We start from the raw sequence: 70580 nt of genomic DNA, 5'->3' as shown, positions 1-70580 counted from the left end.
CTTATGTCAATAGGGTAGGGACTCGGGAGGGCTGGCTGGTACTTAATTCACCTTTTCGACCCGATATCTTGGATTTTTTTTTGTGCGGTACCCTTGGCATATGGTCACAATGGTATGTATAGATCATGAATATGAATATATTATGCAAAAGATATATGATTACATGCAACAATACTTATGTGCAAGTACAGAGATACAAATTCTGAAATTCAAAGCAGATGTGGATGGACAGAAAGTCAAAGCAGGGCAGACAATGTGGGTATGAGTTTGGGCATATGCAGAGCAGGACAGCAGGAACAACAAAACATAACAACACAATCTGGAGAACATGCTTGAACCAACCCTCAATCCAACTCATCTGGTGCCGGCGCGCGGAGCTCGACCTGCCAGGCCGTGACGTGTGCGGTCGGCCGCCCGGGGATGCGCGTGAGGCCCGCGAAGTAAACGTCCCGCGGTCCGGGCAGCCTGTCGATGATGCGCTGCCCGCCGGGTGCGTCGTGGTCGTGCCCGTGCAGCACGGCGAGCACGCGCCCGAGAACGTCCCCGACGGTCACGCACCCCGCCGCGATCTCGCACGTGGCCGTCCATGCCCCCGGGGACGGGCCGACCGCGAAGCGCAGCACGATGCGCTCGCGCGGGGGCGTGAATGCAGAGGTGCGCTGCAGGTCGGAGTCGATGTGCGGCGGGAACTGGGCGGCGGGCGCGGAGAGGTTGAGCCGGAGCGCGGGAACAGCGTACGTCGGGAGGAGAAGCGGCATCAGGGAGAGGAGCGCGGAGCCGGTGGGTTCGGGGGGGCAGTAGCGGGAGATGCAGCGGCGGATCGCGGGCAGGCTCCGGGGACAGGGCCGGGGTCGCCGAGAGTAGGAGCGGGGCCGGGGGCGGAGAGACGGGGAGCGGGATGTGCCGGAGATATGGCGCCCCGGGGGCCGGCGTTCCCGACGGCTGGGGCAGAATATTATCCCCACGGCCAACGGGAGTCGATGTCCTCCACTCCGGGATTGGAGTTGTATCTGGCTCGAGGTACAGCCCGAGGAACGAGTGTGGGGAAGGCGTGCGGGGCACGGGAGTCGATGTGTCACGATATAAGGGACCGTGACGGGCATGAGGCTGCGGGGCGGATGGCCGCTAGACGAGCTCGACACACTCGGGCACGTCGTATAACCATGGCGGGCGGGTGGACGGGTGGTGGTAGCGTGACGAGGCCAGCGGCTGGACGCGCATCTGGCCAGCGAGGGGGAGGTCCAGCGAGGGAACGCTGGAGTCGTGGCTATATAGCCCTTGGCCATGGGACCTGGCTTCGCCATCACGGCCATTGCCACATCGGGGTGAGCCAGGATGGAAGCACCAAGCTTGCTTTGTCCTCTGTCCTGGAGTCCCTTCTAGCGCGCCTGATAGCCCCGGATGACGCGTCGTTGCGGCCCGATGCGCCGCGTCACAGCGTTCGTAATAGGCTGCCCGCGACAGCGTGAGCGGGCCCGGAGTATCTAAGACCCTTCGATTGTCGCACGGCAAGTTGCCCCGGCACAGCCTGGATGCGGCCTCGGAACGCGCACGCCTACATACGGGCCACGGCAATTTTGGTTCATCGTGCCTATCGCAATTCGCCGGGGAGGTACTTAGGAGTCAACCCCCGGGTGGCGTGGCCCGTGGGAGATCGATCGATAACGCCTTTGTTCAGGCGTGCCAGCGAGGAAGTCCAAGCTTGCCATGCGGCTGGCAACCGCGCAGAGCTCACTCCTTAGTGTGTCCTTCGTCATGGACGTCGGGAAGAGAGAGCATCAGGCCGCCTAATGAATCTGGCGCAGTATCAGTGATCACCGGGATTACATCCCCATGCTGGTCCAATCAGATAGGGTTACTCAGCTACACATTAATGTCCTGTCACTGGGCTGATGTAGGAATTCCCCCTTTGGGAAAGTTACAGGATAAATGGATCAATAAATCACCTAACCTGCCCACTTATCCCCTCTAGTTAGAGCCTCAGGGGGGGGGGTGAAGCTCTAACTAGAGGTGACAAGCGGGGCACGCGTTCACGCGTGGAATTGTGCTGGAAACGCCTCAATGGATGACATTGGATGGTCGCTGAAGTCCGATCGGCCGATGATGGCCGATCACGGAGGAGTGATCCGAAACGCAACTGGGCGCGACTAGACACACTGGCAAGTACAGAGCGCCCTCAAACGCGAAGGAAAGAGGGACGAGCCCTCAAAAATGGGGTTCTGGGGTGCAAACCCTCAAACACGAAGATGAAACAAGGTGGCTGCAGCAGGGCACGTTTCAGAAAATGGAGGCACTGTTGGGCAGTGCGGACAACCCCAGATTCGAGGGTGCGGGGAGCGCTGTGGAGGCCGAGGACCCTGCTGATGTAAGCAAGGGGAAAAGGTATATAATTAGCAGCTTTTGTACCTAGAAGACAGTGAATCGCACCCCACCTTTGGGTTGGATTTGGCTCACCTCTCTGATGGCAACAACGCGATAAGATAACGATAAGATAAGCGATCTCGGACCTTGGACTTGGCAACAAACGATATATTGGGACAACATATGAAGACAGAGACTTTCCGTCAACACTTGGACATACTAAACCTGTGGTCTATGTGATTAGATGAAGACTCCACTATGCACAGATGCGCTTACCTTCATGGAACGTCGCCCTCTTTGGATTGAGCGACCCATGTTGGAGCTGTTTATGCCATTCTTGGTGTGGCAGTTGATGCTCTTGATGCTGGTGGTTTGGCTGTGCACAATAACAGAAAATGCAACAAAAACAAGAGAAAACATATCAAATATCAAAAACATATCAGATGTGACTGTGACTGTGACCACTACTGTTTTGGGTTTTAGTGTTGGTTTTGGGTTGTGTTCATTTTGGAGTGGTTTGTTGTTGGGAGTATGTTTGGCTACAAGAGGCATACTCTGTGTGTCATACCTGCTCTTCTCTACATCCACACCCCCTTCCTCTCCACCCAACTCAACAACACCACCACCACCACCTTCTTCATACCATCCACCATCAACATCATCATTGATCCCATCATTACCACAACCACACCTACACCCACACTTCTTATCCAACTTTGTTATCACCCTCATGTTGCTCTTATGGGTTGCAGCATGGATATACTTTCCATGGAGCCCCGAACACATCAACCATGATTTGTGTGTTTTGTTTGTTTGTGGAGTTGTTTCCACATTCAGCATTGCTCGCATTTCCTGCGTTTCATATGGAGCCCACCGCGCGAGGGGCTCATCCACAAGAACAATAATGATGATCACAAGTTGAAACCTCCTCCATACACCCTCTCCAACACTTTTCAACCCCAAGACTCTGGCAGTCATCCTCCCTACTCACTTTTCAACCTCTCTGAATTTCTCTTGACATATTCTGAAAAACATACACAAAAATTGGAAAACCCACAAAGACCCGAAAAATATCCAGAAAAATATTTGAATGAAATATCAGAAAAATATTCCGAACTCTTTGCCTCTGATAAATTATTATTTTCTGAAGGGTTGCAGGACAATTCTACCTCCGTATTTATGGCAGGCCACTCCCGAATACCCCGTCCGAAACAGCTGCCAGTCCACGCAGGGCTTGGTTCCAACACGCGAACTCCCATGCTAATGCCACCATTTCGCATTCCGAGACCCTGGGAGTCTCATCGGCCAACATTCAAATCAGATTCGATTGATGATCTTGCCGATTTCCTCGAGAATATGGGAACAATTTTCGAACTCGGCAGCCTTGCCGGACACCAAGAGCGGAAGGTCTTGATGACTAGTTATTTGCCAACACAGAAACGCGAGTTTTGGCGTGAACTACAGACTTACGCACCGGCCTATCCATACAATGCCTTTGAAGCGGAGGTTCAAGAATTATACCCCGAATTAACGCGGCGACGCAATGGCCAGCTGGAGGACTTGAATGAGTTGTGTATTGAATATGCCGGAGTGACGCTCAAGGAGGAAGGGCGCCTACGACGGTTCGGCCCACAGTTCCAGGTTTTGGCAAAGAAACTACAAAGGGCACCGTCAGTTTTGACGAATCGTGAAGCGTGTCAGCAATACCTGTGTACGCTGCCTGCAGCATCCGCCAACCAAGTCCGTCAGGGGTTACAAGACCAACAAGTCAGTCGATTTGTCCAAGAAGAGCTCGGTGTCCATGTCGCACCACCAGACAGGCGACGAGAAGATCCATATCCATTGGAGGAAGTAATTCAGGTTGCCGAGCGGCTGGCAGCAATGGGAGACTTACTGGATATCACGAACATTAACAAAGAGATCTCCCCAGCGGAGTTTCACGAATCAAAGCCGAAGGATGAAGATCGCAGGCAGCTTCGAATGGATGTTAAAGTCAACGGAAAAGACGCAAGCAGCAGTCAGTCAGCGTTCAGACCACCTCCGGGCACGACTCGCAAGTACACCCCGGCGGTACCGACGCACCACGGACAAGCACAATCACGTTCCAAGCTTCACGATGTTCGGGGAGTGGGTCCAGCACTGCCAACGTCGAATATCAACATCAATGACACAGAGGAGAAGCCACCGGTGTACCGAGAACAACAGCGAGAACCAGTCAATGCCGATCCAGGGTCACCCCGGGCCGGCGATCAGAGAAGTGAAGCTGCGAAGGTTGAGCACCATACTGAAGAACAGAAGAGTCAGCGGCCTGGACTTGGTGCTCGTGAGCGCGAAAGAATCGGACATATCATTAACATGCCAACGAGAACGAGACCTTTCATTGCCAGTGGACACATTGGTCAAACGAGCCTCCCGAAGGACCAACAGTCACACGCACAAACTAGCATTGGATTTGACTGGGAGAACGGTGGCGGTCAGTTGCCGCAGCGTCTTGCGAAGGTCCGCACATGGTTCCAGGCGGAAGGCGAGGATCCTGTCGACGTGTACTCACCGGAAAACGGCCAGGAAGACGAGACGATATCATGCTGGGCTTACGAAAATCGAATTGGGCCGGATTTGACCCAAGATGAGCTGGGAGAAGGACGAATTATGCCGCCGAAGACTGCGCTGGCCCGTGAAGCGATAAGTGCTGGAGGTATGGAAGAATCGACTGCATGGGATGAAGATCATCAAGACCGGACCGGCCGAGAGATTGAGGAATTGAAGGAGTCCTTCGGAAGCGTCCGCGATGAGCTGAAGTCGCTCTGGATAACGGTTAAGCGGCTTCAAAATGAAGGATTCTGCGTACCGAGAGGCTTAGATGACAGCACCAATACCGCACTGGGATTTCTTGAAGATTCACATGCACGGATGCGAGATGCAATGGAAGATCTGCAGGAACGGTTGAATTGGATAGAAGAACACGAAAAACGGCGAAATTGCGCGGTTGGCATTGCTGAAGACAAACGGAAGCCACCGCTTGCGGACAATATCAAAGGCTGTATGAAGGGGAAGCACAGCAAGAAGCAGTTTGAGATGCGCAGGGTGAACAACAACGACATGTGTGACGATCTTGGGAGCGTCCGAGACGAGTTAAAGTTGCTCTGGAATGCCATAAGACAATGGGAAGGTGGTAGAACGAACACACCGATAACTGTAGATGCAGAGACAACAGCAGTGTTGGGACATCTCGAAGACTCCCACTCGAGGCTTCAGGATACAGTCGATGAGTTGCATAAGCAACTGCGCATATTCAAGACGTCAGACGGACAAGGAAGCGAGCCCACCACTATCCTCAATGGCCAGACCGAGGGAATGCTCCAACGAATGGAAAATCTCGAGCATTGTGTTGAAGTGCTGACCCGGAAAATAAAGGAGCAAGAACTAACTGCACAAGATGACATCCATGACGCTTTCAGGCAGCTCCAGAGTCAGCTCGAGGCACTCCAAGTCCAGGCGGTCAAGCTTGACGACTTGAGGCAGTTGAAAATGCAGATATACGAGGTTCCGGCGTCAGAAATGGGGCCAAAACCAAACATTGAGAGCACGTTGCTCATGAACTGGAAACGGGATGAGTGGTTTGGCGGCAGGAAAAGCACAGAAGCAGTGACAGACAATCCCCGAGCATTTACACCATTGCTGACAATGAAGCAACGACGAGCTCTTGAGCGTGCGGAGTGTGTGAAGACGAAATGTGTGCACAATAGTCTCAAAACACGACGGGGCAAACGAAAACAAACAACTCACCAAGCAAAACTGGGGGATTCCGGATCCACAACGATGGAGATGTGCTAGACATCAAATCGTGCAGCTTCAGGGAAAGAAATAAAGAGCCAAAGGATATGTCGGTTGAGAAGACCAGAAAAATAATGCCGGGGAGTCGAATTTAGAATGTGAGAGATGCCACGTCACAAGCAAGCCATCTGCCGAGCAGACCGCGGAGAGTTTTGGAGCAAGCCTTGTTGTGTCAGAAGGTCCGGGAAGGCAAGCAGTATCATCGGAAGGATGGTATGGTTTGCACTGGACACGATGCTCAATGTGGTGGAAGAAGAGAAGATGTGCGGTGCAAATCAGCTGAGTCACTGGTGATCCGACATTTGGCAATATCAGAAGAATCCCAATCGGCTGAGTGAGGACACTCAGATTTCAAAAAGGGGGAGATGACAAGCGGGGCACGCGTTCACGCGTGGAATTGTGCTGGAAACGCCTCAATGGATGACATTGGATGGTCGCTGAAGTCCGATCGGCCGATGATGGCCGATCACGGAGGAGTGATCCGAAACGCAACTGGGCGTGACTAGACACACTGGCAAGTACAGAGCGCCCTCAAACGCGGAAGGAAAGAGGGACGAGCCCTCAAAAATGGGGTTCTGGGGTGCAAACCCTCAAACACGAAGATGAAACAAGGTGGCTGCAGCAGGGCACGTTTCAGAAAATGGAGGCACTGTTGGGCAGTGCGGACAACCCCAGATTCGAGGGTGCGGGGAGCGCTGTGGAGGCCGAGGACCCTGCTGATGTAAGCAAGGGGAAAAGGTATATAATTAGCAGCTTTTGTACCTAGAAGACAGTGAATCGCACCCCACCTTTGGGTTGGATTTGGCTCACCTCTCTGATGGCAACAACGCGATAAGATAACGATAAGATAAGCGATCTCGGACCTTGGACTTGGCAACAAACGATATATTGGGACAACATATGAAGACAGAGACTTTCCGTCAACACTTGGACATACTAAACCTGTGGTCTATGTGATTAGATGAAGACTCCACTATGCACAGATGCGCTTACCTTCATGGAACGTCGCCCTCTTTGGATTGAGCGACCCATGTTGGAGCTGTTTATGCCATTCTTGGTGTGGCAGTTGATGCTCTTGATGCTGGTGGTTTGGCTGTGCACAATAACAGAAAATGCAACAAAAACAAGAGAAAACATATCAAATATCAAAAACATATCAGATGTGACTGTGACTGTGACCACTACTGTTTTGGGTTTTAGTGTTGGTTTTGGGTTGTGTTCATTTTGGAGTGGTTTGTTGTTGGGAGTATGTTTGGCTACAAGAGGCATACTCTGTGTGTCATACCTGCTCTTCTCTACATCCACACCCCCTTCCTCTCCACCCAACTCAACAACACCACCACCACCACCTTCTTCATACCATCCACCATCAACATCATCATTGATCCCATCATTACCACAACCACACCTACACCCACACTTCTTATCCAACTTTGTTATCACCCTCATGTTGCTCTTATGGGTTGCAGCATGGATATACTTTCCATGGAGCCCCGAACACATCAACCATGATTTGTGTGTTTTGTTTGTTTGTGGAGTTGTTTCCACATTCAGCATTGCTCGCATTTCCTGCGTTTCATATGGAGCCCACCGCGAGGGGCTCATCCACAAGAACAATAATGATGATCACAAGTTGAAACCTCCTCCATACACCCTCTCCAACACTTTTCAACCCCAAGACTCTGGCAGTCATCCTCCCTACTCACTTTTCAACCTCTCTGAATTTCTCTTGACATATTCTGAAAAACATACACAAAAATTGGAAAACCCACAAAGACCCGAAAAATATCCAGAAAAATATTTGAATGAAATATCAGAAAAATATTCCGAACTCTTTGCCTCTGATAAATTATTATTTTCTGAAGGGTTGCAGGACAATTCTACCTCCGTATTTATGGCAGGCCACTCCCGAATACCCCGTCCGAAACAGCTGCCAGTCCACACAGGGCTTGGTTCCAACACGCGAACTCCCATGCTAATGCCACCATTTCGCATTCCGAGACCCTGGGAGTCTCATCGGCCAACATTCAAATCAGATTCGATTGATGATCTTGCCGATTTCCTCGAGAATATGGGAACAATTTAAGGGGGGTGCTTACAATTTATGATGTGCACTAACCTTGGTTGGGAGGGCATCTGGGGGGAGGAGAGGGGGGGTTGACAGACAGGCCATAGAATGTCTTTCATCCTGCTGAAGTCCTCCACTTATGATAATATAGTTAATCATGTCTACTAACTTCCCTAGCACAGAAGTTAGTGGACATCTTTCACCACTTTGGTTAAGGATGTAGCTGGTAGAGGAATAATAATATTGCCACTACAGACTAGAAGGTCTACTGGCATATTTTCATGGCACTAAAGTCCTGGATTAATAATAGTTTAGTTGACCATGTCCACTAACTTCTGTGCACAGAAGTTAGTAGACATATTTTATAACTTTGGTTGAGGAAGCAGCTGAAAATGCACAAGTGTGAGATGTCAGGCTATGGAGGGTCTACTTGGAGTACCTTTATCCTGCAGAAGTCCCAAATTCATCATAATATAGGTGAGCATGTCTACTAACTTCTGTGCCTGTGAAGTTAGTAGACATCTTCAGCCACTTTGGTTGAGAAAGCAGCTAGTGGAGGGATATATGACATGACAGGTTCATTGGCGTCTTTTTTATGCTACTGAAGTCCCAAATTGATGATAGTTTAGTTGACCATGTCCACTAGCTTCCCTACACAGAAGTTAGTAGACATCTTCCACTACTTTAATTGAGAAAGCAGCAGCTGGAGAGGCATGTGACATGACAAGTTATGGAAGGTCTACTGGCATATCTCTTATACCATTGAAGTCCACATAATAATATAGGTAAGCATGTCTACCAATTTCTGTGTCATGGAAGTTAGTAGACATCTTTCACCACTGGTTGAAAAAGCAGACAGGGGGGAGACATGTGTCGTGCAAGGCCATAAGAGGTCTTCTGGAATGCCTTTTATCCTGTTGAAGTCCTGCATTTGTGATAGTGTAGTTGACCATGTCCACTAACTTCTCTGGCACAGAAGTTAGTAGACAGGAAGTTAGTAGATATCTTCCAACCCTTTAGTTGATAAAGCAGCTGGGCTGAGGGGAGGACATGTGTCATGTCTGGCAATGGAAAGCTCACTTGGATCTCTTCTATGCGATAAATTTATAATAGTTACATTGTTGGAAGTTAGTGGACACCTTCAGTTTGCAAGGCCCCCCCCTTGCAATCCAGGATGTCTACTAACTCCCCTGGAGTAGAGATTAGCCACATTTTTCAAGGGATTCATTGAAGATAATATATATGCCATATCCATAAATGCATGGAAGTTAGTGGTCCTAATCCACTACTCTAGTCAAGGAGAATCTGGGGCAGAAATATGTGACATGGTAGGCTATGGAATATCTACTAGCATGTTTTGCATGCATGCTATAGCTGGCAATAACTGGGGCAGTAAACTTACTCCAGGGCCTTGCAGAATGCATAGTTCCTACTGCTATACGTTCATTACCAATTATCTGACCAAGTTGAATAACTTAGGAGACCATTTTATTAGCTACTCAATAGTCCAAATGCATGTCACAGGTCTTTAACAATCATATATACCTAATACCCTGAAGTTAGTAGACAACAATTAAACACATTGTAACTCAGGAACCGCTGCATCAATCCAAATGAATGAAGTATGTAATGAAATATCTTATCTAGCAATGTATTTATAAATGTTCTCCTGAGACTCCTTGGGGATATATGTAGCCAAATACTTAGAGATCATATATAACTATCCTATAACTTTGGGAGTATTTCATTAATCATAATAAATGACTAGTCCATGGATATGCCTCCTGAAGCAATCATCCTGAAGATATGACACTGTATATGATACTAGACCATCAATACCCTTCACCCCTTTAACCTTCCCTATGATATTTTCATCTTTCCTAGTGCTGACAGACAGATTCTGATGGCAAATTTATTTTGAGCTCAATTCTTGGCAGATCTTGATGGGTGTGGGGTCTATGGACTCAGGACAACTCTCTCAATGATTCCAATCTATGTCTGATTTCTCAATTATATAGAGTGCAAGGCAAATACCTGTGCAACAGGGGCTACCATATCTGCTGTTCCTGATATGCTGGGACAGAAATCTCTAAAGTTTCTGGGAGCTGTATACTCCCTGACACCGGATCTATAGGTATTTCCATACAATATAAAGTGTTGATAGCTTGGTGCATCCATCATATTTGGGTTAGATAACATAGATTATGATATTGTGAAAGATCCATGACAGTTGGAAGGCTGACCTGAGCGCCAAATATGTTCATTTCCAGTATATCTAACGGTCTGCAATAATGTTTTGGTCAATATCTTAAATTTTTGACATGTCATTTTTGCAAGTGAGACCAGGCACAATTGCACTTAAGGACCAACCTGCCTTCGACCTCATATTCAGACACATTTCAGAACAACAACTATTTATTGTTTGGGATCCTAGTAGGTGCTCAGAAACACTTCTCTCATCTAATTTACTTCAGATACATTGCCTTGAAACCTGATTTTATGGTATATGTCTACTAACTTCTGCCTGACACGGTCAGATCTTGACATATACATCTATTATGGCATGCATGTCTGGATTTCCTGGAAGCTGTACACTCCCTGACACCAGATCTATAGTATTTTCATCCAATATGGAGTGTTAATAGCTTGGTGCATCCATCATGTTTGGGATAGATAACATAGATTATGATATTGTGAAAGATCCATGATAGTTGAGAAGCTGACCTGAGCGCCAAATATGTTCATTTCCAGTATATCTAACGGTCTGCAATAAAGTTTTGGTCAATATCTTAAATTTTTGACATGTCATTTTTGCAAGTGAGACCAGGCACAATTGCACTTAAGGACCAACCTGCCTTCGACCTCATATTCAGACACATTTCAGAACAACAACTATTTATTGTTTGGGATCCTAGTAGGTGCTCAGAAACACTTCTCTCATCTAATTTACTTCAGATGCATTGCCTTGAAACCTAATTTTATGGTATATGTCTATTAACTTCTGCCAGAAATTAGCATGTATATCTATCATTCCTCTTGATTTGGGCCTATAAATCACAGGAAATGTCCTTCCTATGTTCCTACATGCATATACAGCACTTAAATGCTCAGTCTATATAGTAGAATGGGTCTGATAAATTAGAGTCTACTAACTTTTAGGTAAGAAGTTAATAGACATATTTGCTATTTGTGCATATTATGGAGCCTATCTTACATATATAACATGCTGGCTTAAGACATTTATGCATATAGATATAGCCTGAATGACAACTGAGGGCTGAACTTCTACTATCTCAGTCATCATCTTCTCCAACTCATCCTCTCTACTAACTGCCATTCTGGCACAATATTGAGTCCTTTTAGTTAAGTAGTGCTCTAAATAGTACACAAATATGCTCCCTCCTAATACTCACCTAAATCTTATATGTATCTCATCTCTAGGAGCCCAGTCAGACCTACACTAACAGAGTAGATGATACAAGTATTGAGTGCTAAATGATCAATTACAGCCAACATGAGTGCCTAATTTTTTAGGACACATACTATTTACCACCCTCAAGCTGCAGATAGCTTGAGGTAATGCTAGCTAGCACAGAAGATCAGAGAGAGATATTATAGTTTGAAGATGTCTACTAACTTCGCTGACATGAAAGTTAGTGATATCTTTGATTGACCTCTTGAAAAATATGCAAGGTGCCTGGTGGACTTTGTATGATATGGGATGACACATATATTCTGTCAGAGTCAGCTAGACTGCTTTTCTAATTAGAGTAGTGAAGGATGTCTACTAACTTCTGTGCAGAGAAGTTAGTAGACATGGTTAACTAAATTATGTTAATCTAGGACTTTAGTAATATAGAAAACATGCCAGTCGACCTTCTATAGCCTGTTACGCCATATGACTCTTTACCTACTACTTTTTTAACCAGTGTGAAAGATGTCTACTGTCAGGGGAACCCCTGATGCCGTCACTTGATCCCATCAAGCGCCGCGTCTCCGCTCGTGTCTCCGCGTCTCCGCACCCTAACGCTCTCCCTCCCTCCACTGCCTGCACCACATCCCACATCCAGTGATCCCGAGTCTTCGACTTCCCTGGCCACTCCCCTCCGGAAGTCCATCCGGAATCACCATCATGGATCACTAACGCCATCGGAGACCTCTCCGGATGTGGATGCACCACTTCCCTCCGAGACCTTGAGCTTATGGCCTTCTAGCCTCTCTGGGCTGTTACTTATCAAGGTCTCCCTACCATCTCTATCCGCTGGACCTCTTGGGTGCCCCCAACCCATGTCAGCGTTCGGGCTTATGTTCGGATGGCTGAGCCTTGCCATGGCTCCGCTCTCCACTCCGCCACCACGGCCCCCGTCATCGGGCCTTCCCCTGGGTGAGGCCTACTGCCGTTAAGGCTCGTGCCTACTGCAGCGCCCCAGGCTGCACGCCCTCACACCTCCACCTCTCTGGAGACGTCCGGGGACGTCTCCGAGTGACCCCCTGTCGCTACCCTCCAGTGGTCATGGCTGGCCGCCATTCCCATTGGTCCTCTTCGACACTCCCCGGCCCTTGGGCTAGACCAGACTCCTTCCCTTTCCGCTCCACGCCTTCCCTCTCCATTTCCGGCCGTCACGTCACGGTCACACACCCGGAGTCGATTCCGATTCCGGTTGTCACGTCACGGTCACAAGCGGAGACGCCCAGAGGCAGCCTGGACCTCCCGAAGCCCTTCTTGGGCCTTCTAGGGATGCCTGGGCCCCTCCCTTGGCATCACGGTCCCAAACCTGCCTCTCCGGAGCTTCGAGGGCTACTCGACACTCACCTAGGGTCCATTAGCGACACCTGACTTCTCCAACCCGTCATCCATCGCTACGCAGTCACTCTATCATTACTCCGGTCACTAGTATATAGTAGTGCACCTGGGCAGAGGGCTCCTTGGCTTGTTCTCTAAGGATTCCCCCTCTGCTCAGGTGAGTCTGTAGCGTCCCTTCCTGTTGTAGTAGTTCACTAAGGATTCCCCCTCTGCTCAGGACTCTGATTTCGAGCCTCGCGAGGTTGCCCTTACATCTACTAACTTCCGTGCAGGGAAGTTAGTAGACATGGCTATCTAAATTACATTAATCTAGGACGTTAGTAATATGGAAAATGTGTCAGTCGACATTCTAGAGCCTATTACACCATATGACTCTTCACCTACCACTTTTTTAACTAGTGTAAAAAATGTCTACTAACTTCTTTGCAGGGAAGTTAGTAGACATGTTAACTAAATTACATTAATCTAGGACTTTGGTAATGTAAAAAAACATGGCAGTAGACCTTCCATAGCCTGTTATGCCATATGACTCTCTACCTACTACTTTTTAACCAGTATGAAATATGTCTACTAACTTCTGTGCTGGGAAGTTAGTAGACATGGTTAACTAAACTGTCGTCAATCTAGGACTTCAATAGCAGAAAAACATGTCAGTAGACCTTCTATAGCCTGCCATGCCACATGTCTTTCAACCTGTTGTTTTCTCAACTAAGTAGTGAAAGATATCTACGAACTTCTGGTCAGGGAAGTTATTGGATATGGTTAAATATACTATCATGAACTCTTGATTTTGAAAGTATGAGAGATATCCCAGTAGACCCCCCTGGCCTTACATACTATATTTATGCCCTTTAGATGCTTTCTCAACCAAAGTAATCTACTAACTTCGCAGGCACAGAAGTTAGTAGACATGCTCAACTATACTATTATAAATCTAGGACTTCTTCAGGATACAAGCCCTCTCAGGAAACCTTCTATAACCTTACATGTCACACTTGTACCCTTTGGCTGGCTCCTCAACCAAAGTGATAAAAGATGTCTACTAACTTCTGTGCTAAGGAAGTTAGTAGGCATGATCAACTATATTGTTATAAGTGCAGGACTTCAGCAGGACATCAGGCATCCCAGTATACCTCCCATGGCCTCAAAAGCTATCATTGTCCCCCCCCATCTGTTTTCTTACCCCAAGTGATCAAAGGGAAGTTAGTGGACATAGTGAGCTATGTTAGCGCATGGAGGTGCGCATGTGACAAGCAAGCACGCATGGCGGTTATGAACATATGACACATGTACTATGGAGTGTATATAAGGCCCTGGTGGAGAACGGATTCTCCACCAGTTGTACCCCTTCTACAGCGTCCCGCGTGATCGCTGGTAGGCTCTTGGCAACTGATCTTTAACACAACTGGTCAATATCACCTTTCGGCGCCTGGATCATTCTTGCGCTGGTTTACATCTTGGATCTTTCTCACGCTCTTATCTCGTACGACATGTCCTCGGATACTACTGTTCTCGATAACCGCTCGTTGGTCGTCCTCAAGGAAGGAAACTATGCCGAGTGGGCTATTTGGACGCGGGCCCTATTGATCCGGCGGAAGCTGTGGACTCAAATTCAGCCGCGGATCACGATTCCGGCCAACACGAAGGAGGAGGACGAGGAGTCAGTGGCGGCTACGCTGCTGCAGAAGGCGTTGGAGGTGAGGGATCCGGAGAAGATGGAGGAGGCGCATGCGGAGCTAGTGCTTTGCGTCTCGGCGTCTCAGCTGGTTCCTTTTGGAGACGAACTCGACCCGCGGCTGGTTTGGCTTGCGCTCGAGGGTATACATCGCGTTCGCGGGTTGGCGGCTCAGCTCGCGGGGAAGCGGAAATGGTTGGGCATGGTGAAGGGCGAGTCGGAATCGATGCTGGAATGGATTGGTCGGGTGATGGATGCGGCGGGAACTCAAGCTGATTAATGCGCCGCTCAGCGATCTCGACATTATCCTGGCGCTCACAAACGGGCTGGGGTCGGACTTCAAACCCCTGGTATTTGCGATCGACGGACTGCCTGGTGATGACTTGACGGTCGCCAACGTCAAGAGTCGCTTGCTCAGCTGGAAAATTATCGACGGCGGACATGGGTCGTTGGATGGCGGCGCGTCTTCGGCACTGCTGGCTAGAGGTGGTGCGGCGAAGGGGCGGGGCTGCTTTAAATGCGGCAAATTCGGCCATATCCGGAAGAACTGCCCGGAGAACACGAAGGGTGGTGGGAATGGCGGCGCTGCGGGACTTGCGGCAGGAGGTTTTGCTTACGCCTGGTAGGTGTGTCTTGCTCGTGGGGAAGTGTTAGCGCATGGAGGTGCGCATGTGACGAGCAAGCACGCATGGCGGTTATGAACATATGACACATGTACTATGGAGTGTATATAAGGCCCTGGTGGAGAACGGATTCTCCACCAGTTGTACCCCTTCTACAGCGTCCCGCGTGATCGCTGGTAGGCTCTTGGCAACTGATCTTTAACAAGCTATGATAAATCCAGGACTTCAGCAGGATAGAAGACATTCTAGTAGATGTTCCATGGCCTCTGTGTCTCCCCCCAGTAACCTTGCCAACCAAACTGGTAGAAGATATCTACCAACTTCCATACTAAGGAAGTTAGTGCACATCATGGATTGTAAGCCCCCCCTCTTGCCAACTATGTCTCATATCCTCTACTGACAGTCCCAACACCTTATATAGAGACTTACATATATGTTCAAGGACCTACATGTCCATACTGTACATAGTTAGCCCTTACTAACATAAGTTAGTAGACAGGATAAGTCATTAGAAAGGACCCTTACAGATAGGATCACTATTACCTACCTATAACCTCCCCTGACACTGGTATTGACACCCAAATTGCCCTACATACTCATACCATATTAAAATCCTCCAAATATCCCATATAAAAGATGTCTACTAACTTCAGACTCATCCATCACTAGATCAAAAGGCTTATATCTCCTTAACTACTCAAGCTATTGATAAACGGTTTGTACATTTGGTATCAGCAGAGCATTCTGCACAACTTTCGTTTTTTTGATGTGCCATTAGATCGGGACGGCGGGCGGGACCATGGGCGACCCCAAGATCAACAGCCATCAGCAACTTTGATGGCAGTGATGGGATGAGGGCGGGGGAGGGCGGGCAGAGGGCGGGACTTGACAGCAGACAGCGATGATGACCTTTGCTGTCATCGTGTCATCCGGTGATCATCCATTGATGCTCCGGCCAGCCCACTCCCCAGCCCGCTCCCCCCCAGCCGGCCTCCCCCCTTCCCCCCCAAAGACTCCCTGTCCACTAACATCCTGTCCACTAACATCCAGAAGGGAGTTTAAGGAAACACAGCGGATATTCATTATCCCCTCTAGTTAGAGCTTCACCCCCCCCCCCTGAGGCTCTAACTAGAGGGGATAAGTGGGCAGGTTAGGTGCAATAAATTCCAAATTTATCTATAGATTTTTTGTATAATGAAACCCCTGTATAAATGATAGTTTTTGCTACAAGGAAAATCCAGGAATAAAGCTGACATATTTCCAGCACACAAACCCATGGTAAAACTTATAGATAAATACCATATTTATCCACCAATTTATCCTGACATTTCTACAAAGGAAAAAACTAGAGATAAATTTTGGATAAATCCAGACATTTATTTATCTGTAAGAAAAATGTCGGGTTTTCCTCAAGGGGGGAGGGAAAAAAAAATTAAGGAACATATACACTAAAAAAAATTTAAGGGCTCCCAGCTGGACCGACCGACTGTGACATGTGTGACAGTTGCCTATTCAGGCAGGTATTTCACAGGATCATGTGATTGACTTATCTGAAAATAATCCTCACAAACTATTGTACTATGTCTAGCCACTCATTATGGCTGCTATAAGGAAAGAATAGCCATGGGATTGGACTTGTGTCTACAGTTCAGAGCCCAGATATGTGAATCTGAGATGTACCAGGTCACAAATGTGACAATACTCACCAAATATGGAAGTTCATTGATGAGATGCAGAGAATTGTATGTGCAGCCTCATATTGCACTGAGAACCTATAGAAACATCTCCTTACACTGATTGATTAGTCTAATACTTGAAAAAAATTCACTATAAAAAAAAGAATTTAAGGCCCACTGGGGGGACCAACCGACCAGTGTCATGTGCATTGATGCCATCACACTTCCCCCTTGGTTTTCCTACTGGATAAAGCCACAGAAAAAAAAATTCCTTTGTCAAAATCACAGCTCAAATTAGTGAATAAATGTGGCATTTATCAGACAGTTTTACTTCCAGTTTCTCTGGTGGAAAAAGGACAGCTTTGTCCACAGATTTTCTTTGTGTCAAAAGCTATCATTTATATAGCCATTTTATCACATAAAAAATAGTCAGAAAGATCTGGAATTTACTTTTGCCTTTATCTTATAACTTTCCAAAGGGGTAAATTTCCAAATCAGCCCAGTGTGTCCTGCCAAAGTTTGAGCTTCTTCCTCAGGAGAAAAACTCGGGCTGAGTTTTTCACCAAATGCAAAAGCATAATAGGCCCAGTCTTACAGTAATATATATATTACAACTGACCTACAGAAGGGGCAGAGTTGCTATCAGGGATCCCAGCCAGTACATGGAAAGGAAAGAGTAGTGCTGGCCCTAAATAAATATCTTTAAATACATTTAAAATATTGAATATATTCTGAATATTCTGAATATAATATGATGTCAGTGCAGACCTGGAATATTAATATACCTGAATATAATATAATATATTATGAACACATCATATTACCACCTAGAAATATTCAATTATACTCAAGTATTCAACTAGTCCTGGTTTTCATTATCTATAGAATACATATTGTACTATTTTGATCAATAAATCCTGTCATGATCACATTATTATTATTGCCTAAAATTTTGCTGCCATCAAAACAAGTTTCTTTGATCCCAAACCAGCCCAAAATGGTAATTTTCAAATATTCTGTGCCTATAGTGTGCACACCTACCATATAAGGCAGGAGGCCACATAAAAGTTGGCCATTGACTAAGTTGTATATCTCTGCACAAGGTCCCTGGCCCATAACATTGAATAAAATACTATAGTATTCTTTTGCCTCGAGTATATACAATGTCTGATGCCTGTGCAACAAAGATACTGTCAATTGTTATTGTTACCAAGGAATGGCTAAGAGATGGGTTTGGCAGATGATGATGACTCCTTGGGCCTTAGAGTCACATTTCAGATCACTAGATGATATTTGAATATATTCATATCATATTGAATATTTAAGAGGAAATATGATTATAAGATAACATCTACATTGCATATTATATTTGTATTTGGCCAGCACTATAAAAGAGTATGATGTCAGCCCATTTGTGGTAGATTATTACCTGTACCTGCACAGAAGGCTGTGTGAAAATTTCCTTTTTAGGCAATTAATTGCGAAATTGAGGGCTTATGAACATCACTAGTTTGATGTAAAAGTTAATTTAAAAAAGATTAGTTGTTGAATGAATCTTCTTCTGTCCCAAACAAATAGTTTTTCCAATACAAAAGTTGGGAAGAAAATGACAAATCCACCTGTGCAGCGTGCACCTGTGCAGCCCAGTACCCACCGTCAATTGTCGGGTCCACCCCGGCGGGTTGGAGCAGACAATTCACGGCCGTTTTTTTCTCCACCATAGTAATGAATAATTATTGAAAAGTGAAATGAATAATTTCAACTTTCAAGGTTTTTTTCACTCCAAGTCCATAGAGGTATGAAGAATTATGAATAATTTTGACATGGTAAGACTTGGATAATAAGATGTGACACTGGTATGTGATGTCACGAAGAGGCTATCATCCAAGTATACAATGTTATGAATAATAATGAATAATTCAAGCCTCTAGAGACTTGGGTTGGACTCAGCGCCCGAGTCACGCTGTTACAGGTGTCACATAGGGTGACAGATGTCCCAAAAAGGAAATTTTCGCCGTTTGACTGTACAATCATCAGGGAATGTCACAGATCGTCACAAAATCAAAGTTGTGTATTTTGACTATACAAACAACTTTCATTAAGTGACCTATAGTTGCAGCTGAATAATTGTGCTGGCATTAACCAATGATTGGCTGATCTACACTTATTACAGTGATATATCACTGAGTAAACAACCTATAAAGGTGATTGAAGCACTACCAAGGGTGCCTAAGTAATAAGATCAATATCCTGGACAATCAAATGCCATTAGTGTAGCTATATCATCTGATGATGATTCATCACCTACATTGATGCTGCAGTATCTCTACCAATCCTGCATCAAGTCAGATGATTCTTGTACTGGTAGGTAGATCATAACCTAGTGTTCATATGATCTGATGTGATCATGGTCTTATATCTTGAGACTATGATATTACACCGTTTTTCTCTAGTTTTCATGTGTCAAATTTGATCAAACTCAATGATCACTTGATATCTCACTGGAAAATCCATGGATAAGCATAATCTAAGTTGTGCTATGTTATAATGGATGTAATGGATAGAGATGTGGTAGACCATACTATGGTTTCATATCAACTTGGATCATAAGATTCCATGCATGTAGTCCTAAGATATCAGCTAAATACTGCTCCACTTAGTATTTAGGTATTCTTGGGAGTGAATAAATGAAGATAATGATAAAGAAAAACATAGCTGATGAAGCTCAAAAGATAGTAGGATAGTATATCTTCCCAATGAACTCTCTCCCAGCTTTATCCACCAAGGCTAGCTGGTGATATATGCTTATCTTTCAGAGGTGATGGAGATCAAAGGCCACTGATAAATGAATGCATTACATTCTTGGTGCCATATTCACTAGGACTTCGGAGCATACATACCAGAGCTTTATGTTAGAGTAGCCAAACTTGCAAGTTGGCCACCTTACATCATTTTTAAAGTACTAAATATTCAATTTTCATAACTGAATAGTCAATATTGCCATCATATCAAATGATAGTAATCCAAATACCTTATGAATCAATAGTGCTTTTGAGACCCTTCCTGCTAATACTTGATTCATGCTTTTAGCTCAAGCAGGTATGGATATAAAGGCCTATCAGTTATACATGAGCTGATGATGGGTCAGTGCTAACATACTTATTGAGCTGCTACCATAGGTTACTTAATGAAAGTTGTTTATATAGTCAAAACATACAACTTTCATTTTGTGACGATGTGTGACACTTTCTGATGATCATACAGTCAAACGGCGAAAATTTCCTTTTTGGGAGATATGTCACACCTGTGACCTCATATAACAGTGTCTAACAGCATGTCCGGAAGCTGAAACTAGTGTTTGATTATCAATATATATATAGTATAATATAGATGAGTATAACAAGCCTGTAGATGTCACATACCAGTGTCACATCTTGTTGTCCGAGTCCTATAGTGCCAGAATTATTCATAATTATCCATACCCAATGGACTTAGAGAGAAAAAGCCTTGGAACTCGTAATTATTCATTCTGCTTTTCATTAATTATTCATTACTATGGTGGAGAGAAAAACGGCCGTGAATTGTCTGCTCCAACCCGCTGGGGTGGACCCGACAATTCACGGTGGCTACTGGGCTGCACAGGTGGACAAATCGTCTAGTGAACTTTCAGCACTTACTACTTTTGGTTGCAATTCAAAGACCAATGGTTTTCTTTAGTGTTCAAACAATGAATTCCCTTACTAAACTCTTTCACAAACCAAGAGAATTCTTGATTTATTAACTTGAAAAGGAACCTTTGATTTTTGTCCATGGATAAATCATTTTCTGAAAGCCTGAAAAAAATCATTTGTTTTTCGTCTACAAAACCACATTCCAAAAGCAGTAACTTCCCTTTTTGGTTTAGTTCAAAAGTAGTACTTTTTAACTGACTTTTGCTGCTGAAATTTATATGAAACTCCAATATTTTAGGAACATATCATCAGGGAACCCCCCTTTCTTGGTTCTTAGAACCCTCTCTGGCTTGGCATCTGCTGCCCAAACTGTGTATGACATGTGGACAGTTGAGGATAAGTCTTTCTGTCGCTCAACTGAACTGTTTAGCGCTTGAAGTTCCTGGAAAAGATTCATAGGATTGGCAGAACTGAGCCTCCAGTGCCAAAATATTCTGGATTCTCATAGAGCACCTGTTAATCCCAGATATCCTCACATATTAGAAGGCTCGACCAGATGGGTCTGTCAGGGGAACCCCCACTTCGGCCTCCTTCAGACCCTCCGAACGCATCCGAGGCGCATCCGACCAGCGCCCCCTCGGACGCTCCGACCCACCCCGACCATCGTCCACGGCCTCCTTCGCCCGCACAATCACCGATCCGTCAAGACCCTCCCAACAATCACCTTGGGACAGAGCCTGCGACGCCGCTCAGGCCTTCTGCGCTCTACGTCAGCAGTTACGGACGACCAGTATGCCTTCGCAGGCTCTGTCCCAAGGTGATTGTTGGGAGGGTCTTGACGGATCGGTGATTGTGCGGGCGAAGGAGGCCAAGGACGAGGGTCGGGGTAGGTCAGAGCATCTGAGGGGGCGCTGGTCGGATACACCTCGGATGCGCTCGGACGGTCCAAAGGAGGCCAAAGCAGGGGTTCCCCTGACAATCTGATACAAAAAATATGAATTCAAATTATTAGGAAATTCTTGGCACTAGAGAAGCCCGGAAAGGTCAAGAATTACCTTTTTGAGGTGGTATTTTGTGCAAACTGTTAAGATGGTGAAAAAAAAATCCAATTTTATAGCCCGTGTAACATGTGACATATGTACTGAATAAAATGCTACAGTATGTTATTCAAAGCTACATATCTGCTTATTCCCAGTGTTTACTTGTTGGAATACCAGTAGGTATATCTACAATAATACCTCTGTTCTGTAAGGCTACTAGTGCTGACAGTACATCTTCATCTAATCTTACTAGGTCAAATTTCACAGTCACTTTTTCAATAGATGTGATCATAGATCCAGCAGAGAAGGACAGTAGCTGATGATCCTCAATAGCAGAAAGTATCTCCTCCAGTTCACCTGACAGAGGAGAGATCTGAATCTCAATGCTTTTTGCACTAGGAAGACAACTGCCATCTGACAGTACCATGCAGAAATCTTGGGAAGTAGCATCAAGAGTCCAGGCCGGATCCTTCAACATGAATTCTGTAATGCTTTGACTTGCTGGTAGCTGTACAAGGGACACCATGAAGTCATAAGGTGGGTATTCCAGTGATAAGGAAGTTAAAGAGCATTCTGAGTTGTTTAACATCTGTATCAGTCCTTGTCTGTGTGCAGGCTCTACTTCCTCATAAGCTGATCTATCTGAGGTGCACTTGGAGTATAGCACTTTCAGACATGGTACCACCAGTGAAGAGCCGATGCCCATGCTTGATTGATGGTTAAAAGTCAAGGTGTGCAAGGTAGGGAAAATGTGAGTTGTCAGCGCAATAGCATCCTCACCCTCTGCTGTGATAGTCCCCAGGGTAAGAGTCTGGAGGTTAGAACAACAATTCACTGCTGTGAGCATATTTTCAACATGGGAAATCTTTGATATCCCTAGGCTGGTCAACTGTGCCATTGGGAAACATAGGGTGGTAAGATAAGATGCTTTCCAGATATGAAGCTTTTGTAACTTGGGGGCAGCTTGAAAAATATTCTTTTGCTGATCTGAAAATTTCAGAGGAATTTCCGTGTGAAAAGCTTCCAAGAGAGGAAAGTCCAGAAGTGTCTGGCTAAGCCCTTCAAAATCGAGGTATGCATAGTTATCATACTGGGGCCTGGCATTCAAATGCACAGCTTTCCACTGAGCTGTATGCTCCAGTATAACTGGAGGGAAAGAGTCTGATGCTGTTGCAAATCCTATGAATATGTTGAGAGTAACACCAAGACCGCCTGCCAGCTGCAACTGTTGTTTCAGAAGGTTTCTGATATCAGCTTCATCGCGATATTGGGTCAGGAATAACTCTATATGCGTCCACAGTGTGGGGTCTGAGAACGCCACCGTGCGCCAATGTTGACACACTGCACAGAGCTTGAAAAGGATGATATCTGGCGAAACATCATCCCCTATGCGTGCGTCCGATATGGCGGCACTGAAGATTGCAGCTGTAATCTCAGTAGGAAGATTAAGGACAGGATAGACGGTTTGTGCAAGTTCTGCGTCGATTTCATTGCGTTCCTGTGCCAGTCTCTCGATGCGCCTATCGATCTCGACAAGACGGGCGCGGAGCTCAGAGGTTGTCTCTGTGCAGAGTAAGTACTTGAGACAGCATTGGGATGTTGAGGCACACTTTTGGACATGGGTTACAGCCGAGATGATCTTGGAGAAGGACGTCGATGGTAAGTGAAAGGATGAGAAGGCTCTTCCCAAACTTCAAACAAACAACAACAAATAGGCACCTGAGGCCATCGCGTGGCAGATTAGTATATTTTTATCTGACAATCGCACTATGGTATCAAGTACCATAGTTGGGGGAAAGAAAACATAAGAGTATGTATGTGGAGGGATAGATAAGAAAAACATAATAGTATGTATGTAAAGAGATAGATAACATTAGCGTATCCGTATATGTATGTTAATAGTGTCTGAAGATCAACCGTCTGCGTCCTAATGCAGCGACCTGAGCTGTTTTGTCACATGCGCCATCTCGACGTTCCACTCCCCGCTCCACCCCTCCTCCTTCCGAGGCTGGCCTGTCAGCGACGCAGAGGATGGGGATTGTGGCGACGGCGGAAGCGGAATAAACTCCGGAACAGGCTTCCTCTTGACACGGAAGCCTGATTGCACCGCCTGCCCATGCTCCCCAGCCGTTCCGAACACCGTGTGTGGACGAGCTACGCCGCCATCAACGCGAGGCCGTGCCGTCGCAAGTGGAGGCGATCGCGTCGAAGACGAACGCAAAAAGGATGTCATGGGAGAAAATGTGGGGCTCGCCCTAGATGACTGTGAGCCAGGCTTCAAGAATGGTAGGGTAAGTGGCACGGATAAAAGCTGGGACGAAGGCACGACTGCGGGAGCGGGCGGAGCAGAAACGAGAACGAAGGATTCATCACTGTCAGACGTGGTGGAATACATTGACAGTGAGCGAGCCATCGTTTGAGGGCGTGGAGCCGGAGAACGTGAAGATTCAAGTCCGAATACGCTAGTCGAGCGGCGAAGGCCTGGTATTGGAACGGGAGACGACTGCAGTAATTCGGGAGCGACATTTTCCCCCAACGTCCGGCTGAGTTTTGCAGCATGTTGTCTCCGTCTGTCTTGCGGAGCTTTAAGCTCCACGACAGGAGGAGAGGGAGTGCGGGAGGAGTTAATCGAGGTTGGTGAAAGGGGAATGGGTGGCGAAGAAAGTATATCGTCGGAAAGATCCCGAAAGCTACGGTGTCGTTCATCGAGGAAAAGATGGGCACAGTGGGGAGCGCAAAGGGGCCGTCCGTTAGTTTCGGGCGAGGTCCAACGACAATTCGCTCTCGGAGCGTTGAATACCGCTGCTTCGATATCTTGCGGGGCAGCACCAAGTACTGCTTGGAGTTTGCGAGTAGAGCGCACCAGGCGGCTCCTCTCAGATGGCGTCAAGGTGGGAGTTGTTTGTGATCCAGTCAACATGAGATGGGAGGGAGGTTTGGAGTCGCAATGTCGATCCCGAAGGCGCAGTGGCCTTTATCGAAAACGATGCCAATCGGAAGGGGGACAGGAGTATGTCGGTAGCGCCAACTCGATCTACAGCAGTAACAATAGCCAAGCTGTTTGTTACACTCTATTGGCCTTTTATAGCCGTTGGCGACCCGAGAAGAAAGCAAAAAGCCAATGGGATTGGTGTTTTGTTGGTTTTATTGCCTGAGCTCGGTATGGGGGCGGTGAGAATGTATATGGATTGGCGATCGAGGAACTTGAAGGTATGACGACCCTGAGGCCGATCATGACAACAACGCTAGGTTGCTTTTGAGTTTAGGAGGAGGTCGAAGAATGATCTCATACCAAGTACATCCAGTCGTTTGGCACGGAAGCAGAATGACCATCCAGCCCCCAAATAGAGACTGAAGATTGAGTTCACAGGAAACCAAGTCAATCGGCACGAAACGTACATATGGCCAACCAACCGAGAATCTCGGCAAGAACTCCGCGACCAAGATAGTGAGGCCTCGCATGTGCATCGTTGTACTGCAGGTCTTCGGCGAATTGCATTCTGGCAAAACACTCAGTCCAAGTCGAATATGAAGAATTGAACTATGCACCGTCCTCCCATCTCCCGGAACGATGAAAACCAGGCTGCGGCAAGGAGTCTTTCGCCCAACGTAAAGTGTTGTCGGCCGTCCGCGACTCCGCATACTGTTAATGCTCGCCAGGAGCAGCGCTAAAACGACCAGGCGCGCATTTCTCTTGAATTATCTCATAGAACCGAGGCCTTGGGTTCTATACTAACCAAGTATCATGAGCAAGAGCAAACTCTGGAGGAGGACGACATACTATGCGACGGGGGTTTGGGGGAGAAGACCGGTCATATCAAGGATGTCGGCTCAAGTATTCGGGCGAGGGCATGATGCTCTGGAGGTCGAATCGCCCGAAACCATCGTGTTCTGTGCGGGACAAGTAAGCAGGAGGCAGCAATAATGGAAAAGACGACCGACCAGCCGATGCCTGTATCCGGGAGGACGGGTGTCGCAGTAGAGGAGCAGTGCTATTCTGCGTAAGAGCACAACGTAGTAGCGTGTCGACACGCTCGTCGGTGACCAGGCAGGAGAGGGAAGAAAAAAAAAAAAGATGCGTGACATGCCGTGTCACGCCTTTCCCACACTCGGTGTAGGTCAAATGATCGAAGGTAAGCCGACGTAGCGGCGTAGCACAAACTGATCCTCACTTTCAATATATTACTACCTTTTTTGCAATTGATCAACTCAAGTTCATCTTTGACACATACTCAAGCACTTGATCGAAAATGGTAGGATTATGAAAATACAAGTACTCCCTTAAATATAAAACAGGCTCAGCTAATACTATTCATATACTATATCATTTGTCAACTCAACATACCAAGTTAGAAGCCTTTTAGCACGCTTTGCTGTATCCTTTGCCAATTGTATCAACCGTCTTTCCTCCAATCGTACCTCCTCTGCTGCATGATTGTTGATTTTTTTCCCTAAAACATCTCCTAGAATAGCTAAGCCATTGAGACCATCACTGCCACATCGAATTCGTGATAGCATCACATAAGCAGAAGATATGGAGGCACAACTTTCTAGATGAATTAACCCTTTATTCAATGACCGACTTTGTGAGTTATGAGATGTGAATGCAAAACCAGGTATCAGTGGCAGCTGCTGGCGCATTGCAGAATATGTATTGCCAGATTTTTGCTGAACAAACTTGATTGGCCTTGTCACAGCTGCCAGGACCAAACGATGAGGATGTGCAGCTTGTGGATTGGAAGAGGTATAAGAGGCTAGCTCAACCTCAGCAGTAATAGCATAACGGCGACCATTATGTCGCTCAAATGTGAGGCCAACCAAAGTGCCTCTACTTCCATTGGAGAGTCCCAATTCTACTGCAATATTTTCAACAACATAGACAGGCATGCCAATAATAAGAGGAAGACGGCCACTGAGATCTCCTGCATGAGATTTGATAGGTGTATTCCATGCATCATTAGCATTGGAATGCTGAAGCTCAACCTTGTCATCACCTCTTCCAATGGTATCTTTGGCATAATAAACACCAAATTCTTGTCCTGTGGCAGCAGCAAAAGACTGAGATGAGAGCCAGTTATGTGTGTTCCGCACATGATTTGTATATGTAATCAGAGGTGCTGCATTATCTGGAGAGGTAAACCAGTCTAGAATATTCATGAAATTTTTGGGGACAATAGAGTTTATGGCACCAAGTTGATACTGCTGAAGAAAGTCTAAATCATTGTTGGGGCCTGAAATAGTACACATTCCACGTCTAAGCCGGTTGAGAAGAGCAACATAGGGTGGATATTTTTGCCTGACAACTTCATCAAAAATGACACAGTCTCTAATAGACCAGTAGTTTTTAATAGCTGTAACCTTTCTCCTAACACCTGGATTTAGAGATTGAAGCTGGGAGTTTGAACGAAATATTGATGTATACTCAGATGAAAATAATGGAACTTGTCGTGGACTAGTCAGCTGATATTCATCTCCAGATAAAATAATATCTTGATGTGCAAATGGGTCATCATCTACGTTCAAGGCAAGACACAGATGCTGGGACAGTTTCTCAAAATCATCACAGCCCAAAAAAAAGTATTCATCAATGATTGTTGTTTTGCAGCCTGTCAGCCGTTCCCGTAGTGATTTCATAGCCTTGGAGTTGTGTTTCAAGAGTTTAGCAGTAGGAGTCCGTAAAGAAAAAGCTTGGAAGGTGGTTGAACCACCACAGTTGTTTGCAGCTACACCAGTAGGTGCTGTGAATAATAGTTCTTCAAGACAATTAATCCTATCATAATAAAACTTCAACGCATCATATAGATGGGATTTTCCAGCTCCTCCAGGACCACCAACAATTAGACGAAATGGTTCAGAGGTTACATTGTCCATTCTTGAAGTCACTTTCAATAGAAATGCTAGACGCTGTTTACGGTTCAAGGTAAACTTTTGAATAGTTTCTAAGGCAAGGAGTTTCCAGTATTCAAGTTCATGATTTTCAGAAACCACTCTTGTTATTTTATCATACAATGAAAGCTCTTCTTGAGAGAAAGATGTAACTTCCGGTAATAGCTGAGAACTAGAAGAGTTTCCTATCCGAGATGGTCTTTGGTTAGAATGTTGTGTTTCTAATAAATTTTAATTAATACTATTTAAAATTGGTATATTAATAAATTTATACCTTGATGTATTTTAATAGCTCTTGCAGCAGCTACCTCTTCAGCAATTCTTCGAGTTGCCTTCCGTGCTGTATTCCATGCTAATTCTGAATCTAATGCTTCTTCAGCAGGAGCCCAAGGTAAGTCTTCAATATCAATTTGATTTTGAGGCACATGATAACAGCCTTTTGCATCAGCAAGTGCTATCACAGCAGATGTACGTGCTTTTGCATAATCACTACATGTCTCTTGATAGCCACCAAGTTCTAACAGTTCAAAATCATCTGTTTCTTGGTTTGAGGCAAAAATATTCTCCTCATCTTGAATTTGTCCAAGTTGCCAATCCACATCATTTGTTAGCTCTGTATCATCAGTGTCTGTTCTGTCTGTACCAAGTGAAATAGTCGCAGAACCTAAAAAGTTGCTGATTCGTGCTTTGTAATTATCTGTAAACTTTTTGGCTGCAAGTCGACATTCCCATTGTTCTTGAAAATGACCAATGATCTTCAGCTTCTCAGCAGATAGTGATGATAACATATTCTGCAAGGCTATTTCCCAAGAAACCTCTGGATTTACTCTGAGTGGATTTTCATGAGAACTATATATAATATTAAAATGATATAAAATAAAAGCTAGATTCATACCGATACCAAGGCTGAAACAGGGATAACATTGCAATTGCATATCGATTACGATGTGAAGCCAAATCACTTCGTGGAATTGGTGTTCCAGATAATACAGGAATACAAGAAACTCTGCGTTTTCGTAAAACATGTGAACCTTGTTGAGGATGACCACTAGTAAAATAGAAAAAACTTGATTTTGATGATGCTATATTTATATCAATATATTAATCAGTTATAAAGTCAGCAAACACTAACCCGTGAAACCTATATTATCATCATCATCATCATTCTCTGTATCAGAATCTTCATGATTTCTATCTTGACTTGCAGTTTCTTTTTTGTGCCTAAGTTTCCATATAGGTATCTTCTCATATAGACAACATTGGTCCCACATGCAGATATTCTCAAGCTCATTAGGCCTAAAAAGAATATCATGAGCCAGTGAATTAGGAGGTGGTAGCTCATGTGAATTCAGAATAGCAGTAGATGAAGCTAGGTCAAGAAGATTATCTGGATCAATAACATCTTCATCAGGACTAAGAGCATCAATATAATATTTTAATAACCTAGCAAATAACTTACTCATGATCAGGAACTAATAAATCTGCCATAGGCAATGGGTTCCTAAGTCAATAATAAACATACATCAATATATAAGGAGATGAATTCACATACTCTATTAACTCTGGTGAATCCTCTTCATTACCAACTTCTTCTTCTCCTTCTTCTTCTTCTAGTTGAATATCTTGAAAATGTGGGGGGAAATCCTGAGGAGAAAGCCAACAAAGCAACTTGGTCCAATAGTAAACAGCAAAATGCTCGTTTGTAACATGGTTTCCTATTCCAAGCAAAGCAGATGCCACAGCTTGACCTGACATCTCTGAACGTGCATTGATTTGATTCAAAGTCTTTAACAACAACTTTCGACATTGTTCTTCTTCTTTAGATACAGATGTAGCTGAGTCTGTATCAAGAAGTGACTTAGTTGCAGCAGCTAATGCACTCATAATAGTTGCTGAATCTACAGAGGGCTTGACAGTATATAGAGTGCAGTATGTGACCATAACTAGAGCAATAAGACCTGATCCAATGAACCTGCCATTAGTATTGCATTGTAAGCCTCCAGATATAGTGGGATTATAGCTAACAACAAATGGATTGGCTCGTTTCTGAGAAATTGTACCATCAGGTTCTTCTAGAATAGTATAGGGTACAATAGCAGCAGGATAGCCAAATCTACACAGCTTATCCATATCATCTGGTGTTAATTTGTTCATGCTAAAAGGAAGTTTTTTGAAACATGTTTCACTATGCTTATGAACCTGTGCAGATTGATCAAGAATATCTCTGAGATATTGAGGCCATATAGTATCAAAGGATGGATCATAGGGATGTGGTGGTCTTCCCATCAAGCAAGCTTTATCCTTTTCATAAACTCCTGTGCTTAAATCCCTAGTATTATCAGGTAAATCATGTTTAAGAATATTTTCAAGCCAAGAAAACATTCTGGTCTTGAATAGATCATCTGCTCTTAATCGATCATATAATACTTGAGGTGAAGGTGCTCCTAATTTTGCAATTTAGTCATGAAAGATATAGCATATGTAAACCTACCCTCTAGCCAAATCAACATATGCATATGTAAGGAGCCACGATTTTGTGTTTCAAAAACCCCATAATAGTGCTTAACTCGACCAAATACACCTCGCTTATTATTGCGACCACATCCCAAAAAGATATTAACAAATAGATCAACCATTAGTTTGAAAAACTGAGCTCCAGCTACAGGATTTGAGGCCAACAGATGTGCTCGGTTAAATGAGGAAAATTGAGAATCTGGGTTGCTAAAAAGAGCCTCGAGATCAATATCCTTTCCAGCTTTGAATGTAAGAAGTGGATTGTGTGCATCTGCAGGATTTAATGTGAAGAATAATGATAAAGTGCCAGAATTACGGCTAATTGCTGTAATTTCTTCTCGCATACGAAGAAGAGCTGCATGAGATCCTTCAATATTATCTGACACATAATCAACGTATCGTAGAGTTTCCAATACAGCTGCTTCCTTATCATTCTCAGGCTTATAGGAAGAGTTATCTTTTTGAGCTTTCCGACTTTTCATTTTCTGCTCTAAATTATCCAGAGTCTCAATATCAAACTTTGACATGCTTATAACTGCCTGATCCCACCATTTCCTTTGAACTGCAAGATGAGAACGGAAGATTGATTGCCGGACCAGGATAATATTATGCATAACAAAAATGAAGCTAAGATGAGTTTGAAACCGACGGTCTGCTAGCTGAAGATAACGTCCAACATGTGACTTTAGTGGAATACGCTTGAAGCCCTTATCTTTTAGAAGTCGGACAGGGTCATCAAATGAGCCTAAACCATATGGAAAGAGTAAAGGCCATACACTGGCATAAAGCTGTGGATTATTACGGCTAGAAATGGTTTCCCTAGATGAATGTGTCTTGACAAAAGATTCATCATCATTTTTTAGCTTTCGTAAAATCTGGATTTTTTTTGCATTAAGAGAGCGTCGAGTATTTTCAATATCAAATGTTCCAGCAGTGCTAAATGGCACAGCTGTGCCTGTGCTGCTTGTTGAATCTATGAATATAGCCTCTGTTGTATCAATGCCATGACCAGTATAGGTAGAGTTTTGACTTCGGAGTGTATCACTTTGAGCTTGATACTAAACTGGAAATGGAACAATTCCATCTATAGGATATTGAGACAGTGTAACCTGATCAATCAGAATATCTCTGTAGCTTGAATTATTCTGTTTTAGCCAATTCAAGGCTCTTAATATATGTCCTCTTCGTACTACAAGTGGTGTACGCTTGAACATTTCTGGTGTTGCTTTTTGATTTTCAGTCACACAAATGACCACAATAAGATCATATAATGTATCAATTGGGTGTGGAAGTGTTGTAGCTAGAGAAGATATTTCATGTGGATGAAAGCAAACATTTCCAAATGCAGCTCGCTGGTATAATACTGGTGAAGAGCCAATATTTATACGAGTCCAGCATTTTGTTGCATGTGCACGAGCAATTACTAGTTCCTCTGCAAAAGACAAATCCTGCAAAGCTAAAGGAATATCTCCAATCCAGCAGCCATTAGCCCAGCTATAAAGAGGAAGCTTAATAAACTTGGCTGCATGAATACATTTTGTACATGTGCTGCAGGTGTAAAGAGATCCATCATGGAGGCGGTGTGATTCAATAGCTGGTTGACTATAATGGTTGCGAAGATATTGTACTGCAACTTCTAGAAGAGAGAAATCTAATTGTCCAGATTTCCAAATTTTTATATTCTGTTTAGTCTCATTGTGATTGCAGAATGAGCAAGGTAGTAGTTGCAGTGCAGCAGCAGATGTTTGAGCATGATATTCAGACAAGATCTAAGTTCAATGTTACTATAAATTATATTTTGCCAAACTAAAATATATTCACCTCCTTATGAGTTGTTTCTGGTTCAATCTGTGGCCAATTGGCAGCCCAGTATTGTTTATCTGCTATATCTTGTTCTTCCTTTTGCTTTTGGGAGTTATGTCTAGCTTGAGTACTATATGGAATCTGTGTGTCTGTTCTAGTACTATAAGAACTAGAGTGTCCAGATGAAATAGTGCTAGGGGTAGCTGAAAAGCCTGCTGTAATAGCATCATCATAATGAACAACACAGGACTGTTCACATTGATGTTCTACACAACGCTGAAGTAAAACAGCCTTGTTGCCAGATTTAATACTATGTTCTGCTGCCAGATTTTGTAGTCTACGATAGAACTGCCCATCAAGACGGTTTAAGCTATTCAAAACCTTATGGAAGATAATAGTCTTAGAGTCAGATAGCAATCCTGATGCAAATACATGCTCTATTTGTGACTCAGTAAGGTTTAAAGATGAGATTTAGAAGGTACCAGTAGGTGAATAAAGCTGTTGCCGTTTGCTGGGTCCAGCATCTTCAGTTTGATCTTGAAAGCTACGTTTTGGTGGCATTTGGAGGTCAAAGAGGGGGTGAAGGGAGAAAGCAAGAAGCGTTCGGAAGCCTCTGACTCGGAGTGGGCCGACGGCGTGAGAGGACAGAAGCCGGGACGAAATATATCCGGTTTGACGTGAGAGCCATCAGAGTTACAGGGGTCGTGACAATCATTCTCATTCTCGACGGTCCATTAGCACAAACTTAAATCAGTTTGTGAACGTGCATAGATTTCGAGTAAGTACCTCTACCTATATATTCACAGCTCAATCTTAACGAGCTCCTGGCTAGCAGTCTCCAGCCGCTCCCTCTTCTTCGTCAGCTCCTCCCGCTTGTTCGCCACACTTGGACTTTCTTGGGCCAGCTCGCGGCAGATCCGGTCACCCTCCTTCCCGCCGATACCGAGATTCGTATACAGCAGCGGGAGCAGGTCGCGGCCCACGCCGCGCACGAGCTCGTAGTCGATCGCAAGCGGGATATTGTCGATAACCCGCTTATAAGCGACTGTAAAACAGGTTAAAACTTACGAGCAATACCAGCATTAGAACAAGGTGACTAACCTTGGAAGTAAGCCCGCACATCCGCCATGATTGCCAGGGCCGGCTCCATCTGGTCCTGCGGCAGCAGCTTCGCAAAGTCCTCTGCCTTCAGCCCGCTCAGCCCCATCGTCGCAAACTGCCCCAAAATCGAGTTGATTGTGCCGAGCACGCTGTCGTTTTTGGAGTCACCGGCCTGCGCATAGTTGTCGATCTCAGTCGCAAACTGGTTGTTTGTCGCCCGTTTGCGCGTGGTTCGATAGCGGGCGAGATACTTGGCGCGGTAGTCCGCCAGGTAGTGGTCGTTAAACGTCATGGGTGCGGGGGTTTCAAGCAGGATTAGCTTCTTCACAAGCGCTCCGGCTTCTTCGGTGCGTTTCTTCAAATGTTGCTGCAAGAGAATCCTACATTCGTCAGTCAGTATATTGTGGTTGCAGCCCAAGAAGTGCATCGACCCACATAATGCGATTCTCCAAACCCCCTTGTCCGAATGCCGAGAAGTGCTGAGAGACCAACACCTTGATCTGTTCTCCCAGAGTAGCACTGATAGAACGGCAGAGGATATGGGCCGGTGCATCCCATTTCGCAGTAAACTCTTGGATGAATGAGACTTGGACAAAGAAAGGATGGTGTCCTGGAAGCTCGCGCGCACGAGCACTAGAAGATATTACTTTTCAGTGGATGGAAATTGCTATAGAAAATGACCCACTCGTTAGCTCGTTTAGCGACTTCGTCAACGAAGATCGTCTCCCCATCCGGCACCTCTTCGCCCTCTGGTATAGCTAAGAGCGCCTCGAAGTCAAGGTCGTCAGCGACCTTAGCATGAGTGGAGCCATCAAGGGGGCAGAAGTTCGGTACCGTGTGCTGAATGGCATCGCGGAACTTCTCCTGGGCCGGTCGAATGCGCTGAATGAGCCCATCCACGCGAGGAACTCCGTCGACCATCTGCTTGAGGTCTTGTACAAACGCAGAAAGCATCGCGGCAACCTCTGCGACGGGATCGGCTGATGGCGGATTCGGAAGTTGCTGAAGGCTGTCGTAAGTCTGCTGAATCGACTTGTCCAGCTCGACCTGGATTTCAGGCAGTCTATTAGGTGTTATTTTAACGCGACAAGGGATATCGATGGCGGAACACACCGTTTCGCAATAAGGTCGGACAAAATAGCGCTGAGCCGGTCCACAAGGTTGGGCGTGCGCAAATACTTGTGGTACATCGAATCGAGACTTGCCCAGGCTGGTGTCAAGCGGAAAAAGTCGTTTTCGCTCTCGCGAGCCTCGCTCCAGTTCATGCCCTGTTTCATGTCCGCGGAACTTGGCTGCTTGACGCAGTACCAGTTGTTTTCGAGGGGCTCCATTTCGTTGCGAAGGAGTGGAAGCCAGTGTTCCTCCTCCCCGGTAGGGATACGATCCGGCTTGGTGAGGACACCTGTCTCACCGTTAATAACATTGATCAAGCAGCGTTAACCAGGGCGATACCAATAGTCCGTTTTCCTTCAGGGTCATGTTTCTTTGTCAAATGGTGGGCTCCTTGATTCTCAAAATCCGCTGAGGGAACACATGAGTGAGTCATCATTGAGGCAAGTCTTGCACATACTTTCGCAAGCCACAGTAAGAAGAATCACACAGCTCGGCTTGCAGATATAGGACTCCACAAGGCGCTCGACCATCTTGATATCGCGATCGTCTCCACCGCGACTGACGCTGGCAATAAGACCTATAGAAATTAATTATAAGTTCACACTGAAAAGACAATAGACCCACCTGGCAAATCGACAAACGACAAATCCGCCAAGTTGGGCCCACTGATCGAGAGGGAGATAAAGTTGGTCGAGAATGACACCTCGTCTGGGTATCCGTCCTCGTTTTCGTCGGCGAGAAAGGACTGCGCCGATTTGCTAGGATTGAGGATCGCCCGCTGAGCACGACGAATGCGGTCTTCGACTTCGGCTTTGTGAGACACGGGGTCGCCAAAAGGTTCGGTGCGTGCGTGGCCAAGCGGCACTCCGTTCGCGTCAGTGATGAAACGCAGCTCGACGGTGCATTTCCAGGGGCCGTCCGATCGAGAGAGGCGGCACTCCGTGGGGCAACTACCAATAGTCATTCAATTAGTACATCATGATGGAAAGGGACACGACACAGACCGAGTGCATGTTCCAGCAGCTCGAGGAAGCGATACTCCAGAAATGGACTCGATGAGGGACGACTTGCCCGCACTTTGGCTGCCGATGACTGCAATTCGGGGCAGGTCAATGTCAAGCTGGACGCTGAACTCGGGAGGTCAGATACTACGACGACCCTGAGGGACGGAAGACCACGTACCCCGTGTTTTGCAAGCGATTGACAAGGTCCAGCATAGCTCGACGCCCTCTGGCGATGGTGGGATCCGAGAGGCCAACGCCACCCTGAGCTTGAGGCGTCAAAGTCTTCCCACCGTCAGAGGTGTCAGAGGAAGAGTCACTGTCAGTGAACATGGTGGAATGAGAGAGAGAGAGTGGCGAGAGCCAGGTGAGCCGCATTTAACACCCCACCAGCGCCTAATTCTCTTTGTGCGTTGTTCCAGAAGGAGCGGCGGCGCAAGGGATCAAATCGAGAAAGGATAAAAGAGCCTCGTTTATGCACGCATGGCCGGCTTCTTTGTAGTTCGTAAACGCCCACCAGCGTCATCAAGTCCGCGTTGGGTGGGTTTGCGGCGTCGAGGGCGAGCAAAAGCTAGGTCATGATGGTCGACCGAAGAACCGCGACAGCCATGTGGCGATCAATGATTGCCGTCTGGATAGTGTCATGGACGTCACGTCACGTCCACATGACACCATCCAGGCTTCATCTCTGCCATCATGGAAGGGAAGTAAACTGTTGCAACCGGACTCGCGCTCATTGCGAGCAACATATGCAGCTAAGTTGCCTGTGGAGATTGAACGCGAAATCGTCGAGCTCGCAGCCGCGTCAGACGTGACGTGTATCCCGTCGCTTATGCAGGTAGCACATAGGACGCTGGACTGGTACGCAAGACAACTGCTGCATGCCATATTAACATAACGCAGGTCTGAGCCGTTCCTGTACACCTCCGTTCAACTCGACAGCGGAAGCCCAGATGCCATTGAACACATTTTCTTTTTAAGAGGTAGAACGCGGCCCGCTGACTTTTTCGCGCGCGCGCAGTTCGCCACGTCACGCTGGAAGGGTGGTCGAGCCTCGTCGCCTCAGCACTCAAGCTTTGTACCAAAACCACGCACATTATCTTTGGACCCATGCACGATCCGGCACACGAAGCAGACATCTTTACTATCGTCTCTTCCCTACCCTTGCGGCGTCTGGCGACAGACCTCTGCGAGTTCTTTCCCGGCGTCGATAACTATATGACATACATAGGGCTACCTTTCTTCTCCCACCTGACACACCTCGATATGCTTGACGACTCCGAAAGCCAAATAGAGCGCCTCTCACCACTTCTCATTCGCCTCCCCGTGCTTACCCATCTCGCGCTTGCCGTTCTTCCTCTCTCCTCCATAATCCAACGACTTCTGGAAGGTTGTCTTCATCTCCAGGTGCTGGTTATCCTCTGGGAGGCCTTTCATTCTAGGGTGGGCCGTACCGCCGCGGCTGAAATCACCGAGCATGTCAGTGATCCGCGGTTTGTGATGACTATCTATCACGAGTGGGACGAAGGTGTTCGCCTGTCGGATTGGGACAACGGAGCCTCAACATACTGGTATCGAGCGCAGTCGTTCATAGCTTCAAAGAGGAGGCAGGACATTCCGAGTGAGTCATTCCTATATAAGCTTCAAGCTATCACTGATGGGCGTCTCCATCAGTGGATTGTTTCTGGGCCGAGGATTAAGTGTAAGTATCAGTATCAATCCGGAATAACTGTCTGATCGGATGGTAGTTCCAATAGCAACAGTTATGCCGCGGCAGTAACTACAGAGCCTGTTCCGAGCGAGAGCCACATAAATAGCAAGCTGCGAATGAGGATCGCGTACAATGCAGCCCGATCCGGAGCAGTCATCGCCATTGCCCGATGAACTCCAGCGAGCGATTTTTAAGCTCGCGACTATTTCTGACCCAGCTGGCGCCAAGCCGCTCATGCAAGTCTCCCAAAAGACTCTGATCTGGTGTGTCCATCTTGGCCAAGACATAGAATGCCTCCGAATACAAGTTGCGTTAGGACAGAGGCAGTTCTTTTCGCCGCCGTGGTACTCGACAGCTCCAAACCAGACGCCATCCAACACAAGTTCTTCCCAGACGGCCGTGCCCGTCCGCCCGAGTTCTTCGCGGCCACCGTGCGCCACGTAGAAGTGCGAGGCTGGTCGCCGCTCGTAGCCGCTGCACTGGAGCTTTGCACCGGCGCGACAGACGTGACGATGAACCGGATAGATCGGAACGAAGAGCGCGCCGAAGCCTTCCGGATCATATCGCAAATGCCGGTCTTGCGTCTCGCAGCAAACCTGAGTCGGCTGGTTCCTGACGTCGAGAACAGCATAACGTCCGTCGCCCTCCCGCTCTTCCAGCACATGACACATCTCGACCTCTTCGACGAGTGGGCCAACCTCCTCGGGCTGCTTGCACCGCTCCTGGTCGCCCTCCCGGCGCTCACACACCTGTTCTTTTCCTTCTTGCCGCCTGTGTCCCTACTCGACTCCCTGCTTGCTCAGTGCCCCCGTCTCGAGGTCCTGCTTGTCCGGTGGGAGCGCCGCTTGGTGTCGGATGGATATATGCCTACACCGGTAGTCCCGAGTGATTCCCGGTTCGTGATGGTCGGCTACGACGAGTGGGACCAAGAAGGTGGGATGTACTGGGAGTGCGCCGATCGGTTCTTCGCGCAGGGAGTCGCCCCCGTGTCCACATAGTTACCTGGCATAGTACCTGGCATTAGATAGCATTCAATAGCATTTGATGTGATCCTTCAAGTTAGGGGTGATTGGGATAAGAATTTGTTCATATATTTTCACAACTTGGAACAATAATAAATAAAACTCCATGAAAATTGATTTGATTTGTAAAGAATTCAGGCATATATTAAGTCATCAGATTGGACTGAACTCAAAGCCAATATCAGCTGACAATTTTGTGGCAATGATTTGCAACAAATAAATGCACCAAATATGTTACAAGATATAAGACCATAGATATCAAAAATCCCGGCCAGCACCAAAGTGTACCTAATATATCACAAAAAAGTGACAAATTGCCATTATATATGACAAATTGGGGCAATAATAATGTGACACTATTTCTTTGACAAATATTTGGGCTTGAATAATGTGCACTTATTGTTTACAAAACATGGTCCGGAATGGGGTAGTCATTATGTATGTGATATTTGATACCATGATATAGAACTTGATTTCTTGTAAATCAGATACAATTTTATTGCATATCAATGAAAATGGCAAAAAAGGCCATTGTTTTGGACAAAGTTTTGGACCATGATTTTCTATATATAAATCCTGCTTAGGGGACCATTTTTCGGCTGAAACCCCGGTGTGATTATAACAAATTGACTACAAATCTATCAACTTTCACTACAGAATACTGTCACGGATAAGACCCGGCCCGTCCGCTCTGGCGCTGGTGTCGGGCCATCGCGGGCCCGTAGCACGCAGCACGTGACGACGGGGAACATGCGCCCCAGTAGGAGGAACGCACTTGTGGGAAGCACGTGACCGAGAACGACGCCGTCGAGCCGTCGCCGAGCCCAACTCGACACAAGGGGACTGGGGAGGAGTGCTAGGAGGTTAGGAGTAGTGCCTGGCCCGCAAGGGATGTACGATCGTCCCCTCTGCGGCCAGGAACGGGAGCGAGGAGGAGGAGGAGAGGCCAGGGTGTCCGATCACCCCTTTGCGGGCCCGCGTATATAAGGCGCGATAGTGTACCCTGTACTCTATCGCTTAGATCGTCTGAAGAACTACCTTACTCCGTGCGAGGAGACATTATCGACTCATCGGGCCCGACACAACCCGATTCCAACCTTCGACCACCGACAGCGACAAGGGACCGAGTTCACGGGCCCTTTCGGTTTCGATCTATCTCGCCTGCTATACTTGCAGGCCTGACTATCCGTCTGTTCTGTTCCAGGCACGCGTTCTTAGGAGAGGTCCTTGCACGGCCCGACCCATGGTCTGATAGTACAATATCCTTTCATGGTGCTTCTTGCTTGCCTTCACTAGCCAACTGGCATCCTCTGAATTGCTGTTGGTTGTGACAATTCCTGGGTTTAGTGTATCTATGTAACACCTACTGTACTATTTCAATCAATTAATCCTATCATGGTCGCATTGACATTTTTGCCTGAAATTTTTCTGCCATTCACAGGGCACAACAAGTTTCTTTGGGTCCCACCATCCTAAACTGGCCCAAAATAGTAATTTTCAAATTTTCTGTGCCTATCTATAATATTAAACGACTACCGTGCCGGCATTAACAGAAAGTCATGTGGACGCACATGAAATTTACGTGTTTCACGTGTCACCCCTCTGATACTGCCCGTCTGTCATGAGCCACAGGCGAGCGGCCGTATGGGAGCTGGAAATTGTCTTTTTGTTATTGGACTCCATGCCAGAGGCACGGATGTTTATACTTGTGGTAAGTATTAAGGCAGGAGGTCACATGAAAGTTGGCTATTGTTAGGGGAACCCCTGCTTCAGCCTCCTTTGGACCATCCGAGTGCATCCAAGGTACACCCCCAGGCCCCTCGGATGCTCCGACCTACCCCAATCCTCGTCCTCGGCCTCCTTTGCCCGCACAATCACTGATCCGTCAAGAGTCCTAGGGATGAGCACGGGTCAACCCGCGGGTGACCGGAGGCTGACTCGGACCCGGACCTGCACAGCCACTGACCTGTGACCCGCGGGTCCGGGTCCGGATCACCCGCCGGGTTAGAAGGTGAAGGGCGACACAAATATGTCGGGAAAAAAAAGGAGAGGAGGCAGAGTTGAACCAGGGACCTCTTGATGAAGTGCAGACCAGCAGGGCGGCGGAATCAAGCATAAACCAGCTAGACTGAGTAGGCACGGGTCAAGTGCAAGCTGACCCGTACCCGTACCCGTACGGGTCAAACCCGCCAACCCGCGCGGGTCAGCCGGACCCGTGCTCATCCCTAGTCAAGACCCTCCCAACGATCACCTTGGGACAGAGCCTGCGACGCCACTCAGGCCTTCTGTGCTCTATATCGGCAGTTACAGACGACCAGTATATAGTTGGCGCCCTAGCAGGCGGACCCTTAGAGTTTCTTCTCTTTGGATCCTCCCCTGCTAGGTCGGTCCCTCCGTGTATCTCCGTAGCTTTTATTCACGCTTTGGATAAAATCTTGATTTTGCAGCTTTATGTCCCAATTAGACTTTACAGCTTTTCTTACCAAATTAGGGTTTCAATAGCAGTGGTCCCAAAAGTGGAAATGTGGAGTAAATAAATTGCTAAAGCTGATGCCAAACATGTGCATACATTCACACGACATCTGCTTAATATAAGAGTAGTAATGTGATGTCTGCCTAACAAAGACAGTGCCAATTGGTATGATGGCTAAAGGTGGGTTTGGCAGATAGTGATGACTCCATAGGACCATAAAGTTCACATTCCAGATCACTAAATTATATTTGAATATATTCATATCATATTGAATATCTGAGAGGAAATATGAATATAACATACTACAAATATATATTCTTCCAAGTATGCAAACATGATATGAATATAATATAATATCTAGATTGCATATTATATTTGTATTTGGTAACCCTGTTATTCTTGGGCCGTCTTACATTATGATCTGTGTATTATTTATCCAATCTAAAGTCAAATCAAGCCTAGCAAGGTTGGTCGGCGGAGCTGCTCAGGCTGTGGCCTGGCGTTACAGAGTGGTACTACTACTCTGTAACGTAGTACTACTCTGTAACGCTACCTTGTAGCACGAGAAACCAACGCAGTGTCTCAACAGAAACCGCTTTCTCAACAGTGTCTTCAAGTTGTCCAATAACGGTCATTGATCAAATCCTTTGTTCAGGGCATCGCCGAAGTTATCCGCAAGTTTTCTGAGGGTATAAAATGCAATCTTATTAAGTATTGAACAGATCCACTGTCATCTTGGTATAAAGTATCAAGCCATCCACTCGTATCCCCTAGCCCTTACTTCAGGGCCGGCTCGTTTTCCGCGAAGAACTCGTAGTTGTCCGCGTTCTGGATACTATAGAACGCGGTGGTTAGCATGGAAAACGATGAGGCGGTCGCGGGGCACGTACGCGGTATTGGGGTCACGGATCGCCAGCCCCTGCGCGGCGTTCTTGCCGCTGACAAAGTCCTGTGTGCCAGCGATCATGTGCGACGCTTCGTGGACGAGCACGCCGGCCTGCGAGTTGCTGCCCTTGGGCTTCGCGGTGAAGAAGAGCTTGCAGATGTTGATCGTGCCGAATCGCCGCGCGTCGACGAAGGCGAAGGCCTCGTCGAACGGGCAGGAGCAGTCGTACTGCAACGTATTAGCGCCAAGTGGGACAGGCAAACGCGGACTGGACTAACGGTGTACGAGTCAAACTTTTCGAACGCCATGTTCTGGAAGTTGACGAAGACGTCAGCGTGGCGCCCGAAATCGAGTTTGCCGAACCACGCAACGTAGCGGGGGGTCGATTTGGGGAGCTGGTTGGCCGGGACGGTGAGGTATTTGACCGCGCTGTCGACTAACTTCTGGGCCTCGGCGGCGGCAGCAGTAACCTGTTTCTGCTGGGTCGCACTACAGCCGCGGAATGTTGCCCGCCGGCCGAGGTGGGGGGTGGTACCCGGTGATGTCCGCGGCACGCGTCGCAAGGCAAGCTTCCCTTTCAGCGTCACGCTGGTCCCCTTGGCGGTGGCGAGAATGGGCGTCAGCTTCCCCGCGGCGTCGACGAACTCGAAGGCAGTACGCGGGACGATGTTGTATGCTCCAGCGCCGGATTTCGTGAAGTCATATCCTTTCGACACTGGATGCGGATGAGTCAGGTCCAACATATGAGCGCTCAAGACTCACAATCGTGCTTGACTTCTACAGACGCCCCCGGGGCCAGAACAGTGAAGCCGCTCGCCTTTTTCTGCGCTACGACGGTTTCCGGGGAGTATTTGATCTTGATGCCCCGGAAGGCTGGTGCCTTTTTGGCGGCGTTGGAGATAAGGAAGGTGTCCGTGTGGAGTGGGTTCAGCACCGTCCGCGGGTCCTTGAGCAGTTGGAGCTTGACGTCGCCCGTATTGACGATCTTGGCCGTAACAATGAGCGCGCCGACACCGTTCGCCTCCTTTGGGCCTGCGTTGAGTAGAGCCATGAGTGCGGGAATAGCGGGAGCGATGTATGCCTTACCAGTGAGCGTTACTGACAGTCCTGGTTTGGCGGAAACGGCGGCAGCCAAGATAATAGAAAAGAGAGCGGCAGGGAGAAGGGAAAACATCTTCGTCGACGAAGGAGAAAGAATAACGAGAAGCAAAGAGAAAGAGAAGCGGAAAAATGAATATCGCCTCCAAGAATCGCCGCGACTCTTTTATAGCGCGCCTGCCGTGCGGAAGTCAAAAGTGCCCAAGAGGCGTTTCGTCGTCGTGGAGTCGTGCGAATTCGTGTTACAATTGCCAGTGCCCCTCGGAGTCTCTGAGAAATTTCATCCTGAAGTCTTTCGCAGACTTGTTGAAACGATCGGAATGAGCTTTCAGCAGTTCTAGCGGGAGATATTTGCAAGCATAGGGTCGTGCGATACTTTGTCTGGTCCTCCCCTCGCCAGTTTTAGTCAGCTTGATGGGATCTTCGCCGCGGCCGCTGTATTTGCAAGCATCGGGTCGCATCGATATTCGTCACGTCCTCCGCTCGCGGGTTTTCGTCCGATTGAGGGGGATGTCAGACATACTGTTTTGTCAGGCTGCTGAGTAATTTAACGGCGTTCGCGCAAACATCTCACCGTGCCATACTGATCTGTGTGCTACGGCCGTGGCTTTCCGGGACCCAACTTCGCCCCGGACCCCACCCTGCCGCAGGGAGCTGCCTCTCGCCGCGGAGGCCCGCTGCGCGGATTCGACATCCTCATCATTTGCTTGGCGCCGGACGAGAATCAGCGTAAATCAAGCAAAGATCCACCCTCTGAGTCAAGTATACGCGGTTGACAAGAGGTGCTGGTTAGTGTGCAAAGTCGAAGGCCGTCTTGTGGGTGACCGGCCGTAGCAACCTGGAAGGACTGTTAGGCCTCGGTCAGGGCACAGGAAACGACTCATTTGCATCTCGACCGATCGAGCAAGCAACCAGAGCCTTGAAACGCCATGAATGATGAAATGTGCAGGACCATTGACCGTTCCGGTGGGTACCCAGATACGTTGGGCCCTACTCCACGGTGTCCGAAAGTCTGCCGCCACGACAAAGCACGGCGTAAAGAAGTCCTCTGGTCGTACATCGTCGTCAGAAGCAGCCTTTACTACCGACCATGATGCGATCAGTCGATCCTGGATCAGTCAAGCTGTCATTGATCATTGATGTGTCCGGCTTGCCGGGCCGCCCCCGCCACATGGCTTGCCTCTGACGTCCATGTCCCCTCTTGCTTCGGCTCTTCGCCCACTCGCACTGTACAAGCCCGTCCTTCTCTCTTACAAACCGCGCTTTCATCGCGCCATGTCATCTGCCACGTCACCAGCCGCCGCTGCCACGTGTCTCGCTTCCCACAAAAAGATCGTTGTCTGCACCGACCTCGGGCCCGCGTTGTCGCTACTCGCGGGCGTGGAAACGGTAGTATGGCCACATGCTGCGACACAGGAGTGCCCTCGCGAGTGGCTGCTGCAGAATGTCGTGGGGGCCAGCGGCCTGGTGGTGTGTTTCAAGGACATGGTTCGTATTCGTGCTCTCCTCGAAGCTGCTGAGTATGTAGCAAATGTAGGTCGACAAGGAGGTCGTGGATGCTGCTGGTCCTGAGTTGGAAGCAGTGACGACAATTTCAGTGGGATATGGTGCGTTTTTCTGTCCCCTTAGGCCAATGTTGATAACTTGAAGAACACATCGATTTACCGCTTCTGGCGGCGCGTAACATTCAGCTGGGATACACGCCAGATGTTCTCACCGATGCAGGTGCGTCCTTCGTCTCACACAAAATTCTGTCTTTTGCCCTCTCAGTGGCCGATTCCACGGTGATGCTGGCACTCATGGCCTCTCGGCGCACAAATCTTACCTCTGCACTGGTTACAACCAACCAGGTTTAGCTTTCTCGATCCACCTTCTTCAAGTTCTCACCCTATCGTAGTGGCCCTCCTTCCAGTGGACGCCCTTCGCATTCACCTCCCCCCAGCTGAGTCGAGTTCCCTTCGGCCACAGTCCCACAGTCGGCTTTCTCGGGTTCGGCCGCATCGCCCAGGCTGTCCTGCGCCGCCTCTCTCTTGGGTTTGGCGTCGCCGATGCCATCTACGCCTCGCGACCCGGCTCTCCCCCGCGCGAAGCCCGGGATAGTGCCATCCTTCAATCTCTCGCTCCAAACCTGGTCCGACTGCGGCCGGTCCCGCTCCCGGAGCTCGCCCGTGACTCCGACTTTCTGTTCATCCTTGCGCCTGGCGGGCCAGAGACGCATCACATCGTCGACACCGCTTTCTTCGCGCGCATGAAGAGAACGGCGGTGCTCGTCAACAACGGCCGCGGGAGCGTGGTGTCGTCACACGCGTTGGCAGCGGCGCTGAGGGAGGACAGACTGTGGGGGGCGGGGCTGGACGTGGTGGATGAGGAGCCCCATGTCGGGCCGGATCATCCGCTGCTGCTGCCCGGTGTACGGGAGAAGTGTGTGGTTGTCCCGCATTTGGGCAGCGCAACGGTGGAGACGCGCGCGGAGATGGCAAGGATGACGGCACGAAACGTGTTGCTGGGGGTCGAAGGGCAACGGATGGAAACAGCGGTGGATTTGAGCGGGTTTAGGTTGTTAGAGGCGAAATAATCATGATAAATCGGGCAACATTTTACTTGGTGTTTTATTTCTCTTTTATTTCTGCTTACTGTTGCTAGTAGTTGACTGTTTTCAGTAGATCCCACCTATCCCTCACCCTTATCCCCTCTAATTAGAGGCGGAGACTAGAGTACCCTTAGGGCTCCAACCTTTTTGTTTCTGTTTGTTGGAGGATACAAATCAAACAGAAAGGGTTCAACAAATGTTTTAAACGTTTATAATAGTTTTAAAACAGTTTAAAAATCCCTCATATATTTTATCTTCCTTATATGTAGAAAATAATGGAAAGATGACATAATTATCATGTTATTATAGGTGCAGGATGATAAATTATTCCAGGAAAGTATTTCCAACCTGAATCTACTTGGAAATTCCCTATTATAGACAGCAATCAGTACTCATATGCCAACTACATGTCACATTGGGGTTTTACGCAAGTCTATCTTAACGAGACTTTGCGAGAAACCTGCCTGGCACTTCGGGGTGGGACCATGCACTGAGTCCACATAAGCCCTTCTGATATCAAAGAGCTCAAGGCAAAGATGCAAATGTTACGTGCCAATGGTCAACTCCGCTTCCGCGCACACCTCTCTGACGCTGACAAACCTCGAGGCCCGCGAAAGGGGAAATCTGCAAAGTCGGCCGAATTTGTGGAGGATACTGAGGATGAATTCAGTGAGGATGATGAAAACGATGATGCAAACAAAGGTGGCCTGCTGAGCCTGTCTCTGAGGACATAGAAGAGCAGGGGCAAGGCCTCGAACGCAACAGCGTGGGCACCGAGCAGCCCATCTTAGCAGCACCTGCGTCGACAACTACCCTGGACGGCACTACTGTACTTGGGCCCACCCTCAGGCTGGAAGCAGAGCCCACTGCCACCACCCTTGTTCAAGCCCAGCCTCCATCCACTCCCAGCGCCGTCTCTGTTGAGAACGACCTGACTGCCATCTCAACAAACAACCTTGACAGTGCTATTAGTCTCAGCACAACGCCTCCATCTAGTCCCAGTGCCGTCTTTGTTGAGAATGACCCGACTGCTATCTCAACGAACAACCTTGACAGTGCTATTGCTCTCAGCACAACAGCAACAACTCCAACCTCCAGTCCATGATGACTGTATGCTCTGTCAGTGGGGATAAGGAAATGGAGGTGGATGCTTTACAAGGCGAAAAACAAAAGGCGGACGCAAACGGAGAGATGCAGGGGCCATCCAAGAAACAGAAGACTGCAAATGCAAAGGCCCTCAGTGACACTGATGCCCTGCCTGCTCACCGCCTTCCTGTTTGTGAAGCCAAGCAAAACGCAGTCAATGTCATCTCCAAGAATGCCTCTATGTTGTGCCGCACAAGTAGGATGGGGGATATATTGGGTTGACAAGAGGTGGGGCTATCCCTGATGTGTTAACAACAAGTATTGTGTCTGTTGGTAGAAGATGATGTGCTGGTGAATTATACTCAATCAATGATTATAGTACTGCTTTTTTTGTTTGCTTTTGCTTGCTGGCCTGGATAGGGAAGGGATGGGTGAATGAAAAGTATTGTTGAGTTAACAAAAAAGTATTAATCAGTCAGGGACTTATGATTGAGATACCTATCCCTCACCCTTATCCCCTCTAATTAGAGGCGGAGACTAGGGTACTTCAGATATGTGTAGCTGAAAGTAGTGTTTATTTATTTAGTTAGAGTTTATTTAGTTTGTCTTACAATCATTTATCTGGTGAAAGATACAATATTAATAGGTACCTGGCTCTAGAGTTGATAGTTTTAAGCATGTATTTCTTGCGATGTAGCAGTTTTTATTTGAGTTTGGGGACAGGGTCGGGGATTGGCGGGCATCGGGCAGGGCAGATTGGTGGCAGGGGTCATGTGATTGATAGCAGGTGATCACAGAAGACAGACCGTGGGTGGGCAGGACATTCATGGCCCTGGCCATGTGGGCGGCAGCACGGTGTTGAATAGAGGACGGGAGGTCCTTGCTGGTAAGAAGGGAATGAATGGTGCATGTGGCAGAAGAGAAGATGATGACTAGTGTTTGTTTTGCGCGTGGGTTATCAATGTAAATTGAATATCTACTTGAATATTATATATTTTAAATATCCGACTTTTGTTCATGCTTAATTGAGTCATTTTGCAAATTTTTGATTTTTTTGGGGGTCGGGCGCTGCGTCAGGCGGATGGCAGGGTGATGGCCTGCCATCAATGACATCGGGGATGCAGTGGGGTTGATGAAAATGATGCTGGTATTGATGTATAATCAAAGTACAAAACATTTGGTCTGATTTGGTCATGAAATGACCTCATTGTCATCGTCGGCGTCGACGACGATGAGCGCGAGCCTTTGACAGCGGCGGGGAGGTGTAAGCGGCAGTGGCGCAGGGGTATTGCCGAGCCGACGACAGGAAGCGGTGATGTTCTTGATGTTCCTGATGAAAGGTGTCAGCAACTGTCACAGGGCGAGAATGGTCACAGCCGTGCTCACCGTTGGCGGCAGTGTAAGGGCAACCTCGCGAGGCTCGAAATCAGAGTCCTGAGCAGAGGGGGAATCCTTAGAGAACAAGCCAAGGAGCCCTCTGCCCAGGTGCACTACTATATACTAGTGACTGGAGTAATGATAGAGTGACTGCGTAGCGACGGATGACGGGTTGGAGAAGTCAGGTGTCGCTAATGGACCCAAGGTGAGTGTCGAGTAGCCCTCAAAGCTCCAGAGAGGCAGGTTTGGGACCGTGATGCCAAGGGAGGGGCCCAGGCATCCCTAAAAGGCCCAAGAAGGGCTTCGGGAGGTCCAGGCTGCCTCTGGGCGTCTCCGCTTGTGACCGTGACGTGACAACCGGAATCGGAATCGGAATCGGAATCGACTCCGGGTGTGTGACCGTGACGTGACGGCCGGAAACGGAGAGGGAAGGCGTGGAGCGGAAAGGGAAGGAGTCTGGTCTAGCCCAAGGGCCGGGGAGTGTCGAAGAGGACCAATAGGAATGACGGCCAGCCATGACCACTGGAGGGTAGCGACAGGGGGTCACTCGGAGACGTCCCCGGATGTCTCCAGAGAGGTGGAGGTGTGAGGGCGTGCAGGGTGCTGCAGTGGGCACAAGCCTTAACGGCAGTAGGCCTCACCCAGGGGAAGACCCGATGACGGGGCTGTGGTGGCGGAGTGGAGAGCGGAGCCATGGCAAAGCTCAGCCATCCGAACGGAAGCCCGAACGCTGACATAGGTTGGGGACACCCAAGAGGTCTAGCAGATAGAGATCGTAGGGAGACCTTGATAAGTGACAGCCCAGAGAGGCTAGAAGGCCATAGGCTCAAGGTCTCAGAGGGAAGTGGTGCGTCCACATCCGGAGAGGTCTCCAATGGCATTAGTGCTGGATGTGGGATGTGGTGCAGGCAGTGGAGGGAGAGCGTCAGGGTGCGGAGACGCGGAGACGCGAGCGGAGACGCGGCGCTTGATGGGATCAAGTGACGGCATCAGGGTTTCCCCTGACAGGCAGTGGGGACAGGTCTAGACGGCAATGAGAGGGCGGGAGGGTGCCCGGGTGATAATGCCAGCTCCCGACCACGTCACACTGGCTTCCACCACCATGAAGCCCGCTGTCAGTAGGTGGAAGTAGTGTGGGTGCCTGCCAAGAGCTCAACCCCCTCTACTTAGAGGTGGAGGGTACTCTAGTCTCCACCTCTAATTGGAGGGGATAAGGGTGAGGGATAGATGCACCTCAGGCTACCTATAACCCTACCCTAGGAGGCTTCAGATTCCCGGTGGAACCCAGTACCTAAGAGGGTGTCAGACCATGGTCTGATACCATGGTGCTTGGGTCCATCCACAATCATGGATGGATCCATGGGTGTCACGCACATTTTAGCCCTGGGTCTATCCAACCCCCTTGGATGCATCCAGGGGGGGTGTGGATGGACCCAGGGCTATTTTCCTAATTGGGCTGGCGGGTGAATGGCTTGTAGCTCGACGCCAAAGCACCCAAAAAATATGATGCTTGGACCAGTCGGTAGGTGTTCTCTTACTGTCTTTGATCTGATCACCTAGTGACGGGGAAGTGCTCTGTTCAAGTCCAGTTGTTGTTTTCTTTTTTTTTTTGTCAAAATGGCTTTCTTTGGCCTCTGATTACCCTTCTAGCACCTCCTTCTTGCACCCAAAAAATCGCCAGGGCATTCCCTCCAAGATGGTGTCACTGCCTAGGCAATTGGTGGCCAGATCATGGACCTTTGAATATTTTTTGATTTTTTGAGCTTTGCACTGTATGATACTCCAAGCACTCTATACAGACAGTAGGTACTGTACAGGTAGTCTATCATACATGCCAAGTTGACCTCCATGTAGCCCCACCCTAGGGCCCTGGCCTGGCGTTGCGCGCTGGGGCGGTTGATCGGCCATCAATGATGCCATCAAGCCGATCGGCATGTTCGACTTGGGCTCAGTATGGATGGACCCATGGTGCCTGGGAGACAGGACCATGGATGCATCCATGGGTAGGTTCAATACCATCTATGGATGCATCCATGGACAGGTCTGAACCAACCATGGGTCCATCCATGCGCGCGTGGATGCATCGTGATCACCACTGACTAACATTATTCCAGAGTCATATAGCGACTACCTAACTGCTATGCGCGCAGCCTACTATGACACGCTGGAGAAGCTCATCCCCGACGAGCATGAACGCGGCGACCCAGAGACCCGTCGCCGCGTCATGCAGCCTTACATCAATAGCATGCTCTCCGTCACCGTTGCGAGCAGTGCAGCCGACCTTGATGATCCCAAAAACACCACTTACAACCTGCTCACCAAGGCCGTTGCTCCCATGGCCACCCAATGCTCCACCATGGCCACCACGTGCAACTATCATACTGTTGGCGTTTGCACTGCTGTTGAGCACGTCGACAACAGCAAGAACTCGGTTACCTTTGGCGGTGGCCAGCTTTACCTTGAAGCGTACCGACGATATGGCGACGAGCTGAAGCGCCTCACAACGAAGATTAGCGAGATCCTCATGTACGTGATTTTACCCGCAACTGCTCATCGTTCTGACTGCCACACCAGCCGCACTCACGAAGAGCGACAACTCGAGGACTCGGCGCCAGGAGCAGCGCCGAAGCGAAATCCCCACAAAGTCGTCCTTACCCGCCTCCTTGGCGAGACCAGACGTGATTCCGAGAGGCGTATCATTGTTGGATGCTCCCTCAACCTCCTCAGTACGTGCTTCCATTTCATTGGACCTTGTGGTCGCTAACTTGAATTCAGAACTTGTCTTATTGGCACTCGGGATCGATCCTGAGGTCGTCCGCAAACGATGTCCATTTCCAGCGCATGAATTGGAAGCATTTTGAAGACCTTGCCTACGCCCAGTTTCTGCGCTGGTGCAACTGGCCGCTGGCCTTAATCGATTTTACACCGGGCACGGGCCGCACGATCAACGACATCAAGAACACCCCCGAACAGGCGGCAGCCACCAAAGCCCTGCGCGACATGGCGGAGTCCATGATAAACTGGTATCTGGAGTACGAGGGCAAGGAACCCATCCCCAAGACGTGCCCAGCAGCAAATGCTCCGTATATGGAGGCTTGGACTGAAGAGGAGAGGAAACTCGCTGATCCCAGCAACGTTCCTATCCTTATTGCAGCAGACGGTCGCGTTCTGCTCACAGCCTCGCATTCCAAAATGTGCGTGACACCCATGGATCCATCCATGATTGTGGATGGACCCAAGCACCATGGTATCAGACCATGGTCTGACACCCTCTTAGGTACTGGGTTCCACCGGGAATCTGAAGCCTCCTAGGGTAGGGTTATAGGTAGCCTGAGGTGATAGATGGTAGATCCACAAGGCCGAACTTGTGCTCTCTGCATTGTAAGAACTGCCCTTCAAGTTCATGTCGGCACCACTGTCCAAAACAGTGAGCCATAGTGGTAATATCTAGGCTAAATCTGCTAGCAGTCTGCTAAGGAGGCTGTTGCCTAAATGCCTAGCTTTTGCTAGCCAGCCTTTAGCTAGCTTGTCGCAGGCTTTATTTGACCCAGCTGTGACTCAATGTGACTACCGTGACCTATTGTGACACATGTGACATTTTTTTAAAAAACATTATTATGCTCTATCTAATAGTATATCAATGATGGGAATAGCCTATTCTGAGTATTGTTTTGATTGTGGAACGATTTTTGATGGCCATTAGTATTTTTGATGGCTATATCCTGCTACATCATATCTGTCCCAATTAGGACAGGAATTGATACAGGCTTTCCTCACTATATACCGGGTCTTCGGCCTGAAGAAAAGGAGTTAAACTTCTTTATATAGTAATATATTAGTCATATCAATCAATTTGAGGTATCAAAACTAATCTCTCATGACATTGTAAGCAAATTTTAGCCTAATTCTGCTAGCAGCTGCTAGTCTAGCAAAACCTAGCTATTTAGGCAATGGCCCTCTGAGCAACTGCTAAGGCAGGAGGCTAAATTTTACAGCTACGGGTGCAGATATGTTGGTGCCGCCAAGATGCAAGGCAGGCACAACTGCGCAACTGCCCTTTCGAGGATCCTATGTGATGCATTAAGTCTATTTCCATGTCCTCACTCTGATGTCGCGGAGGCTATCGGCTATGGAGTGAATGCAGTGCAGGAAAAAAACCCCGAGGTTGCCGATCAGCTGAGACAACCCAGCAGTATGTTCTCCTCCGCCCTCCGCCTGCACTTATTGCTCTTTCCCTTGTTGCCGCCGGCACTGCAAAGCCGGCACTTTCGTTAGCTCTTACAGGTCTGCTACTTCCGCTGTAAGTATTTACGTCACACTAATCACCTCTGCAGGCCCGAAGGAGGCAAATGGCATAAGTGCCCTGCAGGTAACCGCCACACTCGTCAATACGGGTGACATCGCACTCCATCTGTTAATCCCAATTATCTCTTCTAATTAGAATGGACCACCCATGCGGGTGACCATTCTAATTAGAAGAGATGATATAAAAAGCCCTATGCTGCAATAAAGGGGCCTATAAAACTGCAATATCTCTGGGACCCCAGGCTCTAAGTCATTTTGTGTGTTATCGCACAAGGTCAGTGTGACATTTTGTGACTGGTAGATACTAAGGTATGGTAACTTAACAATAAGGCTAGAGAGAGACTCAGAGAAACATTCCATCATACTTTACTGTGTACACAGATCATGTTTATATGCTGAGCATGCTAAAACTAACAGAAAATGAAAATATAAAATAAAAATTACAATAAATAAATATAAGACATAAAATCAAGATAAATTTCATATGGAATATCCGCAATATGGAATAGGGGTAGGGTTTCCACCAATATTATTCCATATGAGGAACTTAATTGGTGGGATTAAAGATGGCTGGAAGATGTCATACATTTATTTATGGTCATAATTTTGGTGCTTGAACTGCTTCTTCACCTAAATTTGGATGGAATAATTGCACAATCAGGCCATTCCATATTCCAGAACACAAATTGTGGAATATTTACTTCTCCCAAGGCTGTGGAAGGCCAAAACTCATTCCATATTGAGGATATTCCACATGGGGTGATTCCATATGAGGAAACTCGACTGTATATCTATAATTGGACAACACTACTTATTACTTACAGTCAAGCTACCAGAAGATCGTCATGCTCAGCGAAGTACTCGTAACTGTCTGCGTTCACGGTGCTATATATATACAAATCAGTCAGGGTAGCTCCAAGCAGGAAAGAATGACGCACGCCTCGGCCGGGTTATCGATCGCTAACTTCAAAGAGGCCGTCTTGCCAGAGGCCAAGTCCCGGGTGGCAGCGGTCGTCGCGAAGTGCGATGCAGCCTGGATGAGTGTTCCGGCCTTCGAATCTAAGCCAGTCAGGGGTGCGTCCCAAAACAGCCCGCAGACGCTGAGCGTGTCCAGGTCGGTGGCGTGGACGAAGGCAAAGACGTCGGCGCCATAGCTGTCGCACACACAGTCGTACTGAAAATGGATCAGGTTCAACAACATTGACGTGGAACAGCGGGGAGGACTCACTGTGTAGGCCGACAATGGGCGAGCGCCCAGTTGTATGAAATTGGTCAAGACTTTTTTGTGGTTGAGCTGTGTGAAGTTGCCAAACCAGGACGCGAAGCGGGACGGCGCGGCGCTGGTGGTGTGGTTAAAGACACGATAGAGGTATTCTCGTGTGCCATTGAGGTAATTTTCGGCGGCGGCGGCGGCAGAGGCTATCTGCTCCTGCTGGGAGGCAGAGCAGTTATTGAATGGCGGGTGCTGGTCACCGGAGGGGCGCGAAACTGCAAGCATGCCCTCAAGTTTAACGCCGGATGTGTAGGCAGTGGTGGCCTGGATGGTCGACAACTTGCCATCGTCCAGGTATTGGAAGGCGTTAGCGGCGACAATGTCATAGTTGTCAATGCCTGCCGAGGTGAAATTGTACGCCTTGGAGACTAGGGAGATAAATTAGACGACGGAAGTCAGCGGAAATTCTGCGACGCACGATCGTGCTTGATCTCAATGCGAGCCCCAGGAGCCAACGCTGTGAACGAGCTGTTCTTCTTCTCCGCGAGGATCGTCTCGGGCGAGTATTTCACGAACGCGCCTTGGAACACGGGAGATTTTCCAGCCGCATTAGTGATAGAGAATGTGTCCGTCTCGAAGGAGTTCAAAACCGTGCGCGGGTCGTTCAGCAGCTTGAGCTCAACGTCGCCGGTGTTGATCAGCGTGGCCGTGATAATTAACTCGCCGACGCCCTTCGCCTGCTTGGGCCCTGGATACTATAAACGCAAGAATAAAAGCCGCGTTGAGCTGACCGTTGAGAGCTAGCGAAAGACCCGGTTTTGCTGACACGAGGATAGCGAAAGTTGAAAGGGCAACGAACGTGGTCGAAATGGTGGCAAGCATGGAGTCCGACTCGAAGTAATGGAAAGGTACCTGACGAAAAAAAGCTCTCGCCTTTATAGCAATGCGTCGCCGATCCGACGTCTTTTTGCTTGTGGGAAGAAGGACGAAGCGTACTGGCAATCCCTGATTGAGTTGGAGCTGATAGCGTTTCGTTCCAGTGTGTCCGAGTCCTTCCTTACAATTCAGTATACTATGACTCGGAGGTTCACCCAGGTACAACTTGAACCTAGGCAGTGTAAACAGCGGTCTTCACTGGCAGCATAAGATGCATAACAGCGGTCCGGAGAGAACTCACAGAACACCAGATTCGCCGTCGGAGGGCTTTCCGTTAACACTCCGAAATCCTGGATTGGGCTCCACATGCCGTTTTCCTTCACGCGGTCTGCGTTTCAAAGATGTGCTGTTAGCATGGTTCCTGGCCTTGGGCTAGTTCTTCTGTATGGTGACTCTTTTTGGCTTTTCAGACGTGGGGAAGGTTGCAGAAAGTGGTGGTTGGATGCAAACGTTGGCAAGGGACACGCGTCTTCGCCGATGGATGGCATGGGAAAGTGATGGTGGTAAGCACCTGTAAGCACTACCCGTTGCCATGTCCACTGATCCGCACCTCATGGCGCTTACCGTGACTCCATGACACGACACTTTTCCTTTGCTTTTCCTGTATTGCCTTCACCATGCCCGCAAGAGCCCGTCCAATATCGGCCTTGCACGCGTACGGTCACTTTACCACGGCGACCGCCTGCCACACTTGCCATTCCATGGCCGGTTGTTTGTATTGTTAGAACTGTCGCCAGTCCTAGGCACGGCGACTCGCGAGTTCCCAATTATCTCAGAGCCAATTAGCTAAAAGTCCGTGTAGGCATTATAAACATCAACGCACGTCGCAACCTAAGTCTTCGTCCTTGGGTCTTACTTATTTGCGCTAGCCAGCTATGAAGTTTCGACATTCTCTTGTTTCTGGCCTGTTTCTTCTGCTCAAAGCGGCTCGAGTGTTGGCTAGTCCAGCACCGGTTGCACATTCGGAGATCATGACGCGAAGCATTTCCACTGTACTGTACGACGACCTGGTGCGGTACACCAAGTATGCTTCCGCCGCCTACCAACTGGCCTGCCCAAGTCCTTTGGGAAACCACCTTGTACAATCGGTATGTTTGTTCGTTCTTTCATTCTTTGTCTCACATAGAGCTAGTTCTCACAAGGCAGTACGCAAGGCTTCGTTGCAAGAGACGACAACCGCCGTGAAATTGTCGTGTCATTCCGCGGGACATCGAGTCTGGCTGACGCAATCACTGGTACCGTACCCTCGCTTGCGTGTGAAGTGCCACTGAAGGTGATCATCTTATATAGATCTCAACCTTGTTTTGACGCCCTTGGCCACACCCGGGATAAACAAACCTTTCTCCGTCCATTCTGGCTTTCTCAATGCATACAACGATGTCGCACGCATAGTCATCAACAGCGTCGGTACACAGGCATCGCAATTTAGCCAGGGTTACTCTTTGATCGTCACCGGTGCGTTATTGCCAGTGCTCGTAGCCAAACACTGATGCCGGAGGCTCATGCCATCTTCCAGGACACTCCTTAGGCGGGGCGCTTGCCGCTCTTGGCGCGGTCTCCCTGAAGACCGCCTTCCCGAAAGTACCGATGAAGCTATACACTTTCGGTATTCTATCTCTTCTCTCACCCGAATGTTGAATGACATCGGTTGTGTAGGACAACCACGGACAGGCGACGCTCAATGGGCGAAGTATATCGAATCGCTCGTGGGCGTCGACAATATATTTCGGGGTGCGCTCCGTTAACATTGATATGTTTTCCGTGCCACGACTGATTCCGACCGCACCCAGCTGTGCATACCTTTGGTAACGAGATTCATCTTCAATTACTTGCGTTTAATAATTGCCTAAACAAGACGGAGTCCCTACGATCGTTGCCCCGGGGTTTCAACACCAGTATGCGTTCCTCTGTATCTTTCAACGTGAGGTTGACCAGAGAACAGCGCTACTCAATATTGGCAGTCACACGACCCCATCCCACTCCTCGAATCAGCGGAATCGACCGTGACGCGCTGTATCGGGGAAGAGGACCCGGCATGCAGCAACATCATACGTATGTCTCATCGTCAGGCTCAGGCAGCGCTACCCACTGAACTGTTATCGACCCAGCCTCGACAGGAATCAATCCCGCTCATGTGTTTTATTTCGGACAAGGTGCGTATATGCCCACAATCTGCAATTTGGTCAGCATATGACAAATTTGTAGTCATGGCCGTAAACCCGCTGCTTTGCGTCTAACTAGGCATTCGTATACTGAGTCGCACTGAATGGATCTCAAAAACATGGCGTAGATAGAATTCCGATGCAATTACACATTTCCTGACACAGTTCCTTGAAGAAACGAAACGAATCACCGTCCAACTATTACCAAAACTCTTCTACGCCTGCAAGACCGATTCCACCCCAGGACCTTGACGAACTTCGGGCTTCAAGGCAGCGGACCGTGGCCACGTCATCTTTCTTTCAATCGGGCGCCTTATGCTGCCGCTTTTCTTAACCTTGACTTCTTGCTTCGCCTCATGCCCCATGCACTCCTCCAGGCTCGACGTATCTTCTTCCTCCGATTGCTTCAGATCGACCGAGATCGGAGCTGCCGACAACACGAAACACGAATGGCGCAGTTGGCAAAGCGAAAGAGGATGCATCAGACATGCGTCTAGGTTTGAGGATCGAGCTAATTGACATCCTGCGAACAGCGCGGAAAAGAATATGCTCGTGGGGTTCAGCCTCTGCAACTGTCACATTGGTTTGAGGAGAGTCGATGGGGATGGAGAGAGGTATCTCGGTCAGAGCGTCAACGAAAACATCGTCGTCGCTGCTGTCGCTGGTACTATCGTCTTCGCTATCTTGAATGGCGATAAGATCTTCCTCATCCAAGTCTGATTCAGTCTCTGCTTTGACGATGCCCTCTTCCCCTCTCAACGACACCCGTTTGTTGTAAAGGTCCATCGCTAGAACCTGTGAGCGGATATACTCGATAGAGGGGCGAATTGCTGGGTCGGGACAGAGTGCCCTAATCATGAGACTCGTCAGCGAAAGCGAGATGCGAAGCTGAGTGGCGAGGGAGTTGTGCTTGAGTGCGGCAGGTGTGTCTCGAGGTTGGTCAAAACAGAGGTTACGGTGATTTGGATGACGCAAGTTGAGGGGTTCCGACATGAAGGAGCGATCGAGGAACTCGTTATAGCGTTCGTCTGCACCCGCTTTCGCACTAGACCAAGGATTTGCGTTGTTGATCATATTGAGGAGTGTGATGCAGAGAGCCCACTTGTCGCTATCGGCAGTGGAGTAGAAGTCGCGATGAGGGCCCGGAAAGGATTCTGGAAATTGGTAAACAAGGTGTGGCGATTAAGTAAAAAATGGCGCACCAGGGGTCATATATGCGGGCGAGCCAAAATCCAGTTCCGTCGCAACCTTGCTCGTCGTCGCCAGTCCAAAGTCCGCCAGCTTGACCTGGCCACGAGCGAGATCGAAGAGGATGTTTTCGGGTTTGATATCGCGGTGAAAGACGCCATGGCGGTGACAGAAAAGGACGCCGTCGACGATGGAAGAGAAGACACCTTTGATGACCTTGGGTTGGTAGCGTAGGGTACCTTCTACAATCGCAGCGTGAAGGTCCTTCGGGGCGAGGTCGAGAACCATGAAGAGGATGTCTTGCGAGACGAAACTGCGGTGGAGGGTGACAACGTTGGGGTGGCGAGAAACTCGGGCGAGCAATTCACGTTCGCGAGACTCGAATTTGCCGGATTTGAGTGGTAGACGGGGGGGATTCCGGATACACTTGATGGCGTATGTTGTTTGCTGGAAGGAGGCAAGGTCTCGAGCGGTGTAGAGTTTGCCATAGGCGCCAGCGCCGAGAGGCTTGAGGAGCTCGAATCGTCCGTTGTCGACTACCGCGCCGGCGAGGTCCGGAAGGGTGTCGGATTGAGACATGGGAGGTAGAGGATGGATGTAGCTGAGCGAGTTAGGATAGGTCGTGTATGTGTATGTGGTGGAACGAAAGAAAGAAAGATACTAGTGACACGTCACTGGCGCGTCACACTTTTTTATAAGTCTACTAGTCACTTATGAGTACCCTCTTCCTGCTGCGCCGCGGGAAGGACAAGTGAGTGGCTCTAGCTGGAGCCGTGATGGTCTATTCTTCGACAAAGTGGGGACGCGGCGGCCCCGGCCCCCGGGCCAGACGCCTTCTTTCAAACTTACTCATGCCACTTTAAAAAAACCAAACAAGCCCATGTTACTACTAAACCTCTCAGTTCAATGGCCTGCAGCATCTAACCGATACATCGACACCTGCTCAATACCGCAGCACTCCGTCTCTACTTGCAGCCGGGCCAGCCGGACGCTATTAAACCGCGGGTCCTCCACCACACGCTTCTCCGACTCCGCGCTCCGAGTCCAACCATTTTCTTTCCATTCCGCTGATATCTGCCTCGCAACGTTTTTCACTGTGTCCCAGACCAAGCCAGAGGCGGCCCATAGTGGGACCACAATGATCCGCTCGCCATGGAAGTGCAGCGCGTCGACGATATGCAGTGCCATCCTTCCCTCGCTAGCCTGAGCTCGTCGGACGACATCGCGCCATTCACGCTGCGCGTCGAGGTGTTTTTCGCAGCGCGCAACAGTTTCCGCAGTCTCTTCAATACTCCTGACTTCGATCCGCGCGGGCCCAAAGGCGTGATTAAAAACAGTAACGGGGAGTATAGTATAGTCTGGATCGCCCCCCGACTCCCGTACTTTCGCGTATCTCGAAGCGAGGAAAACCACCTGTTTTGCAAGGATGGAGTCAAAGTTGCGGTAGTATTCGTCGTCCAGCAGATGGCGGATGTATTTGCGATCGAAGTAGACGAGGAATCGATCTGTACGATCCGCTTCATGATTTTCAGTTTATAGACCTGGAAACGGCGATGAAGAGCGCACACAGGGTCAGGAATGCGTATGCAGAGCAGACTTCGCGGTGCCCCCGTTTCCAATCGGCCTTTTGGCAAGATTTTGAGCAATACAAGACGCCCTCACAAGCACATTTCTTGAGTTCTCGGCGGAGTGTCATACGCTGGCACTGGAAAAGGGTCAGCAAATAATTCACAGAACAGTTTGAACAACCCACTGCTGAGTTATCGCATGTCTTATGTCTCGCGCAGATGCCCCACAGTCGCGCGTAGGTGAGATCCAACGGGCGTTTCCGCTCCTCAACAGCGTGGAGGAGCGCGAGCCAGTGCGGGTAGGTTTCCGATTTAACGAATGCGGGGTGTCGAGAGTCCTTTTGGATTTCAGGAAGCTTTAGCACGGTGGAGAGCATGCTGGCGTTGTATCGGTATAGACAACTGAGGTCCAAGCTTTCGACAAGAACCCTGCGGAGACTGGGGGTAACGAGATCCTTCCCTGGGTAATTGTTACGAGCTGAGTGAATAACGGCAACAAGGACACCCGCGCGAATGACATGCATGGGGTACACATCGCCCTGTCGACACAGGATAATGCGCTCAATGACCATCCAGCATTCCTCCAAGGTGCGCCCAGTATCGGCTGCGGCGGTGGAGGAGAGCGATGAGATACAGCGAAGAAGAGTGGGAAGAAAGTCGGTGTTGTCCAGCAAGGCATCGATAAGATCACCGAGTGGGAGGAGGAACCAATCCGTTTCGAATAACTTGCCGACGCCCTTGAGGGTGCTGAAGTCACCATGTAGAATAAGTCCGACTATCGTGCGTATGAGATGAACGAATGCACCGTCCTCGAGGTCGGAGAGTTTGGCGTCGTCCAGCAGTCTCTGCAGATGAATCACGATGAGGGAGGCCATATCCTCCATGGATCCAGCGCCAGCGACCAATTCCTCCATATTCGCCTTCTGAGAGGGGACAAGGGGCATAATGAAGTTGGTGAAATCGATTAGCACCATTCGAAGGCGCTGTGGGACGTCTTCCGTCGGGACATGCTCTTTCCAAATATTGACCAGAATAGAGCGAAGTCCAGGCGACTGGAGCAGAAACTTGTGGGGATTGCCGCCCGCATTCGCGCTCAGGCGCCCCAGCGTGATGACGAAGTTGCGGAAAAGCACGGGCTTTTCGGGGAAGCCAAGTATGCCGTGCAGCTGCCCCCACCAACGGTAGACGAACGCGAACCACGGCCACAAACGCGGCCACAGGTCGGGCCCCACAGGGAAAATGGGTGCAGCGATCCTGAAGAAGACGTTCATTGCAATAGTGGCGGTGGAAATCGTAGTCAGGGTCGTGTTATCGATCGCATCGGGGAAGTCGTCGCCAGCGAAAACCGGGACAAGCTTTGGATCGAGGAGATGGTACACGAGAGGGAAGTATCCAGCTTGTTGCGTTACCGTCAGCGTCGGATGCGGTGGGTCGAAGGCGCGCAGGACAAGCGTCGCTTTTGTCGAGGACCCGTTGACTCGACAAGCAGCTTGAGCGTCGAGCTAAAAGGTATCACGATTTGGGCGTAGATAAGGAGAATGCTGACTCTTAGCTTGAGCGGAAGCGCCTGTAAGCTGGACACACGCAGCGCTGGATGCACGCTCGTCATTGCGGTGGTCTTCGCTGGCCTTCGTGTGAGCTTTGATTGCCGACAAGTGACGACGCCTTGTCGGAGCCGACAAGCCGCGAGATGACTAATCTATTGCATGACTAATCTACGGCTTCTTCCTTCTGACGTTGATGCGCACGCATCTTACCACTGCTAATACTGCTAGCCGCTGGACATTCAACGCGAAGATAACATAACACGCTCGGCTCGCCAGCGGCTTTCTCGGGTTTCGCATTCAACACACAATCACAATCTCCACCGGGATATGGACATTGTGGGACCAAGATATGAGCAACAGGAGGGTCTGGAAGCGCTCTGAAGCGATCTCTTTGGACCTAGATTCCCGACCAAACGAACGGTCACCGGGCCGCGGGCCGTTGACAAGCTTAAGTCCAGGAAACTCTACGGCGATGCTTCAGTAGACGACTTGCACAGTTGCACTGGCGTCGACTATCTCCATCCAACCTTCATTGCTCAGCTTCCCAAGCTACTGGTCGGGCTATTGATAACCGCAAACATTGTGGTTGTCTCTCAGTTTAATCGTCAAAAAGGGCAGTACGTGGTTGCTATCATCTTGGCTCCAGTGCTCCACATTACCTAGGGCCTTGCCGCTATAAATGCGGTATGCATTGTCCTTCGGGGCAGTCTAATCGTACTTGTCTGCCCAGCATGCTGGCCGCTTTCGTCTCTACCGCCCTCACTGCAGCGGCTGCACTCTCCTTTGCTACGGCAGTTTCTGCGACGCCGGCGACGCTCGACAAACGCATTAACTTCCGGTCCTGCTCCGTGGCTCAGCAGGATCAGGTCGTCGCCGGGGTCGCTGAGGCCCAGCGCTACGCTGACGATGCGGTCCGTAACCTCCAGACCAAGCCAGACACAAGCCGCTTCCGGGCCTGGTTCGGCGACTTCGACACTGCGCGCCACGAGACTGTGCTAGAAAACTTTAGGAAAATAGCTAACAGCCGATTTGGGTCCTACACGGTGTGTCATCTTCCCCCTGCCTCCGTCGGCTAGCTTAGTGATCCTCAGTACGACTGCGCGTGCGACAGTCCCTACAGCTTCGGTCAAGTGCGCCCGGAAGAGTTCGGCGTCATCGGCATCTGCCCCCGCTTCTGGGATGCGCCGGCAACAGGGACAAACTCGAAGGGCGGCGTGCTGGTCCATCTTGCCTCTCAGTTTAAAAGCCTCGCCGCCACGGACATCCTCTTCCCCGGGAAAGACGCCGCTTTCAACATTGCGATGCGCGACCCTGCCAAGGCGTAGGTGTTCCCCGTCGAATAGGTACGATCTGACCACATTGTTATCAGCCTTGCCAACGCAGCCAACTATGAATACTTCGCTGAGAATGATGCGCCGACACGGGATTGAAGCCTTGAATGTTCGCTTTCACTCTGTGACTTGGAATTTTTTTTCACTTCAATCCAGGTAGAATCCCCATTTCAAATATTCTACAGTACAAACTGGAAGAGGCGAGTGGAAGGCGAAGAAAAATTACTCGAAGCTCGAGGAGTGTACTGGTATAGTGATCTGAGAAAGAAGCGCCTCAGGCGAGCGTTGGGGTATCGTTTTCGGCAAAGTACTCATAGTTGTCTGTGTTTACTAATGAGTCTGCATCGCACCCGTCAGTAGCTTAGCTGCTTTCATCAAAATCAGTTCGCGTGTGTGGAGGACGTACGCCAGGTTAGGGTCGCTGATGGCAAGCGCCTTGGACTCCTCCTTGCCGAATGTGACGTCGTGTGTGGCGGCGGTGAGGGTAAAGTATGGCGGTCCGTTTGAGCAAAAAAATAAATCGCGCGACATTGACTGTTTCACGAGCATTTTGACACAAAAAATTCAAATTTTAATTCTCTCAAGCCTTTTTGCAAATTTTGCAAGCCTTTTCAGTGAAGTGCAATTTGCTCAAATGTCTTTGTGTCTTTTGTGACTTATCACCCAAGATTTCATGTAGCAATCTGTCTCCTCTTGGACTGGAATTGCTGCTGTTGGGATGCAGAGCAGGATTTGAACCTGTCAGCCTAGGTGCGACCGTTTTTGGTGACAACCTTTTGGAAATTTTGGACCAAAAAATATTCTTTTGATTTAAGGTGAATTTTACAGGATTTCTTTGTTGCCAATGTAATATGTAACACAGACACTTGATTGAGATGCTACAGTATATCAAATTATAATATGAAACAATATATTATCTTCCATATACTCAACACTTATAGACTTAGCATCCAAACACTCCAGTATAGTAGGTGAATTCAATACTATGCAGCTATTTAGTATATATGGATGGTTAATGGTTGGAACCAACCTTGAGACTGAGTATATATATATGCGCTACAGCAGATCCGGAGATTTGACTGCAACGGCTGTGATGGTATGAAATCATATGTGTTACCTCCATAAGGCATTCCCATTTTTTTAAAAAAAAAGTTACAAAATTAGACTTATGCAGTATGTATTAGTGATTTCCTTTTTTCGAAGAGCAGACGGAAAAACAATAGTCACTATATTCTATAGGTTAGCTGTAACAGACTATGACAATTGAAGTTAATATTGGAGGCATTAGCTCAGTTAACCAGTTAATTTCCATATCAATTGAGGAGAGATCCTACAAGAAGTCTCAGACTGAACTTTGGTCAATATATAATGATCTGCAATTACTGGCCAAAGTAGACCACAGCAGCACAGGCGGCGCATGCGTGGTGGGCGGGGCGACCGGTCGGCCCGGGGTCGCGCCGGTTGAGTTCTGTGATCATTGTAAGCATTTTTTTGGGTCAAGTCTGAGGTCGCATAACTCGGAAAGAGATACTTACGATGAATTGAAGCATAGGCGCGGCACCGAGTCCAGGGTTCGAATATTCGGAATCGCGGTACGCAGTGCGGGCACCCGGTCGGACCGGGGCCGCGCCGTATAAGGTGACTGAAGTGCTTTTCCTTCGATTATTTTTCCGGGTCAGAGCTCGGGGAGGAATCGATAGCGAAGGCTCTATGATTAACATTTTGGGTAGGTAGGACAGGAGGTATAGGGGCTATTGAAACAGGTAGAAGCAGACGAATACAGCGAAGCGGCGGATATAGTGCTACAGATGATAGTGCGGGGTATAGTGCATTGTGTGTCGGTCAGCAGACAGAGACGGTGAGCGGAGGGCCTCACTGGGCGGCGGCGAGGTTCATCGCGCCGAGGACGACCTCCCACGCGACGTCGATCGCGGCCCAGAGCCCCGCGTCGCAGATGCCGAGCGCGACGACGTCCTGCCAGAGCTCCTTCACGTGCCCCGCGTGGCCCATCAGCGCGCCGAGGTTGCCCGCCGCGGCCGCGCACACGTGCGTCGCGAGCGCGTGCAGGGTCGGCCGGGCGGCGAGGGCCGCCTCGAGCGTGCGGAGGGCGGGCGCGGCGGGGTCGGCGAGGCGCGCGAGGAACGGGGAAGGGAGCGCGGCGGGGAGGAGGGAGGAGAGCACGGCGTCGAGGCGCGCGGCGTAGAGCCAGGCGTGGATGATCGCGAACGCGGGCGGGGACGGGAGCGCGAGCGGGAGGACGGGGAGCGCGGCGTGGGCGGCGGAGGCCGGGCCGGCCGGGCCGGCGGGGCGGGGCATGCGGGGGAGGGCGGTGCAGTGCGCGGCGAGCACGACGGCGTGCACCGGGTACAGCGTCGTCGGCGCGTCCGCGTCGTCCTTGACCTTGCCCGCGGGGGACACCGCGAGCGCGTGCGTCGGGAGCGCGACGCCGTGCGCCGCGGCGCGGAGCGGCACGGAGAGCACCGGGGGCAGCCGGGACCGCGGGAGGGACTGCGGGATGTGCGACGGGGCGAGCGCCGATATGCCCGCGAGCATCGCGGGGCCCTTCGCGCGGAGCCCGTGCCGGATGAACTCGTCCGGGACCCCCGCCGCGGCCAGGTCCGGCGCCGCGCCCGCCAGCGCGTCGCGCGCGATGTCCGCGAACGCCGGGCGCGCGAGCGTCCTTGGCAGCTGGATCGGGGCCGGGGCGGAAGAGGCCGGGCGGCGGTGCTGTGGCGGTGCGTCGTGGCGCAGGTGGTGGTGCGGGAACGTCTGCGGGTGGGCGGCGACCTGGAACATCGAGTGGGTATTGGTGTGTTAATGGGTGTGCTCGTTGCCTTGTCCAACGCGTCCTTATATTCCGCACCCACCTCCTTCCTATTCCGGCGCCCCCAAAGGCAGTCCCAAAACGGTCCACAAGGTCAGAGTACAAGGCCGCTGATGTCAGCGGGCCCGCGTCACATCAGAAGCCCGCAGAAGTGCATCACACGTGGTGATCCCGGCCCCCCACGTGGCGCCCGGCGACCCACGCTGTCCGGAACGCGCCCCGTCCCACGCCGCCCAGGCGCCCACCCACGCCGCCCACATGTCCCGCAGGCGACGGGCCCGGGCGGCGCTGGAACCCCGCGGGCCCGGGTCCACATCCGTCGACTCGCTGCAAAAAAGAAAATCCCCGCCTTACGATGACGCGCAGCGTGCGCCGAACACACCGCGGGCCAGCGCGGGCCCTCCACGTCTCCAGCGCGGGCCATGCTGCCCGCTCGAGACCTGTCGCTGCGGCTGCCTTCGCAGGCATCGCGCGACACCACATCCTGCTGCGGCCTGCCCGGCCCGCCGAGTCCGAGCCCGCGTCTTAGCGCGACCGCGACTCAGGACTCCTGCCAACCCCCAGCCAAGGGGGGTTCAAGATTCGAAACATGGATATAGGGTCGGAATTTCTTTTTCCAACCCTTTGGGGACCCCCCCCTCCCCCCTCCTGCCATATATAGTAGTATATTCCAAGTGGGATAAAAAAATCAATCTTTGTGAAACTTCCTTCCCCTACCCTATGTGCCTGATAAGGATCTTGAACCCCCCTTGCCCCCAGCCTGGCCCCGACGCGCCGGCCGAAAAAAAAGCAGGCCTCGCTATAATGCGCAGCGCAAACATACCGCCACGGCTCGCCAACATGCTCCCACGGGGCATATCTGTCGTGTCCTCTGGGTCTGTCCAATTCAAGTTGTGTTTGCCAGAATAGTTCAACGGGCCACAGGTCACACAGGTCACAGCCATTTTCTTTCATCCCAAAGCAGCCCAACTTGCACATATTCTAAAACTCCCTAATTGGGTACATAATATGTCCCAAGGGGGGTTCAAGCTCCTTGTCAGGCAGGCACATACTGTACTCGACTGTATCCATACAACCATCACGTGATCATAACACGGCGAAAGACCAACAACAAGGGGGTTCAAGATCCTTATCAGGCACATGGGGTAGGGGGGGGGGGGGGTCGCAGGAAGGTAAAAAAAAACTTTTTGTATATGAAAGATTTGGGCCTTATATGGGTGTAAAGACACTGAAAATATAGTGCATACACTCCAATTTCTATAGTTCACAATTCTCATACTTATATCTAGATACTTTCAGGCCCATAAGCTTGGATAGCCCACTCTGTCATAGGTCCATAGACAGGTAATTGATGAGAGGTGAACATGTTGAAGAGTTGATATGGCCTGCCATGTGTGTTTGAAGGTTCCAGGTACATACATACACATCTACACATACACAGATATAAAAAATTTTACAAAAAAGTTTATCCCACTTTTTGATTACATCAGTGGTCACATAACGCGAATCGTGGGAATACATTACGGGGGGTCCCCCAGGGTCAGAAATAAACTTTCCAGTCCTATATCCATGATTCGAGACTTGAACCCCCTTGACCGACAACCAGCCTTGCGTTATGTGTTACGTGGGCTGTGTAAGGGCAACCTCGCGAGGCTCGAAATCAGAGTCCTGAGCAGAGGGGGAATCCTTAGAGAACAAGCCAAGGAGCCCTCTGCCCAGGTGCACTACTATATACTAGTGACCGGAGTAATGATAGAGTGACTGCGTAGCGACGGATGACAGGTTAGAGAAGTCAGGTGTCGCTAATAGACCCTAGGTGAGTGTCGAGTAGCCCTCAAAGCTCCGGAGAGGCAGGTTTGGGACCGTGATGCCAAGGGAGGGGCCCAGGCATCCCTAGAAGGCCCAAGAAGGGCTTCGGGAGGTCCAGGCTGCCTCTGGGCGTCTCCGCTTGTGACCGTGACGTGACAACCGGAATCGGAATCGGAATCGGAATCGACTCCGGGTGTGTGACCGTGACGTGACGGGCCGGAAACGGAGAGGGAAGGCGTGGAGCGGAAAGGGAAGGAGTCTGGTCTAGCCCAAGGGCCGGGGAGTGTCGAAGAGGACCAATGGGAATGGCGGCCAGCCATGACCACTGGAGGGTAGCGACAGGGGGTCACTCGGAGACGTCCCCGGACGTCTCCAGAGAGGTGGAGGTGTGAGGGCGTGCAGCCTGGGGCGCTGCAGTAGGCACGAGCCTTAACGGCAGTAGGCCTCACCCAGGGGAAGACCCGATGACGGGGGCCGTGGTGGCGGAGTAGAGAGCGGAGCCATGGCAAAGCTCAGCCATCCGAACGTAAGCCCGAATGCTGACATAGGTTGGGGACACCCAAAAGGTCCAGTGGATAGAGATGGTAGGGAGACCTTGATAAGTAACAGCCCGGAGAGGCTAGAAGGCCATAAGCTCAAGGTCTCGGAGGGAAGTGGTGCATCCACATCCGGAGAGGTCTCCGATGGTGTTAGTGATCCATGATGGTGATTCCGGATGGACTTCCGGAGGGGAGTGGCCAGGGAAGTCGAAGACTCGGGATCACTGGATGTGGGATGTGGTGCAGGCAGTGCAGGGAGGGAGAGCGTCAGGGTGCGGAGACGCGGAGACGCGAGCGGAGACGCGGTGCTTGATGGGATCAAGTGACGGCATCAGGGGTTCCCCTGACAGGCTGGACAACACAACAATAAAGGCTAAAGTGTGCCTTGTTGACTGGATTTTGATAACATTGTGTAGCTTGACTGCCACAATATTCCTAGAAGAAGCCAAGTTAAAATGTCAATTTTAATAGAATTTTCCAAAAATAGAGCAGATTTGGCATGCATAACCACCTGGCCTTGGAGAACAAGCCCCACGTTATTGTAAGGGCAACCCCGGAGGCCTGAGATCAAGGTCCTAGCAGGGGAGGATCCAAAGCATGAACATTGGTAAGCGAATACAAACGAAGCTGACCTAGCAGGGAGGATCCAAAGAGCAGAAACTCTAAGGGTCTGCCTGCTAGGGAGCTGACTATATACTGCTTGTCCGTAGCTGCCGCTGTCGGGCACAGAAGGCTTGGGCGGCGTCGCAGGCGAGGTCCCAGGGCGACCGTCGGGAGGGCGTTGACGGATCGGTGATTGTGCGGGCGAGATGGAGGGCCAGACCAGAGTCGGAACCGGAATCGGACTGGAATCGGATGCGTCTCCGGGCCGAAAGGGAGGTTCCCCTGACAGTTATGCATTACGCAATGCATCACTTACAACCTAACGGACCCCGCGTTACGCATTACGTTGTAGTGATACACTCAAGTACAGTAGGGTGGGGGGAGGGTCCAGTGTTAAAGAGCTGAAAGTGGGTCTATAAATATATATATGTATTCATGCAAAGTTTGCCTAAAATGTCAATTTCTGCACCGCTTTTGATCCCGTCATTGGTTACCTAATTCAAGATCTTATCTTATCATGTGAATACATTGCCTGATATAGTAAGGGAGGAGGGGAGGGGCCGGAGGGTTGGAAAAAAAGAAGAAATCTGACCCTATCTCCGGGATTCGAATCTTGAACCCCCCTTGATATGCAGTGCAGCGTGCTGTAAACACATGACTTGCCAACCCCCTCCCATCATGGTACTTACGGCCGCCCTGTAAGGGCAACCCTGTACCTCGGATGCGCTCGGATGGTCCGAAGCAGGGGTTCCCTGACAGGCGGACTATTTGACAGCAGCAGGGGGGGGGGTGCCTGACACTGGCGGGCAAGAAGCTCCGCAGCCGACAACAGTAGGCGGTGATCGGCGATGTCAATCAGCAATTGGTGACATAAGTCATGATTGTGATGACGACGCTGAGGCCATGGGGGTGGCGGCAGGCAGTGCACACAGTGGGCGGGGGCGGGGAGGCAGCCGGGAAGGTGATGGCAGGATCCAGGCCTCTTTCCCCGCTACCAGGGTCCCGGGGGGTAAAAAAAACTTTTTGTATATAAAAGATTTGGGCCTTATATGGGTGTAAAGCTAATTTCCATAGTCTGGGCCAATCCCACTAATCCTGCCCAGTCCCACTGATTTGTGTCCCATCAGTGGGATTCGTGCAGTCAAATGTGGCTTTTTGGGGGACTGTGGGGGGTAGTAGTCCTGCCAAGAAAAGCCAGATGATATGGGGAAGCGGGGAGAATAAAAAGACAGAGATAATGCAAGATGCTGGTATGTGAGAAGATTGTACTGGGATGTCAACTGAACACACATATGGTCATGGAATCAAATCCATCAGGCTACATTGCCATCTACCTCTTTTTTGCATAATGTGGGATCGATCCTGGTCCACTCATGATCAAACGGGGCCTTATGGTCTTCCTTATGAACATCAAGGATTGGTGGGAGGACAAGAGAGATTTTGGAGTAATACGGCAATGTACTTAACTTTCTGGAATATTGCTATTTTGGAATAGGTTTTTCAAGATCAAAAATCAAAGATTTTCTTTCAGGTTTTCACTTTGCATTTACCCATGGGTTAGGATACTATGAGTGAAGCTGGTTTCAAAATTGTTTTGAAACCATTTTCGAAACAGGTGTTAGTTTTGATATATGCGGCCAGCTGACCAAGTTTCAAAACCAACACATGTTTTTTGGCAGTGAGGCTGTCACTAACACTAGCTGAGCTTGGCCCACATCGTGCTCCCCGAGCTTGTGATGCCCGGGGCTGTCCCGAGCTGCCCACTGTCAGTGGACCCCCCAGGCTGGCCGGTTTCAAACTGTTCTGAAATGGGGGGGTGGAGGGGTTTCGAAACTGGTGTGAGTAATACTTTCTGCATTACTCACAGCACCCTACCATGCGTGGCCTGCAGTGTGATGACTACTGTTCCTGATACTATAATACAGGAGATTGATCATGAACCCACAACAGTGGATTTTCTTTTTACTAGAGGATATCATCTATACAATGTAAGGGTAACCCTCGAGACTCCGACGAAAAGCCTAGCAGGGGAGGATCCAAAGCGGGAATAAAAGCTACGGAAATACACGGAGGGACCGACCTAGCAGGGGAGGATCCAAAGAGAAGAAACTCTAAGGGTCCGCCTGCTAGGGCGCCAACTATATACTGGTCGTTCGTAACTGCCAACGTAGAGTGTAGAAGGCCTGAGCGGCGTCGCAGGCTCTGTGTAAGGGCAACCCCCGGAGGCCCGAGATCAGGGTCTAGCAGGGGAGGATCCAAAGCGTGAACATTGGTAAGCGAATACAAATGAAGCTGACCTAGCAGGGGAGGATCCAAAGAGAAGAAACTCTAAGGGTCTGCCTGCTAGGGAGCTGACTATATACTGCTTGTCCGTAGCTGCCGCTGTCGGGCACAGAAGGCTTGGGCGGTGTCGCAGGCGAGGTCCCAGGGCGACCGTCGGGGAGGGTCTTGACGGATCGGTGATTGTGCGGGCGAAGGAGGCCGAGGACGAGGGTCGGGGTAGGTCGGAGCGTCCGAGGGGGCGCCGGGTCGGATGCGCCTCGGATGCGCTCGGACGGTCCGAAGGAGGCCGAAGTGGGGGGTTCCCCTGACATCACCCCCCCTTTGAATGCGGCGTCCCGACACATAGTTCGAAAGGGCAAGGAGTCGAAGGTCGCTGAGGCAATGTGCCGTGGTTTACCCGGGTATCTCCGATAGAAGTCCGCAATCTTGTCTGGCGCAAAGACACGGTCGAACCGAACCCACGAGTCGTGTGAAGCATCGTAGCCTATCCACCTGACGAAATAGTTAAGACGCTTATACCTTATCCTGGCATTCAAGATTTCCTCGACTTCCCATTCGGGGACTCCATCCTCTAGCTCAGGGGGCGGTTCGTCGTAGCCGGGTCGTCCATTGAAAGGGTCGTCCTGAGCGGGCTCGAGCTTAACAACGGGGAAGACGGGGTGGAGCTTGGAGTAACGCGGGGGGAGGTCGAGCTTGTAGGCACCTTTGCTAACCTCTGCGAGCACCTTGAACGGTCCGAGGCGCTTGTGGGAGAACTTCTCGGAGGGCCGAGTCGTTCTGATGTCAGAAGCGTCCAGTCAAACCTTATCACCAACTTGAATATTCGGAGCGTCCGACCGTTTCCGATCGTAGTACCGTT

The 70580-nt window shown here is 49.3% G+C and overlaps 10 protein-coding genes across 10 annotated transcripts; 4 read left to right on the top strand and 6 right to left on the bottom strand.

Moving 5' to 3' along the window:
* Positions 1 to 23917: 23917 nt before the first annotated feature.
* On the bottom strand, positions 23918 to 24672 carry MIND_00186900 (uncharacterized protein; the record flags this gene model as incomplete). Its single annotated transcript, XM_037358778.1, has 2 exons — positions 23918 to 24007; positions 24055 to 24672. 2 exons carry the CDS (start codon positions 24670 to 24672, stop codon positions 23918 to 23920), a joined length of 708 nt encoding a protein of 235 aa, XP_037223873.1.
* Positions 24673 to 32755: 8083 nt separating this feature from the next.
* On the bottom strand, positions 32756 to 35548 carry MIND_00186800 (uncharacterized protein; the record flags this gene model as incomplete). The annotated part of the gene is made up of 10 exons (XM_037358777.1): positions 32756 to 33000; positions 33057 to 33436; positions 33492 to 33689; positions 33742 to 34119; positions 34170 to 34458; positions 34509 to 34577; positions 34627 to 34746; positions 34794 to 35119; positions 35174 to 35296; positions 35352 to 35548. 10 exons carry the CDS (start codon positions 35546 to 35548, stop codon positions 32756 to 32758), a joined length of 2325 nt encoding a protein of 774 aa, XP_037223872.1.
* Positions 35549 to 36265: 717 nt separating this feature from the next.
* Positions 36266 to 36870, top strand: MIND_00186700 (uncharacterized protein; the record flags this gene model as incomplete). The annotated part of the gene is made up of 2 exons (XM_037358776.1): positions 36266 to 36791; positions 36845 to 36870. Exons 1-2 carry the CDS (start codon positions 36281 to 36283, stop codon positions 36868 to 36870), a joined length of 537 nt encoding a protein of 178 aa, XP_037223871.1. The 5' UTR covers positions 36266 to 36280.
* A 4283-nt stretch (positions 36871 to 41153) lies between these two features.
* Positions 41154 to 42436, bottom strand: MIND_00186600 (Peptidyl-Lys metalloendopeptidase; the record flags this gene model as incomplete). Its single annotated transcript, XM_037358775.1, has 4 exons — positions 41154 to 41211; positions 41267 to 41490; positions 41541 to 41977; positions 42025 to 42436. 4 exons carry the CDS (start codon positions 42434 to 42436, stop codon positions 41154 to 41156), a joined length of 1131 nt encoding a protein of 376 aa, XP_037223870.1.
* Positions 42437 to 43551: 1115 nt separating this feature from the next.
* Positions 43552 to 44935, top strand: MIND_00186500 (Glyoxylate reductase; the record flags this gene model as incomplete). The annotated part of the gene is made up of 5 exons (XM_037358774.1): positions 43552 to 43848; positions 43898 to 43967; positions 44011 to 44085; positions 44131 to 44210; positions 44258 to 44935. 5 exons carry the CDS (start codon positions 43552 to 43554, stop codon positions 44933 to 44935), a joined length of 1200 nt encoding a protein of 399 aa, XP_037223869.1.
* Positions 44936 to 52447: 7512 nt separating this feature from the next.
* On the bottom strand, positions 52448 to 53813 carry MIND_00186400 (Peptidyl-Lys metalloendopeptidase; the record flags this gene model as incomplete). Its single annotated transcript, XM_037358773.1, has 6 exons — positions 52448 to 52501; positions 52552 to 52603; positions 52657 to 52892; positions 52947 to 53359; positions 53410 to 53679; positions 53723 to 53813. 6 exons carry the CDS (start codon positions 53811 to 53813, stop codon positions 52448 to 52450), a joined length of 1116 nt encoding a protein of 371 aa, XP_037223868.1.
* Positions 53814 to 54484: 671 nt separating this feature from the next.
* MIND_00186300 (Lipase-3 domain-containing protein) lies at positions 54485 to 56104 on the top strand (the record flags this gene model as incomplete). Its single annotated transcript, XM_037358772.1, has 12 exons — positions 54485 to 54587; positions 54670 to 54686; positions 54737 to 54955; positions 55000 to 55102; positions 55158 to 55322; positions 55384 to 55473; positions 55524 to 55598; positions 55658 to 55672; positions 55723 to 55762; positions 55810 to 55919; positions 55976 to 56020; positions 56073 to 56104. The coding sequence occupies 12 exons, from the start codon at positions 54485 to 54487 to the stop codon at positions 56102 to 56104; spliced, it is 1014 nt and encodes a 337-aa protein (XP_037223867.1).
* A 2016-nt stretch (positions 56105 to 58120) lies between these two features.
* On the bottom strand, positions 58121 to 60409 carry MIND_00186200 (MYND-type domain-containing protein; the record flags this gene model as incomplete). Its single annotated transcript, XM_037358771.1, has 4 exons — positions 60332 to 60409; positions 58971 to 60287; positions 58784 to 58922; positions 58121 to 58734 (listed from the first exon to the last, which is right to left on the bottom strand). The coding sequence occupies exons 1-4, from the start codon at positions 60392 to 60394 to the stop codon at positions 58121 to 58123; spliced, it is 2133 nt and encodes a 710-aa protein (XP_037223866.1). The 5' UTR covers positions 60395 to 60409.
* A 654-nt stretch (positions 60410 to 61063) lies between these two features.
* MIND_00186100 (Peptidyl-Lys metalloendopeptidase) lies at positions 61064 to 61762 on the top strand (the record flags this gene model as incomplete). Its single annotated transcript, XM_037358770.1, has 3 exons — positions 61064 to 61375; positions 61424 to 61653; positions 61702 to 61762. 3 exons carry the CDS (start codon positions 61064 to 61066, stop codon positions 61760 to 61762), a joined length of 603 nt encoding a protein of 200 aa, XP_037223865.1.
* Positions 61763 to 63535: 1773 nt separating this feature from the next.
* Positions 63536 to 64477, bottom strand: MIND_00186000 (Clampless protein 1; the record flags this gene model as incomplete). Its single annotated transcript, XM_037358769.1, has 1 exon — positions 63536 to 64477. The coding sequence occupies exon 1, from the start codon at positions 64457 to 64459 to the stop codon at positions 63536 to 63538; it is 924 nt and encodes a 307-aa protein (XP_037223864.1). The 5' UTR covers positions 64460 to 64477.
* Positions 64478 to 70580: the final 6103 nt, after the last annotated feature.

Source organism: Mycena indigotica, assembly GCF_014461135.1.
Source record: "Mycena indigotica strain 171206Taipei chromosome Unknown Mind.scaff0002, whole genome shotgun sequence".
Classification (NCBI taxonomy): Eukaryota; Fungi; Basidiomycota; class Agaricomycetes; order Agaricales; family Mycenaceae; genus Mycena; species Mycena indigotica.
The sequence above is the reverse complement of the archived record's forward strand: the minus strand, read 5'-3'. Positions and strand labels throughout refer to the sequence as shown.